Genomic DNA, 72,089 nt, shown 5'->3' on the forward strand with positions numbered 1-72,089 from the left:
TGAGAAAAAGTTTGTGAAAAAGCTTAAAAATTGACGCTTTTCAAGTGGAAAAACCTCTTTTAATCATAGTATGCGATTAATAAAAGAAAATAATTATTTATAGATGGATGACAGTGCTGGATTTCCCTTTGCTTACTTGTTTGTGCTGACTGACTGAATACGGCACTCTCCATTTGATTTATATCAAGCATAGATAGCAATTACAAATAGTGCTGGATGGTGATCCTTTTACGTTGTCGGCCAGCGGTACATTGCAGGGCGCGGGCTCGCGCCTTGCAGTGTAGTACCAGGACCTGCGGTGACGTCACTGATCAGCTGATGGTCACGCGACCATCAGCTGATTGGTGACGTCAGCTTTCAGCTGATGGTCTCGTGACCATCAACTGATCAGTGGCGGCAGCAATCAGCTGATGGTCAAGTGACTATCAGCTGATTTCTGATGCCGGAAATCAGCTGATCAGTCTCATGACCGATCAGCTGATGCTCACCGTGGGGACATTGACAAGAATTTTCCCACGGTCTCTAGCTCACCGGGGCTCATCAACTAATCTTCAGCTGATGAACCCCAGTGACCTCCTGCAGCCTGTATACTGACAGGGGGTGATTTTACACCCCTGTCAGTATACAGTGCTGTATTCTACAGCAGTGACATCAGTGATGGTTGATGTCACTGCAGTAGAAGTGACCCGGATCGTCGTGGGACACTTGTTGGCAGTACGTGGACTGCGTCGTTGTCGACGGACAGGTGAGTAATATTGTTGTTTGCTTTTTTACGTCTTTGTCAGGAGATCGAGGGCTTCGTGGAGACGTGTAATGAAAAAAATTGTAGAACCGTGTGTGTTTTATTTAATTAAAATACTTTATTCTGGCCGTGTCTTTTATTGAAGAAGTGGCAACCATTTTACCACGCGGTTTGCCTTTGCTGGTTAAACTTTATAGGGGGACCCCACGTCAATTTTTTTCTGGGGTCCCCCTGTAATCTAGCCAGTAAAGGCTAAAGAAACAGCTGTGGGCTGATATTAATAGCCATGGAACATTGATGGCTAATGGCCTCATCCGCAGCTACTAATATCAGCCCCCAGTGGTCGGCTTTCCCTCTGCTGGTTATAAAAATGATGCGTGAGCCCACAACATTTTTTTTTTATTTTAGGCTCTGTGCCCATAATTCAGACGTAGCAGCACTTTGGACGCAAATTTTTGCTGCGTTCAAAACATTGCATTCTATTGAACGCTGGTAAATCCACATGTGTTCACTGAACCATGCGGATTTACCACATTCTATACTTTCTAGTGGTCAAATTTCTGTTGCGAAGACTAGCGACTCTGCAAGAGAAATTGACATGCTGCGGTCCTGAAAGAAGTGCGGCATGTCAGTGTCCACGGGTGGTTCACAGCCTCTGATGCACACATAGCGGACATGGGATTTCTAGAGATCCCATCCACTATGCTGTAACATCTGAACGCTGCGGGTTTGATGCTGTGTATACACGTAGTGTCAAACCTGCAGCGGCTCCTGATCGTGGCCACGTACCCAAACTCACTCACAGCGTATCAATTTCTGTAGTGGACACGCTAGTATCCGCTGCAGATTTTGACCAATTGAAGTGTCATTATATGCGGTGGATTCACATATACCGACAACAAAAGTGCGGCATTAGAACACCGCGTTTTGGATGCAACATAAATATGTTGTGTCCAAAGCGCTGCTGAGTGCTGATTGGGGGGGGCGTAGTGGCTAATAAACCAGCTGTGAGATGTTATTTAATGGCCAGGGAAATGTTTGACTAATAGCTCCTTCCGAGGCTAAAAAAAGAACAGCTCATAGCAGTCCCATAAATTACATGAATAGAAATGCTAATGAAGATTGGGTGAATGGGACTAGCTGACACCCATCTCTTTTTTTTTGGTGATGTCAAGGTGTCAATCATACCTTTTCATGACCAAACAAAGTAAAGAAACACACAGACACAGTGAAAACATTTTATTTGAAATACAACAGCCCCATTCTTTAATCATTTAAATGAACCAATATCCTCACCACAGTTCTTATGGTGATCCAAGGACTTAAGCAATGTCCCACCAAAAAACTTTATTTAGCTCCAAAAATCTTTCATTGATGCTCAAAAACGCTTCAAAAACCGCTTAAAAAAAAGTATGTAAAAACGCTTCAAAAACGCATGTAAATCTGCATGCATTTTTTTTTCCAGGGAGAGGAAAAAATGCTCAGGAAATTTCTGCTTCAATTCCTAAACATGTGCACATACCCTTAGGCTATGTGCCCACGATGCAGAAATGAAGCAGAAAATTTCTGCAGCATTTCTGCATCTCCCTGGCAGAAAAAACGCATGCAGATTGTACATGCAGATTGTGCATGCGTTTTTCCTGCAGAATACATGCGGATCCACATGCGGATTCACATGCGTTTCCGCATGCAGATTGACAAGCGCTTTCCAGGCGATAGCATCACTTGGAAAGTGCTTGACAACTAAGTCACACTGTATAAATCCATGCAAACGGCATGGATTTATACAGTGTGACCGTAAAAATTAAAACAAATAAAGCTATACTCACCCCCGAGGCCCCGGTGTGTGCAGCAGCGCTCATTCCTGTCTGGTTCCCGGCTGCCGGCATATCGCGAGACAGAGCGGTGAAGGGCCTGTGGTCACATGACTGTGACGTCACCGCAGGTCCTCAAGCGATGCCGGCATTCAGAGAGAAGCCGCCGGACAGGTGAATATAAACTTTATTTGTTATTTTATTCTTTTTTTACAGGTACAATGGTACCCAGGTCTGGATGAGAGTCTCCTCTCCTCCAGAACTGGGTACCATCCGCACATAGAAACGCATAGAAGCCGCTTGTAGAAATGTACAGTCGCGGTTTCTGTGCGTCTCAATGCAAGTCAATGGCGGGAGTTCCGCTGCGCTTCCGCAAAATTAAATGACATGCTGCGGATTTTTGTACGCAGCATAAACGCTGCAGAAAAATCCGCAGCATGTGCATAGAACATGCTGAATCCCCTTGGGGACCATGGGGTGCGGATTACCTAGCGTTTCACAAGCGTTTACGCTGCGGATATTCCGCAGCATAAACGCTTGAAAAACGCTACGTGGGCACCCAGCCTTATACCATCTTGATGGACTGACAATAAAACATACAAAACCAAAGATAAGATGGATTTTACAGGAAAACATGGTTAGAAAACATTATTTTCCTGTATAGTGACTTATATATAAGGCAAAATCAAAAAGAGAAAAAAAAATGCCATCTCTTACCATATTTGTCTTTTTTGTCAAAAAATAAATAAATAATTAAAAAAAATGACTTGGGGTCCCCCCTACCTACAATGTGGGCGTCATACATTGTAACACCTGATCTAAATTGCTAATCATTTGCCTATGTATTGATGATTTGGATTTAATAAAATTGTGACATTTTTTATGGACATTTTACTCTGATATCTATTGTTGTAATGGTTCAGTATAGAGTGCCCACAATTAAGAGTATTAGTGGCCTAGATATAGTTAGGCATTGGGCCATATCCACTTGATGATACTATCATGTATTCTGTTCCATGGATATAGTTTCAATCAGTCTGATTCCTGCAGTATATCATGCTGGTAGATAAGCAGTACTGGGAAATCAGCATGATGTGTGTATTGGTCATGGAGCACCAACTGACGTGCTCTTACTGGATATATGTGCCATACAGCACTAAAAGGTTGAAATTCGTCATCATGAAACAAACCACCCTTTTTTGTTTAAAAAAATTATACATATCATAGTCGCACACTGTTCATTAATACGGCTGGGAAAAATTTTGATGGAAAATTAAGTGCCACTGTTATCTCCTTTAAAAACCGGGTAACTTTTTGTTTTTGCTCTTCAGTTTTTTCTCTCCTTTTTCTAAAAGCAATAACTTTTTAAAAGTTCAATTGACATAGATTTATGAGAGTCTGCGGGACGAGTTGTAGTTTTGAATGACACCATTCATTTTAACATTGTACTGGAAATGAAAAAAAAAATCAAAGTGTGATGAATTTGTGAAAAACAAGGCAATTCTGCCATGGTTCTTTGGGCTTTCATTTTTACGTTGTTCATTCAGTGGAAAAAATGACTCGAAACATAATTTTCCAGATTAGTATTATTATGGTGATACCAAACTTGCATACTTTTTTATTTCAGTGATGTAAAAAAATTAGAAGTTTGTATAAAAAAAAATATTTGGTTTGTTTTGGCATTTATCGTAACATTTTTATTTTTCTGTTATTTTATCTGTATCAGTGCTTGTTTATTTTGTGTAGAGTTAATGGTTTCATGGATTCTGTTTTGGGGTACATATGACATTTTGATTGTTCTTTATTACACTTCGGACATTTTATTTTTTTTCTCATTACTGCTTTTACCGAATGGGTTTATTAATTTTATACTTTGATAGACTGGACTTTTAAGGACACAGTGATACCAAATATTTATGGGTTTTTTTTCTACGTGGGGTGTTTTGAACTTTTATATCCTTTTAATTGTTTATTTAAAAAAAAAACATATATATATATTTTTCTTTTATTAGTCACCTTATGAAACTTCAACCCGTGTTTGTCAGACCATTAATTCTGTATACTGCAAGAGCTGTTGCTGAGCTTCCCAGAAGGATGAAGATGGCAGCAACACTGGCCTTCAGTAGGTTCCTGGTTTCTATTGTAACCCATCAATGCCCTGAGATTGCATTGATAGAAGTCAGTGAAAATAAGCACCAGTGTGTGTTGCCTTTAACCGCTTCATGACCGCTGATGGTAGATAAATGTCGGCACTTGCTAGGCTGTGTGCAGTGCCGACTTTTGTCTAGAGTCAGCGGTTTTGCACAAGTTGGGACCCCCACGTACCTGTAAATACAGGGATTCCGGTGCAGAACGCTGTCTGTGACCCCTAACCTCATAGAGATCTGATTGGTTCAGGTCCTGATGATGTCACAGTCAAGCCTGCAATGATAGCAATCGCTGGGAGGGTTTGTTGTAGTAACATAATATACACATACAAATACAGGTGCATCTCACTAAATTAGAATACCATCAAAAGTTAATTTATTTCAGTTCTTCAATACAAAAAGTGAAACTCATTTATTATATAGAGTCACTACAAACAGAGTGATCTATTTCAAGTGTTTATTTCTGTTAATGTTGATGATTATGGCTTACAGCCAATGAAAACACAAAAGTCATTATCTCAGTAAATTAGAATACTTTATAACAACAGCTTGAAAAATGTTTTTAAAATCTGAAATGTTGGCCTACTGAAATGTATGTTCAGTAAATGCACTCAATACTTGGTCGGGGCTCCTTTTGCATCAATTACTGCATCAATGCAGCGTGGCATGGAGGCGATCAGCCTGTGGCACTGCTGAGATGTTATGGAAGCACAGGTTGTTTTGAGAGCAGCCTTCAGCTCGTCTGCATTGTTGGGTCTGGTGTCTCATCTTCCACTTGACAATACCCCATAGGTCAGGCGAGTTTGCTGGCCAATCAAGCACAGTGATACGGTTGTTTTTAAACCAGGTATTGGTACTTTTGGCAGTGTGGACAGGTGCCAAGTCCTGCTGGAGAATGAAATTTCCATCTCCAAAAAGCTTATCGGCAGAGGGAAGAATGAAGTGCTCTAAAATTTCCTGGTAGATGGCTGTGCTGACTTTGGTCTTGATAAAACACAGTGGACCTACACCAGTAGATGACATGGCTCCCCAAACCATCACTGATTGTGGAAACTTCACACTAGACCTCAAGCAGCTTGGATTGTGTGCCTCTCCACTTTTCCTCCAGACTCTGGGACCTTGATTTCCAAATGAAAATTGGAACTCTGGGACCTTGTGGAGTGTGTCAATGACTGCTTTCTGGACATCTGTCAAGTCAGCAGTCTTTCCCATGATTGTGGAGCTTACTGAAACAGACTAAAGGACCTTTTTAAACACTCAGGAAGCCTTTGCAGGTGTTTTTGGTTAATTATTTTAATTTACTGAGATAATGACTTTTGTGTTTTCATTGGCTGTAAGCCATAATCATCAACATTAACAGAAATAAACACTTGAAATAGATCACTCTGTTTGTAATGACTCTATATAATATATGAGTTTCACTTTTTGTGTTAAAGAACTGAAATAAATACAATTTTTGATGATATTCTAATTTAGTGAGATGCACCTGTATTATATACAATATTATATATGACTCGCCCCCTGGGCCGTGGGGCACTCGGAGCCGGGCAATAGGGAGACGATGGGGGTAGTAGTGTCAACCCGGTCCGTGGCTCAGGGTGGTCAGACCAGTGGCAGTCCTTTATAAGTTTCAAGTAATGACCGACTACGCCACCCGTGGATTGCGGTCAGTGCTAACCGCCGCTGCAGTGCAGACCTCTGGGGCAGATGTAAATGTGCAGCTCCGAATAGTACAACTTCCCACGGGAAGAGTAGGGCCCCAGGGCAGTGTATGATGGATGATGGAGGGGATGATTCCAACCGCGTTAGCCAGGAAACGGAGGCCTCTTAAACAGTTCAGGGTCTTTATTAGAACAGGTAAAACGACCCAGAAACAGGCCCGGCTAGGAGGGGGCCTGGATGTCTGAGAGCAAGTGGGAAGCTGGCCCTGGTCAAGGTGAGGGTGTCGGCCTACCGTGCTCTCTGTGCTCCTTATGGCTATTTCCCTTCTGGTAATGTAACAGCCCACGTTCCTGAGCTCACCGTGTCCTCTCGCCTGTATGGCTTGCAACTTGGGTCCCTTGCTACTGCCGGCCTGGTACGGCTCTGCTGGTCCCTTCTGCAGTGGCGGAGCCTCCGGGCTTCTTAGGCCAAGGAACATACAGTCCCCTGCGGACTGGTTATCTGCTGTAGGATGTGGAATCAAAGTCTGGTGGATTAGTTTCTTTATCTGCCAGGACAAACTCACTTCGCCTTTTGTCCCTGGCTCGTGGCTCTCCTACTGCCACACGTCCTCTTAGGCTGCAACACAACTGTCTGTCCCTGCTCTGGGACACCTCTCAATCCAGAGACTGGTTGTCCAGTTCTCCCTAACCCTGCCCCCAGCTCCAGCTTTTATTGGGGCAGCCTGCTCCCCCTACTGGTCTGGGACAGGAGGTGCTGCATGCTAATGATCCTTGACTAGAGGACCTCCCCTTTGCTCTCAGACACAGCTTTATTATACATTTGTGGCATCCAGGCCAGGGTGACACATATATACTATATACATAGTTTGAATGGAACGTATTTTCAACTAAAATATAGCTAATACTGTTGAGTGTACATTTAAATATAAAAAAATCTAAAAAGTAATAAAATGGCACATCACTCTTTGACTGCAGAGGAGGGGTATGCCGTTTTTTGTTCTGACAGTGAATAAAGTGTAATGTCAGATGGCGATGATGATTTCGAGGGCTTTAGTTTCAGCGACAGTGATAGCTCAGAAATGAGCAGTCATTCTGGTCCATCTTCAAAAATGACAATGACAAGTACAAGAGAGTCAAATAGTGCTACTGGAGAAACAGCTCCAAATCAGGGAACACTGCCCAGTACAAGCGCTGTCCCTGGTACTAGTGAATTGACGCATGCTAACATACAAGGGGTCTTGCCACTTGGTGTAGCATTTCCCAGATGGGAAGCTTTGGATTCAGCTACTCCATTCATCCCTGAATTCAATGCCATTCCTGGTATAAATGCGGAGGGGGAAGATTTTGGACCAGTTAATTCTTTTAATTTGTTTATGACAGATAGGTTGCTAGAGCATATTGTCCTGCAAACAAATTTTTGCTTCCTAATTTATCAGTCAGAATCCACGATCCTATAATGCTTGGTCAAATTTATGAACGTCAACTAATCTTCCTGAAATTAAAACATGTTTAGGACTTACATTTGCCATCGGGCTTGTTAAAAAAATGAGCATTTGGTCTTACTGGTTCAACAGTAATGTTCAAGCTACCCCTATGTTTTATGTTGCTTTTCCTAGGACACGCTATTAAATGCTCATGAGATTTTGGCATTTTAACGACAATAGTCAATGCCCGCCCAGATATGCTCCAGAACATGACAGACTATATAAAATCAGACCCATCATCGAAGAGTTGGCAGAAAAGTTCTTAAGGCTCTACATCCCAACATAAAACATTTCTATCGATGAGTCCCTTATAAAAGGAAGGGACTCATCGATAGAAAGGAAGACTGCACACCAAGCAATTTATTACATCTAAGAGGTCAAGATTCAGAATAAATACCCTATAAAAAGTGCAAGAGTTCAAAAGGATACACATCAGCTATTCGCATTTATGAGGGGAAAGATAGCCAACTAAACCCACCAGGATGCCCTACTTATCTCCGGACATCTGGAAAAATCATTTGGGATCTGATAACTCCATTTTTACAAAAAGGCTATAACCTGCATATAGACAATTACTACACCAACATACCCCTATTTAATAGTCTGGTTGAACTCAACATAGAGACTTGTGGAACCATTCATAAAAACAGTCAGGGGCAGTCAGGGGCTATATGCAATGGAGAGCTGCTTGCCCTCAAGTATAAGAATAAGAAAGATACTTTTATCCTCAGCTCGATCCGCACAGATGCCGCAAGGGTTATTGTAGAGCTAGGATTGACTACTCCAAAGCAAAAACCTGTGTCAATCATTGATTGCAACAAACACATGGGTAGGTAAGTGACTCGCCCCCTGGGCCATGGGGCACTCGGATCCGGGCAGTAGGGGAACGATGGGAGTAGTAGTGGCAACCCGGTTCCGTGGCTCAGGGTGGTCAGGCCAGCGGTAGTCCGTTATGTGCTGTTGATTATGTCTGACTACGCCACCCGTGGATTGCGGTTATTAGGAACCGCCGCTGCATGCAGACCGCTGGGGCTGATGAGGTGTGCAGCTAGGGTAGTATGACTCCCCACGGGAAGAGTGCGGCCCCAGGGCAGTATAATGGATGGTGGTAGTGATGGTGGTGAGAGTCCCAGTACCGGTAGTGCTGGAGGTGCGAAGGAGCACACAGACAACAGGTTGCAGTCCAGGGTCTTTACTAAAACAGGTAAACTGACCCATAAACAGTCCCGGCTAGGAGGGGACCTGGATGTCTGAAAGCAATTGGGAGATTGGCCCTGGTCAGGGTGAGGGTGTAGGCCTACTGTGCTTTCTGCGCTCCTTCTGACTATCTCCTCCTTATAGGATAACAGCCCACGCTTCCGAGCTCTCCGTGTATTCTCGCCTGTATGACCTGCGACGTGGGTTCCTTTCTGCTCCCAGCCTTGTACGGCTTTACTGGTCCCTTCGGTTGTGGCAGGGCCTCCAGGCTTCTTAGGCCAAGGAATATACAGTCCCCTGCGGGCTGGTTATCTGCTGGAGAATGTGGAATCCTCCCAGCCTCAGACACCAAAGTCTGGGAAATTAAGTCCTTTATCTGCCAAGACAGGCTCTCGTCACCTCTTGTCTCTGGCTTGTGGCTCTCCTCCTGCCGCACTTCCTCTTAGGTGCAGTACAACTGTCTGTCCCTGCTCTGCTCTGGGACAAGTCTCAGTCCTGAGACAGGTCATCAAGTTCTCCCTAACCCTGCCCCCAGCACCAGCTTTTATAGGGGCAGCCTGCTCCCCCTACTGGCCTGAGACAGGAGGTACTGCATGCTAATGTTCCCCTGACTAGAGAACCTCCCCCTTGCTCTCAGACACAGCTTTATTACATGTTGTGGCATCCAGGCCAGGGTGACACATTCCCCCCTAGTAAAATTTAGTACTCCGGGACTAAACAGTAAACAAGGATTATATGCATGACCATAAAACATTAGTATACGAGCGACGCACAGATTGAGTTCTTAAGGTCACAGTGTGGTCTGTGACCGGGTGTCCATATCACCAATACAACGGGGAGCCTTAACCAGGTGGGGGTCTGTCCTACCCCAAGTCCTTTACAGTCTTAGTTCATTCCTTGGTCAGGCTCCGAACGCAGTCCATACAAGGTCCCGGTTATAAAAAGTCCATAACCTTTGAGTCCTTACGGTAGCTGCAAGAAACTGAAATCCACTATTAATAAAAATGCAGGTAACTTGACAAACATTTCAACATTTGGCAACAGGGTTATTTACAATTTTAGTGCACTCTATATTTTCCAGCGAGCGGGTTTCTGCCCCTTTGTGCTCCTGGTTGACCTCCTAAACCCACTGTCTAGTGGTGGACCAACCTGGCTTTCCCCACTAGCGTTAGGGGTACAGCTACCAGCTGGGTGTACAGGTAGGGCAGGCAGCTGTCTGTGGGTTCTTTGGCTTACCGCAGGCATGGCAGGCTCACTGTCAGCAGAGGGTTGATTCTCCTGGGCTGCTGGTTCAGGCTCTTCTGCCTCTGGAACCGCTTGCTCCTCTTCACCTTCCGGCTCTGGTGTTGGTTGTTGCTGTCCCGGTTGCAGGAAATGCAGGACGGGTACCACTATGGCATCATTTATGCGAGTCCAGGACTGAGGGAACTCTCCGAGAACGGTGCTGATCATTTCTTCCTTGTCCTCTGCGGGTTCAAGGTCACTTTGATCCTCTTCTGCACTACGGAGTTGCTCAGGGCATCTTTTGAGGTGGTCTCTGGAGACGGTGCTAGTGGTTTCTCCTCCGTCCTTGGTGATCACGCACACCTTCGGGTTGTCGTGATCAGACTGCAGTACGGTGTAAGGTTCCCTTTCCCACTGGTCGTCCAACTTATGCAGCCTTCTCTTCCGCTTCAGGACTTGCTCACCAGGTTCTAGGGGACCAGCAGGGGCGTGTTGGTTGAAGAGTTTTTCTTGCCTCTCTCTCACCTGGGCCAGGCTCCTCTCCACACTCTCCTGTACCTTCTTGTACTGCAGTTGCCTTTCCGTATCCCAGTCCGCATCCGGGGAGGTGTCCTCAGGCGTCAGGACTCCCATCTCCAGGTCTACGGGCAGCTTACCTGGTCTGGCTCGCATCAGGTAAGCAGGGGTGCAGTTGGTAGCATTCACCAGGATATGATTGTATAAGTCTATCAGGTCCGGCAGTTTTTCTGGCCACAGGCTGCATTCCTCCAGGGGCAACGTCTTCAGGAGATCAATAACTATATTGTTCATCTTCTCACACATCCCGTTGGTTTGTGGGTGGTAAGGCGTTGTCCGAATCTTCTTACAGCCATAGAGGTTGCAGAACTCCTGGAAGATTTCAGCCTCGAACGCTGGACCCTGGTCTGTCAGGACCTGTTCCGGATACCCGTGTGGACGGCAGAAGTATTGTTGGAAGGCTCTGGCCATTGTTTGGGCTGTCAAGTCTTTTACCGGGACCACCACTAGAAAATGGGAACAGTGGTCCACGATTGTGAGGGCATAGATGTATCCTGACCGGCTGGGAGCCAATTTGACATGGTCCAGAGCTACCAGCTCAAGAGGCTGCGTGGTGACGATGGGCCTCAAGGGTGTCTTCTGGCTGGCACGGTCCTTCCTCCTTAGGTGACAAGGGCCACAGTCTCTGCACCATTTTTCTACAGCTCCTCTCATGCCGACCCAAAAGAACCTTCCTCTTAGCAGGAACTCCAGTTTCTTCCAACCGAAGTGTCACGCTCTGTCATGGTAAGCCCCCAGGACCATAGCTGCATCCCGCCTTGGGACCACGACTTGCCAGGTCAGCTCGTGCGTCCGGTGGTTGACAATCCTTCTGCACAGCTTGCCTTCGTAGAGGAACAGCTTGCTCTTCTCTTTCCATAACTGCTTGGCTTCCTCTGGAGCATCCGGATCTATGCGGGCATCTTCCTGGGTCAGCAGATCTTTCACCAGGCGGATGGCAGGGTCACTATCTTGGGTCTCGGCCCAGCTGTGGTGAGGTAGGGGATTGATCATCACGGTTGTTAGATCCTCCTCCTTCACGCGGTGAGAGTATTGAGCGGCTCCATACCGGTGAAACGCAGGGAGTTCTACCTCCTCCAGCTCTTCTGGGTCTTTGTCACCGTCAGGTAAGTGAGGCATCCTCGATAGGGCGTCAGCGTTGGCATTGGTTTTGCCGGCCCGGTACTTGATCACGAAGTCATAGTTGGAGAGACGGGCCATCCACCGCTGTTCTAGGGCACCCAGTCTTGCATTGTCCAGGTGTGTCAACGGGTTGTTGTCCGTGTACACGGTGAACTTTGCGGAGGCCAGGTAATGCTTGAAGCGTTCTGTCATGGCCCACACCACCGCCAAGAATTCTAGCTTGAAGGAGCAGTAATTCTCCGGGTTCCTCTCGGTGGGTCTCAGCTTCCGGCTGGCGTACGCGATCACCCTTTCTCTGCCCTGTTGGTTTTGGGACAGTACGGCTCCCAGTCCCACATTACTGGCGTCTGTGTGAAGGATAAAAGGCTGGCCATAATCAGGGTAGACCAGGATCTCATCCCCCGTGATGGCCATCTTCAACTGGCGGAAGGACTCCTCTTCCGGTTTATTCCACTTGAAGGGTGGCTTTTGACTCCTGGACTTAGACTGTCCGATCAGGAGGTCCTGCATAGGAGCTGCCATCTTAGTGAACCCGGGGATGAACCTTCGGTAGTAGCCTACCAACCCGAGAAACTGTCTCACCTCCTTGATGTTCGAGGGGCTTGGCCAGCTCTTGATTGCCGTGACCTTGTCAGGGTCGGGGGCTACTCCTTCCACCTTACCACGTGCCCTAAGTACTGGACCTTAGGTTTCAGCAGGTGACACTTCGATGGTTTCACCTTCAGGCCATAGCCTGCCAGGGCTTCGAACACCTTAGCCAGGTGTTTCAGATGGTCCTCGTAGGTCTTCGAATAGACGATCACGTCGTCCAGGTAAAGGAGGACCGTCTCGAAGTTTCGGTGCCCTAGACAGCATTCCATCAGCCGCTGGAAGGTCCCTGGTGCGTTGCAGAGCCCGAAAGGCATACAGTTGAACTCGCTCAGTCCCATCGGGGTGGTGAAGGCGGTCTTCTCCTTGTCAGCCTCTGCCACAGGAACCTGCCAGTACCTGCTAGTAAGGTCCAAAGTAGAAAAGAAGTTAGCTGATTTTAGTGCGGCTAAAGACTCCTCTATTCTAGGCAGCAGATATGCGTCTTTGTGGGTGATACGGTTGATTTGTCTATAGTCGACGCACATTCTCATGGTGCCGTCTTTCTTTTTCACCAGAACCAGGGGGGCTGCCCAGGGGCTACAGCTATCTCTAATAACCCCAGCTTCTTTCATTTCCCGCAGCATACCCTTGGCATTCTGATAATGTGCAGGGGGTACAGGTCTGTGTCTCTCTTTTATTGGTGGGTGGCTCCCTGTGGGGATGTGGTATTCTACCCCTTTTACTCTGCCGAAGTCTAGCGGGTGTTTACTAAAGACTCTCTCGTACTCCTGTACCACCCGGTAGACTCCTTGTTTTTGGTACAGGGGAGTGGAGTCAACACCCACGTGGAGTTTCTGGCACCAGTCCTCCTTTTGTTTCTGGAAGCCATTACCCTCCGCCTGAGGAGATGGAGGCAAGGGTTCCACGGCCCTGATAGCTTTGTGTTCGACAACAAACAGTTTGGCAAGTGTAGCGTACCTGGGTAATTGTACTTCCCTCTCCCCAATGTTGAGGATGCGGACGGGCACCCTCCCATGACGGACATCAACCACCCCCCGGGCTGTCAAAATGGTGGGCCTGCTGTCTGAGTACACGGGTTCTACCATGGCTTGGTAGTCTCTACCTCTCAACCCGATTGCAGTCCGACACCAGATCATCATTTCACTTTTGGGAGGCATGGAAATGGGAAATGGGTCACTCAGTCTTACGCTACCGATCTCACCACCAGACAGTTCTAACTGCTGCCGTCTCATCAGGGCTTTTATCTCCTTGTTGAGGACTCTCTGTTGGCTGGAACTAGCATTCACCGCCACCTGTAGTAGAATTACAATTACCTCTGAAAGACAATTTTCAATCACGTTAGTACCCACAGTTATTTTAGGGTGACTTTCACGACGGTCAATGTCCACAATAATTACTCCCTGTGCCGGTAGTTCAACTTTACCAATTTTAATGGTCATCTCCTTGAACCCCATCTGCGGCACGGGCAAGCCATTACTGGCGATGATGCTCAAGTTACTGTCTGGATACCGTGTGATATCAGCATCAGTCCAATACTGGTTTAAAAGTACATAAGGGATAGTGGTTACTTGTGACCCAGTATCCAGCAAGGCACTCATGGGGATACCGTCCAGCACCACGGGTAAAACCGGGCGCCCCCCAACGTACTTATCACGCCAATTATAAGGGCCTGGTGATCTTATGCCTGGGGGTTGGCCCTCTGTCCCAGGTTGGACCCGTTTAAATTACAGTACCTGGAAATGTGTCCGGGCTGGTTGCATCGACGGCAAATGGGCTGTCCATCCTCTGTGTAGCGGTCTGTGGGCCTCCCTCGGAACGACGGGATCCTCCTCTGTCGACGCCACGGGACATCCTCCGGACTTGAAGCCAGCTCGATGGGTCTTGACGGGTCCACTTGCAACGCCTGGACGGTCCTGGTCAACGCCGCGATGCTCCTGGTCAGCTCCTGGACTTGGTGGTGCAGGTCTTTCGACGGGGCTTGGTTCAGGGCCTGTGCATCAGCCCCCACGGGGTCCATAGAGGAGGGCGCCGCCTCCTGGTGGTAGGTGAGAGCAGGGCGCCGGGGGTTTATAGCGCCACTGGTTGCAGATTCACGGAGCACCCTTATAGCCCTGTCCTTAAATTGGGCAAAGGTCAGGTCGGGGTTCTGAAAGAACATGAGGCGCAGTTGGGCCCTGTGGGCGCTAGACAGCAGACCTTCTATGAATTGTTCTGTTAGTAGTTTATCCGTTTCCTGCACGCTGCCAGGGTCAGTTTGTTGAATAGCCCTCAAGGCTTCCTGCAGATTTAGGGCATAGTCTCTGATGCTGTACTGTGCCCGCTGCTTACATCCATAGAACCTCATTTTAATTTCAGCGGAGGTACGTGTGTCAAAGTTACCCCGCAGCCGGGCCAGAATAGCCTTCACGGTCCTTTTCTCCTCAGTGGGCCATGATTTTACCTCCCTTTGGGCTGCGCCAGTTAACTGCCCTGTTCGTATGCTGACCTTCTGTTCCTCTGTCAGGGGGTAGACTTGGAACAAACTGTACAGCCTTTCCTTGAAGTCAGTTAGGGCATGGGGCTCCCCTGAGTACTTGGGCAGCCAGGCCGCTCCAGGGATGTAGGGCAGGGAAAATGGCATCACCGCTGCTACAGCTGCGTTGGTGGTGGTGGGCGCCTCTGTGTCCGACATCTTCCTCCCCCCTAGTTAAGCGTGGCCTACCTTCCGAAGATCCTCTTCCGTAGGCCGCGGCTCCGCTGCTGCTCTGGATGAGGACCTTGCGTCGCGTTCTGATGACGTCAGTGTCGCTCTCTCTCCCTTCCAGGACCTTGCGCAGCGTCGGTGCGTGGGGCGGAGCTTCGGGTCTCGCGCGGTTTGGACGTCCACGCCCCTCTTCTTCCCGCGCGGCGTCCTGAAGATGGCGTCCGATGGCGGGAAAGCGGCTGAAGATGGCGGGAACCGATGGAAGATGGCGGGAGACGGCTGGAAATGGCGGGAAATGGCTCCGGATGGCGGGAAACCTCTTTTCAGGTAAGTGCAAAGTCTTTTCTAGGCACGCAATACCCGTTTGTGGCGGGTTGGTTTCAATCCTGCCGACTACGCCAAAGCTGACTCGCCCCCTGGGCCGTGGGGCACTCGGATTCGGGCAGTAGGGGAACGATGGGAGTAGTAGTGGCAACCCGGTTCCGTGGCTCAGGGTGGTCAGGCCAGTGGTAGTCCGTTATGTGCTGTTGATTATGTCCGACTACGCCACCCGTGGATTGCGGTTATTAGGAACCGCCGCTGCATGCAGACCGCTGGGGCTGATGAGGTGTGCAGCTAGGGTAGTATGACTCCCCACGGGAAGAGTGCAGCCCCAGGGCAGTATAATGGATGGTGGGAGTGATGGTGGTGAGAGTCCCAGTACCGGTAGTGCTGGAGGCGCGAAGGAGCACACAGACAACAGGTTGCAGTCCAGGGTCTTTACTAAAACAGGTAAACTAACCCATAAACAGTCCCGGCTAGGAGGGGACCTAGATGTCTGAAAGCAATTGGGAGATTGGCCCTGGTCAGGGTGAGGGTGTAGGCCTACCGTGCTTTCTGCGCTCCTTCTGACTATCTCCTCCTTATAGGATAACAGCCCATGCTTCCGAGCTTCCGAGCTCTCCGTGTATTCTCGCCTGTATGACCTGCGACGTGGGTTCCTTTCTGCTCCCAGCCTTGTACGGCTTTACTGGTCCCTTCGGTTGTGGCAGGGCCTCCAGGCTTCTTAGGCCAAGGAATATACAGTCCCCTGCGGGCTGGTTATCTGCTGGAGAATGTGGAATCCTCCCAGCCTCAGACACCAAAGTCTGGGAAATTAAGTCCTTTAACTGCCAAGACAGGCTCTCGTCGCCTCTTGTCTCTGGCTTGTGGCTCTCCTCCTGCCACACTTCCTCTTAGGTGCAGTACAACTGTCTGTTCCTGCTCTGCTCTATGACAAGTCTCAGTCCTGAGACAGGTCATCAAGTTCTCCCTAACCCTGCCCCAAGCACCAGCTTTTATAGGGGCAGCCTGCTCCCCCTACTGGCCTGAGACAGGAGGTACTGCATGCTAATGTTCCCCTGACTAGAGAACCTCCCCCTTGCTCTCAGACACAGCTTTATTACATGTTGTGGCATCCAGGCCAGGGTGACACATATGGACCTTGCAGACCAGGTTCTACAGCCATACCAGGTATCAAGAAAATCATATACCTGGTATAAAAAGTTAGCCATTTACTTGTTTCAAGTGGCCACATATAATTCTTTAGCGTTATACAAAAAAGCAGGAAATTCAGATACTTTCCTTGATTATCAGGAAAAGGTAATTGAAAATCTTGTTTTTGCAAATGTTGGCCTCACTCATCCATTAAAATCTGAAGGTGTCAAAAGACTCACTGAGCAATGTCTTACTGCACTCATTCCAGCAACACAAACAAGAAAGAACCCCCAGAGAAGATGTTGTGTATGTACCAAGAGAGGAATGAGGCATGATACCCGCTATCATTGTCCACATTACCAGCCTTATGCCTCACTGACTGCTTTTAAATCTTCCACACAGAGCCACGTTTTTAAACTGTATTAATTTATCCCCTTTTGTTATTCAAGCCTTTGGTTTATTTAGTAAATTACATATTAGAGTAGAGCTCATTTAACAATTTCTGGGGTGGATGTCTCCAGAGACACAAGCTGGTTTGTAGATGACCAAATTCTTATTTTCCACCAAAATGTGAAAAAATTTCTTTCCAAATCAGACATTGTGATTTTCAGGATTTGTCTCTCATAGTTGAGGTCTACCTATGATGTCAATTACAGGCCTCTCTCATCTTTTTAAGTGGGAGAACTTGCACAATTGGTGGCTGACTAAACACTTTTTGCCCCACTGTATCTGGTATTGAAAAATTGTGAGACAAATTAAGGGGCCACTTTGATCTATTTTCTAATTTAAAAATGTAAAATCTTGGGTTAAATCAGCATTTTAGTGGTAAAAATGAAATTATTTTTTCTTCACCACTCAACGGTATAAATTTCTATGAATCAGCTGTGGTGTCAATATGATCACTGCAACACTGGATGAATTCATTCAAAATGGGGTCACTTATGGTCACTTATGGGAGGGCCCTGCTGTTCTGACACCTCAGGGGCTCTGCATATGTGACATGTCATGCATAAACCATTTCAGCAATATCTGCTTTCCAATATGGCGCTCCTTCCCTTCTGAGCTTTGCACTGTGACTGAACTATAGTTTCTCACCACATATGGGGTATTGGCGAACTCAGGAGAAATTGCACTATTGACTGTGTAGTCTAATTTCTCCTTTTACCCTTGAGAAAATGAGAAATTTGAGGCTAAATCAACTTTTTCATTAAAAAAAAATTATATTTCATTTTCATGTCTCAATATTTAAAAATTCTGTGAGCCACCTGTGATATCAAGATGAATTTTGTGTTCCAAAAGTCAAATAGTGCTCCTTCCCTTCCGTGAGCAAAACAGTAGTTTTTCACCACATATGGGGTATTGGCAAACTCGGGAGAAATTGCACAACAAATTTTATGGTGCATTTTCTCCTGTTACCCTTGTGAAAGAAAAAAATGGGTCAAAAAAACATTTTTGCTTGAAAAAGTAAAATGTTAATTTTTTCATTCCACAGTGCTTTAATCCCTGTGAAGCACCTGCAAGGTTAATAAACTTGTTGAATGTGGTTTTGAGCAGTTTGAGGGGTGCAGTTTTTAGAATGGTGTAATATTTGGGCATTTTCTGTCACATAGGCCCCTCAAAGTTATTTTTTGGACTATAAGACGCACTTTTTTCCTCCAAAATTTTGGAGGAAAGTGGGGGGGGTGTTTTATAGCCCGGATGTACGGTCCGGATGTGGACGGTGGGCGGTGTGGGGGGAGTGGCAGCGTTGAAGGAGCGGTTCACAGGAGGCAGGAACCACCTGCCGCAACTAACACTGTGCCCGCTGTTAAAGAAAATGAATATTCACTGCTCCCCACGCACATGGGCATGTGGAGTACGGAATATTCATTCTCCTTAATAGTGCGCACAGTGTCAGCCTCAGCTGCCGGCTTCAGCAGTGGCTGCGGCTAACAGCGTGCCCACTGTTAAAGAGAATGAATATTCATTGCTCTCCACTTCTGTGGCGCCCCTGCGGGTCCAGTCGCCACAGAGGTACTGCATCTCAGCCAGAGGTGTGGTACCCCACTCTCAGGTAAGGAGGGAGCACTACCCAGGACCCACACACTCACATCCAACACTACACCACTTCATAAGGGAAGGTCCAGATAGCTCCAAAGGGAGAGCACAGGCCTGGTCCCTGCCAGGAGGGTGGAACTAAGTAGAGGAGGTGGGTGGAGGAAGTAGTTTAGGGAAGCACGGACAGAGGAGTATAAAAGACAGGTAGAAACATCTAGAAGAGGCCAGTCTCCTGTTCCAGTGCTTGGAGCAGGAGTTCAGTTGGGTTCTGAGGAGTGAAGTGTGGAGTGGGGCCCAATCAGAGGGGCCCAGCAGTAGGAGAGTGAGGAGAGAAGACCAGAGCAGTGAAAGGGGCTCCAGAGATAGAAGGGATCCTAGGGGCACGGTGAGTGCGGGATACCACCCGTGAGCCCGAGTTCACGCTGACCGTGGAGGGATCAAGGCCACAGGAGGGGACCGGCCCCAGACTAGTGGAGTACTTTAAGGCTCAGCTAGCAAACCGGAGGTTGTGGTATCTTCATGTGACGTAGCCAAAATCCACACATAATCGCTGAAAAGGTGGCCATATAGGACGTCGCCCGACAAGGCCCACAGCCACTGGCTCGGGACACTGTGTGTGAGGAGCAGTGCAGGAGGGCGAGAGCCAGCGCAGAGAGAGACAACCTGAAGAGGTGCACAGAAAGGGGTCCCATTCAAGTGCTTGTAAGTTATCTGAGAATTGGCTGGATCACTTCCCCGGAGGACACAGGACGACGTGAGCGGTTATAATCTGGCTGTTGTAACCTGGAGCATCTTAATAACTGTGAGTAAATACTTGAAGACTGCACCCCACTATGTCCTTGAATAATTGCTGCACCACCACCTGCCTTGCACTACACAAGCAACATCTACCTCTAAAATCCACCATATACTGCCATGGAGCTTAGCTCTTCCCGTGGAGAGCTGAACCATCTTTGCTGCGTCACCATCAGCCCCAGTGGATCTGCACTGCAGCGGCGGCCCCATATAGCCGCATACCACAGGTCGCGTCACGAACATTATCCCCAAATCTTTATTTCCCTAAATTGACTTTCCCTTTTCTTTATTTGACCGCCCTGGGCCACTGCCACCGTGACTACCCCGAAAAGGACCGGCCCGGCTACCAAGTACCCCACGGCCCCAGGGCGCGCATCACTTTCATGATGTGGGGAGCAGTGAGCATTCATTCTCTTTAATAGCGGGCACACGTGATCGCTGAGCTGTTGCAGGAGCCAGCTGCTATGGCTAACACCGTGCGCGCTATTAAGGAGACTGAATATTCACTGCTCCCCACGCCCTTAGTCCCAGCATGGGGAGCAGTGAATATTCCGGCAGCTGACCTCAGCATGTGAGGGCGCATGGTAGTGACTTCATGCGCTGCTTACATGGTGAGATCAGCTGCTGGCAGCAGAACAGGACACAGCTCTGGAGCAGAGGGAAGGAAGGTGAGTAGAATCGTTTATTTTTTTTACGTGTGCAGCGTGATGGGGATGGAAGTGCCTTGCATACCAGGATAGGGATGAGGGTGCCATACATACCAGGATGGGGATGGGGATCACGTATAACAGGAAGGGGGGCCATATACACCAGGATGGGGATATTAGTACAGAATTGGGGGACATTATCCCTATAACAGTGTTAGCAGCAGACACCTTCACCCATAACAGTGCATCATGACCACATTTTTTGCTTCAATTTTTTTCTATTTTCCTCCTCTAAAACCTAGGTGTGTTTTATGGTCCCGTGCATCTTATAGTCCGAAAAATAAGGTACTTAAAATGTGATGTGGTCCCTAAAACCTTCAAAAATGGTTTTGTAAATTTTGTTTTAAAAATGAAAAATTGCTGATCAACTTTTAACCCTTCTAACTTCCTAACAGAAAAATTATGTTTCAAAAATGATGCTGATGTAAAGTGTGGCAAATGTTATTTATTAACTATATTATGTGACATAATTCACTGGTTTAGGGGTTTAAAATTCAAAATTTTTAAAATTGAAAAATTTTCAACATTTTTCCTTAAATTTATTTTCACAAATAAATGCAAAAAACATTGTCCTAAATTTCCCACTAACATGAAGTACAATTTGTCACAAAAAAAAATCTCAGAATCACTGGGATTCATTGAAGCGTTCCAGAGTTATTACCACATAAGTGACACTGGTCTAGTCTTGAAGGTGAAAGCAGGCTCTGATGCGAAAGGGTGAATGCCACTGTCAGAGATTGACAGCTGTGTTAAAATGGCTAACAGCAACGGTCGGAGCTCAGCATTGGCCATGGATGTTAAACACAGATGCCATCTATGTAATATAGGCAGCATCAGCCACATGTGGAGAGATGTCAGTACTTTAGCCCCCTTCCATTGGCGATCACCAGCACTTTCACTTACAAGTATGAGCTTTGCGTTAAGGAGTTCTGGTTAGAGGTGAGCGAACCTTTCAAGGCTCGATTTGGCTCAGATAGACGAATCTCCCAATATTAGACAAACTTTTTGATGAACGGTTTGTCGAAAATATCCAAATCCTATTGGATTCTAGCGCCATTTATTCCATGACACTTTACATATGAAAAGGAGTATACATACAAAAAACCAAGTACAATAATCTTGAACAAAAATGAGTCACCTACTGGTACAGGAGGAGAAAGGACCACGCCTGCAAGGGTTCACAGTCTACAAGGCATGCAGCGGTATGGTGGAGCGAGGGTTACTGCAGGTTGTACGTTTATCAGAAGAGGTAGGTCTTTAGGTTCCTTTTAAAAGTTTCCACGGTAGGCATAATTCTGATATGTTGAGGTAGAGAGCTCCAGAGTAGGGGAGATGCATGGGAGAAATTTTGTATGTGATTGTGGGAAGAGGAGAAAAGAGGGGAGGAGAAAAGGAGATCGTTTGAGGATCAGAGGATGCGTGCAGGTAAGTACCAGGAGACTAGGTAGCAGATGCATCGAGGAGATATGTTTTGGATGGCTTTGTATGCCAAAGTTAGGGTTTTAAACTGGAGTCTCTGGGCAAGTGCAGGGATTGACAGAGGCGAGAGGCCACGGGATAGTGGGGTGACAAGTGGATTAGTCGGGCCAGCAGAGTTTAGGATAGATTGGAGAAGGGTGAGCATGTTAGAAGGGAGGCCACAGAGCAGGAGGTTGCAGTAGTCGAAGCGGGAGATGATGAGGGCGTGCACTAGTGTTTTTGCAGATTCATGGTTGATGAATGTGCGGATCCGGGAGATATTTTGGAGTTGGAGTTGGCAGGAAGTGAAAAGGGCTTGGATCGGGACTAGGTAGAGTGGGCAGCCATTGACATTGATGGATAGGTCAGTTGGGGGGGTTGAATGAGATGGTAGAAAGATGATGAATTTGGTTTATCAATGTTAAGTTTTAGAAATCTAGCAGAGAAGAAAGATGAAATAGCGGACACACATTGTGTGATTTTGGTTAACAAGGAGGTGATATCAGGTCCAGAGAGGTAGATCTGTGTGTCATCAGCATAGAGGTAATACTGAAAGCTGTGAGACTCTATGAGCTGTCTCAGGACAAATGTGTCGATGGAAAAGAGCAGGGATCTTAGAACTGAACCTTGGGGGATATCGACAGATTTGGGGCGAGATGAGGAGGTGGTGTGTGAGTGGGAGAAACTGAATGTCCTGTCTGTTGTATATGAGGAAATGAGAGAGTTTGTAGTAAGAGGGAATGTTCCACTGTGTCGAAGGCAAATGCCAGGTCCAGGAGGAGGAGGACAAACTAGTGCCGCTTAGATTTGATGGTTAATAGGCCGTTGGTGACTTTAGTCAGGGCAGTTTCAGTGGAATGGTGTGGTCAGAAGCCAGGTTATAAGCAATCAAAGAGGAAGCAGGAGGAGAGTCGGGAGGACTGTTCAAAATGGACATGTTGTGGGCTTCTCCACCGGTCTTGGAATTCCAAAGGCTTGCAGGGCTCTTGGGGATGGAGAATTAAACCACTATACACCAGAAGATAGAGAACTAAAGAACTAGACAACAGGGGATGGAGACGTAAACTACTAAACACTCAGGGTTGGAGAACTAAACCCTTACACACCAGAAGATGGAGAACTACAGAGGTTGGAGAACTAAACAGGGGTTGGAGGACTAAACTGCTAAACACCTAGGGTTGGAAAACTAAACCACTACACATAAAGGGATGGAGAACTAAACCACTAGACACCAAGTCTTGGAATCCCCAAGGCTTGCGGGACAAACCTCTGTATCTAACATTTCCTCCACTGATTCTGCCTCCTCCACCTCCTCTAGGGCCTCTACCTGCACCCTCAACCTCTCCCTTAATGAGAAACGTGTTCCATCAGTGCAATGGTACTTAAATTAGTATGCCTGGAGATCACAGTCACACAGCTCAAGAGTTGTGGACAGCTATCCAGGCCGAGTTTGAGCAATGGCTGTCTCTACTGAACCTGAAATCAGGGAAGGCCATGTGTGATAATGGTGCAAACCTGGTGGCAGCCCTATGCTGGGGCAACCTCACACACATGCTGGTGATACAGCAATTTTTTCGCTACTATTCTGGCCTGGATGAGCTGCTTCAGAAACTACAGTCGCTGTGTGCTCACTTCCGCCATTTGCAACCAACGGGTCGACTTGCATTGCTACAGAGATCGGCCATACCCTGGTGCAGTATGTAATTTTGCATAGCCTGGGCTAATGCAGTAAGGATGTGGTGCAAATCACACTTGTGAAGAGGACACAGATGAAAGACCTCTGCACCCTTCTGTACAGTTTCGACATGGCTATGAAAATGGTTAGCGCTGAAAATGCCATCAGCGGGAGGGGTTGGAGGAAGCAAGAGTGTTAGCCCTCCACCAACACACCATGGACTTGGACCACATGGAAGAGAACGTCCCATGAGCACCTTCTTGCTGCACTATCTGCAACATGATTGTTGCCCGTATTGTTAGGATTAGAAATAGTGCTGACTACTGGGTTGCCACTATGTTAGATCCAAGGTACAAGAGTAATTTTGCCAGATGCTTTTACCCCTTGGAAAGGGATGCGCGCATGCTGGAGTGTTGAAACACGCTTGAAGACAATCTTAAGAGTGGTTTTCCCAAAGACAACAGTGAGACGCACAATGTGCATCGCAGTTCTAGACTTCCAACGACGTTGAGTCGTCAATGTAAAACATTAGCAGCCTAGCAGCGCTGTGGTCCTGAGTTCAAACCCCACCAAGGACAACATCTGCAAGGAGTTTGTATGTTCTCCTCGTGTTTGCTGGGATTTTCTCCGGGTACTCAGGCTTCTTGCCACACTCCAAAGACATACTGATAAGAAATTTAGATTGTAAGCCCCAATGGGGACAGTGCCACTAATGTCTGTAAAGCGCTGTGGAATTAATGGCGCTGTATGAGTAAAATAAATAAAAAAAATAAAAATAATTTCTGTGAGTTGTTCCACTCATTTTTTAGACCAGCCCGTGCACCAGCAGAATAGAGTACAAGTCTGACACGTAGTGAACGACTGGAGAAGATGATGCGGTGCAGGAGTATCTCAAGCTCAATATCAATGCCATCAGGGGGATTTTGGATCCTTTTGAATTTTGGTCTAGAAAAATGGAAGAGTGCTCGCCTGTCACGCCTTTGAAGTTTTGTCATGCCTGGCAGCCAGAGTTCTCTCAGAACATGTCTTCAGCACTGCTGGTGGTGTCCTGACGGATAAGCGCATCCGGCTGTCCCCTGAAAGTGTAAACCACCTGACTTTCATCAAGATGAACAAGTCATGGGCAGACTAGGCGATGGTATAGTTTTTAGTGTGCTGCATTGATATCGCATTATTGCAGTCCGTAACACCTATGTCGTGGCTTCTAAGGCTGATGCTGGTGTTACTAACAATTTTTTGAAATGTGGAGGCTCCAAGTTGGGACTCCATCTGGTGGAAGGTGTGTCAGAGCCCCATTATACTATTTCTACTCTAGGGAAATTGATAATGTCTGTAAAGCACTGTGGAATTAGTGGCGTTATATAAGTGAATAAAATCAATAAATAAGTTAAAAAAATTGATGCCACTTTAGTGGTGTCTGACCCGATTTTTGGAAATGTTTGGACTCAAAGTTGGGTCTCCTTCATATGTGTTGCCTGAATTTGGCAGGGCTCTCAGAGCACCAGGCCTACACCTGTTAATGATCAAAGTTTAAGGTAGAAATGCTGCTCCAAGCCCTGCAATATGCTAAAATGTGGCCTCGTTTCCGGACCACGCTATTAGCACAACCAATTTAGATTCTGAAATTTGGACTCCTGGCTGGAGCAGAATATCAGCGCAAAAGAATTAAAGCTCATATGTAGCATGGTTTTTGTAGCACGATATTAACAGAAAAAAATTTGATTTTATTACGTGAGCCCCAGAATGCAGTACAATATCAGAACAAAAAGATTAAAAGCTGAAATGTGGCCTGGTTTCAGGACCACACTATTAGCACAAAGAATTTAGATTTTGAAATGTGGACCCCTGGTTGGAGCAGAATATCTGTAAGGTGCCCCAGCGAGGAGCTGTAGCCTCCTCTCGCTCTGGCACCCTACAGATAATTTGTGTCCTCCCTCTGATGTGTGGCTGTGTATGTGGGGCTCTCCACTTACTTCAAACCATCCGATCGCGGCTGTCTCCAGGCATTTCTCTTCTGGTACCAGGCCAGCAATAAATTCAGAGAACACGAGGTTCTTAACCATAACTTGGACTTTACTTGGGGAAGAGGAATATGTACAGTATTTACAGGCAGATATAATGGATAAGGCCCGACAGGTTATTATCTCCCTCACAGGCGCTGGCAACATCTTCAGCCCTGGTTCCCTCTTTCTGTGAAGCATCTCTGTGACTCTAATCTCTAGCCCTAGAGACTCTTCTGCAATACCAGCAGTGTTCTGGATCCGATATCTCCTCCACGTCTTAGCCTGGAGTCCTATTTATCTTCCTCTGCTTCCAGCAGACTAGAAGTGCCCCGGGTCCTCACTACCTCTGTTGAGTTTCTCCGGCCGGCTAACAGGACTCTTGCGCAGGGAGACTTTTGCACTATTGATCCCACTGTCTGAGGGTATGGAGCTCCTGTCTACCCTAGCAGCCACATATAGTCAGGCTGCCCGTACAGTTCACTGTCCTATCTCTTAATCATCATCACTTCCTGCTTCTGGAAACTAAGCAGGGATTTTCCCAAAGTGCCCACCCTCTGTGGACTGTCATCACACAGCATTAACCCCATCACTGTCTGTAATACTGCTAGCAGACTCATCCTGACATCTGCACCCAGGACAGTGGCATCTTGTGGCTGATTACCAGTACTACAGCCCACAAGGAATTATGCCAGGAACAAGCTATATAACTCTCAAGGCTTGATCAGGGCACTAAGTTCCCCCTCTACTCTACTGACTGGACCACTGAAGCTAACCCCTTAGCTTGGCCTACCAACAGTTCAGAGAGGTCTAACTACAGGGACACTTCCTTTAACTACTTCAGTGCCAAGGGAAGGCTATGTCCTTCCCCACTATTACATATCAGCGCAAAAGAATTAAAAGCTGAAATGTGGCATGGTTTCTGTAACATGATAGTAACAGAAAAAAATTAGATTTTATTATGTGAACCCCTGGATGCAGTAGAATATCAGAGCAAAAGGATTAAAAGCTGATATGTGGCCTGGTTTCAGGATCACACTATTAGGGCAAAGAATTAGATTTTGAAATGTGGATTCCTGGTTGGAGCAGAATATCAGAGCAAAAGAATTAAAAGCTCAAATGTGGCATGGTTTCTGTAACACGTTAGTAACAGAAAAAAATTATACTTTATAATGTGAAGCCCTGGATAGAGCAGAATCTCAGCTCAAAACAATTACAAGCTCAGATGTGGCCTGCTTTATGTAGCACGGTAGTAACAGAAAAAAATGTGAGTTTCTAAGGTGTACTCCTGCATGGAGCACAATATCAGCACAACAGCGTTCTAGGCTGAATTGTGTCCTGGTGTCCCTGTTTGGACCACACTATTAGCAAAAAAGTTTGATCTGCTGGAAGGTCGATTTCACAGCCATACAGGATACTATCTATCTAAACTATCTGACTTACAATCAACAGTCTAGCTAACTATCTCAATCTCTCACTATCTAGGAGCAGCAGAAGAAGCAGCCTCTCTGCGTTGTTACACTGTCAAAATGGCACCAAAACAACATGTCCGCTCTTTATATGGAGAGGGACATGTTACTTCAGCAGCCAATGACACAAGTCCTTGTGTCTGGACATTGTGGATGGTTCCTGCACCCTGATTGGCTTGCTGGAATCTCTATACATTAAGTTAAGAAAAAAAAAATTAAGAATAATAGTCTGCCGCTCTGCTGACCTCTCCTCACCCCATTCCCTCATCAAACACGCCCCCCCCTCTCATCATACAACACAACTATCCTAGCCAAAGTCCTAAAAAATACATTTATGAAAACGCAATCATTTACCACACTTTGTCCGAATTTTGCCAATTTTGAATGAAAACACTCGGGCGTCCGATCACGAATCCAAATGTGCAATGTTCATGCCGAATTTGAAATTACCTGAACATGTTCGCTCATCTCTAGTTATGGTGCCTATAAACATTAGATACAGTAGCTATCTTTCCTGATTTCCCCATATACATGAATGCTCAGCACAACAGAGGAGTCATGTGATTTCAATGAGGAAGCTTTGATTCAAACTGCCCAATCCTTATTTTTCTCTAAATCATTTGTTGGTGGAACATTAAAAGACTCCTATGTATATTAGATGGTAGGCCAGCCTTAACAGCTTCAACACACTATAACCCAATGCAGGAGTGAGCAATTAATTTTTCCAAGGGGCCAGATGCGAAACTGGGACTGTTATAGACAGGGAATGAGAAAAAATGGTAATTAGCTCACCTTCCAGGGAGGACAATCCAGTGTGAAAACCACTTGTATTCACATATATACCCTGGTAAACCTAGTTTGGTCAGGGTGTGGTGCAAGGACTGTAGAAACACACCAGGCTGGTATCCAGGTCAGAAATGAAGGAAGTGTCCAAGAGCACCAATGAGAAAATATTAAAATATAACTTTCACTGTGCTAACACGGTGAGAAAAAGCAAAAAAAGCTAAAAAAGATAGCTGTGAATAAGAGTTGCTAACTAGAGATGAGCGGTGTTCGACTCAAACTGTTCGCCAATCTCAAATTCGAGCTGTTTTGGGCGGTGTTCGAGCCGTTCGGCGAACACGAACAATTTGAAAAAAATTCGGCTGTTCGAGGTTATGTTCGATAACTGTTCGTGCACCAAAATCATAACTCGATTTTTTTCTCAGTAGTGCTGAAAATTAATGTTAATACGCAGTTTGAGTGTACAGCGGGGCGGGGGGAGGGGCACGGAATGGATCTCTGCATAAATAATGAAGATCTCCATTTTTTTTTCTCTTTCCCGCACTTACAGAGGGGAGGTGCAATCTGTCAGCCTATCAGCAGCGCACACACGGAGCGAACTGCTTTTTTTCACACAAGCAAGGGCATGTGTCATTGGCAGTGTATGTCACAAGTCCTTGTCCTATAAGACCCAGCCATTTTCCCCGTCACCACCATTTTCTCACTGCTGCAGCTGCATGTTAGACGGCACCGCTGTTGCTGTGTGCGCTATACTTTGTTAATTTCAAGCCAATTTTCGCACAAATTTACAGATAGCTTGGGAGTAGGGAATAGTTGTGATTGCAGTCATTTTAAGGACTAGGTTACATAATTTCCTACGACTTTTATCAGGCAGGTCTGTGCTCTTAAATAGATAGGTTGGGAGTAAAGACTAATTGTAATTGCAGTCCTTTCCAGGGCTAGGTTACATCAGTTCCTATCACTTTTATCAGGCAGGTCTGTGCTCTTAAATAGATAGGTTGGGAGTAAAGACTAATTGTAATTGCAGTCCTTTTGAGGGCTAGGTTACATCAGTTCCTATCACTTTTTGCCAGGCAGGTCTTTTTTAGTGCTGTGCAAGTTTTTTTCACAGCATTTGGCTAAATCTAGCAAAGCAAATCCTTTTTGGTCTCTTGCAGTGTGTGTTAGTCAGTGGAGTAGCCTATCTGTGTTGCAAGCTACACCACCTGTGTATAGAATACCAATTTTTTTACTGCACCTAGTGAAGTAAAACCTTTTGGGCATAGCATCATTCTATTAGTCCATCTATACTAACCTCCACCAGATTGCAAATTCAATATAATTTTTTTTCTGCATCTAGCTCTGAAAAGATATTTCAGCTTGTAGCAGTGTGTGGGACTTGTTCTATTAGTCCATCTATACTAACCTCCACCAGGTTGCAAATTCAATATAATTTTTTTCTGCATCTAGCTCTGAAAAAATATTTCGGCTTGTAGCAGTGTGTGGGACTTGTTCTATTAGTCCATCTATACTAACCTCCACCAGGTTGCAAATTCAAAATAATTTTTATCTGCATCTAACCCAGCCAATATTTTTGGGCTAATACCACAGTTTGGCCTCTCAGCTCTGCTCGTTTCCCATCCATTGTTTTTTGTGCAAACAACTCCAGAGTTGTAAATTAGTTAACCACCAAAATGAGTGGAAAAAGCCTGCTGCTGGTGGAAAGGGAAATAGGCGTGTTGGGAAGGGAAAAAAGGTTGTGTCCATGGGGTAGGATTTAAAGCAACAGTAACATCTGCAGAAGAAAGACCATCTTCCAGCCAAAGATGTCTACTTCTTTTAGCGGACAATGTGATAAGATCCCTTTCTTACGGCCACGCCAATAGCTACAAATTCCAGATGAGGCACAAAAACAGCAGGTGCTTCAACAGATATCAAGTGCTCCTTTAAGTGGGCTCTCCTCTACCTCAACTTCAACATCACAAATACTCCAGTCCTCAGAGGTGTCACCCCAATCGCACTTGCTTCCTCACAGCACCCAAGTCTCCAGCAGCCCGTCTGAGTATGGGGTAGAACAGATGGTTGAGTCTGCAGAGCTGTTTACTCATACTATAGCCTGGCAATCAGAGGTCGGCTCCAGAGCTTCTGTGAATCCAGACGAGGAAATGATCTGCACTGATGCCCAGAATCTTTATGAGTCGGATCCAGGACCAGACGCAGAAGGTTCTGATCATAATGTCGACCCAAGTTCCCAAACTGTAACTCCTTTTGGTGGAGACAATGAGGAAGATGATGATGAGACTCAAATACCTGATTGGAGTGACAACTTTAGTTTTTTGTCAGGGCAGGAAGAGGTTGGCTCTGAGGACGACGGGTGTGATAACACACAGGCTGATGATGACGAGGTTGGAGATCCCACTTACTGTCAACCCACAGTCAGCCAGTCGATGAGGTCAGCAGAGGAGGTGGAGGAGGATGCTAGTGACGACGAGGTCAGGTTGCGCCTTCCAGGACAGAGACGTAGTACTGGAAGCACGTCAACAACTGCATCCTCAGACACAACTCTGCCTCTGACCACAAGTCGTGGTGGCTCTTCAGGTCGCATGGGTGCTAAGCCTTGCATAGCCTGGGCATTTTTTTCAGATCGATAAAGATGACCCAACTCGTGTTATCTGTAACATTTGTCAGCAAAAGCTAAGTAGAGGCCAAAAAATACATAGTTTGAGTACTTCATGCATGAACCGGCACATGGATATGTAGCATAAGTTGCAGTGGGAAGCTCACTGTGCTACAATGCGGCCTAGCCGGCCGGGCCAACCACCGTATGCCACATCTTGTGCATCCGCGGCCTCTTCATCCTCTGTGACTGGGGGGACAGCAGTCACACCTGTTTTGGGACGCAGACCTGCCACCTCTTTACCTGCAATAGCCAGCGTGATTGGCAGGTCATCATTTTGTTTGGAGGTGGAAACACCAGCTGGTGTTCAGCGCTGTCCGACATCGATAGCACCACCTTTGGATCAAGGCAACCTAACATGTCCGCCTGCATCTTCCTCACAGACCGGTAGTTTGCCGGGGACACCCTTCTCAACCCTGTCTAAGCACAACAGCCAGCCCTCGGTCCCTCAGATGTGGACAAGTAAAAGACAATTTCCTCCTAGCCATGAGAAAGCTAAGAGGTTGAATTTCACCATCTGCAAGCTCTTGGCTACAGAAATGCTGCCTTTCCGCCTGGTGGACACAGAGGATTTTCGACACCTTATGTCCGTCGCAGTGCCCCAGTACCAGATGCCCAGTCGGCACTACTTCTCAAAGAAAGGTGTGCCTGCGCTCCACCAGCATGTCACACACAACATCACCGCTTCTTTGTGAAACTCTGTGTGTGACAGTGTGCATTTCACCACAGACACTTGGACAAGTAGGCATGGACAGGGGCGTTACATGTCGCTGACTGGGCACTGGGTAACTATGGTGACAGCAGGACAAGGGGCTGCTGTCCAAGTCTTGCCGACACCACGAGTTGTGCGTCAATCCTCTTTATCTCAAAGTTCCTCCACTGCTTCTGCCTCCTCAACCTCCTCTCGGTCCTCCACCTGCACCCAAAGCCTGTCTGGTCATGCCACAAGCTTTCTAACTGCGCAGAAGGGATCCTGCACACCTCCTTACTATGCTGGCAGCAGGGCTCAACGTCATCAGGCAGTTTTTACTTTGAAATGTCTGGGAAATGTGAGTCACACAGCTGAGGAGTTGTGGTCAGCTCTGGAGAACCAATTTCATGAATGGTTGTCTCCACTGGACCTGAAACCAGGGAAGGCCGTGTGCGACAATGCTGCAAACCTGGGTGCGGCCCTTCGCCGGGGCAATGTCACACACTTGCCTTGTATGGCTCACGTGTTGAACCTGGTTGTCCAGCAATTTTTAGCCCACTATCCCGGACTAGATGGCCTTCTGCAGAGGGCACGGTCACTGTGTGCTCACTTCCGCCGTTCGCATCCGGCAGCTCAGTGACTTGCATCTCTACAGAAGTCATTGTGCCTGCCACTTCACCGGCTAAAATGCGATGTGCCTACCCGGTGGAATTCAACTCTGCACATGTTGCAGCGACTGTGGCAGCACCGACAAGCCCTGGTGCAATACGTTATGATGTATAGCCTGGGCCAACGAGATCCAGAGGTGGGGCAAATCACGCTGGAGGAGTGGTCTCAGATCAGGGACCTATGCACCCTTCTGCACTGTTTTAAAATGGCGACGAAGATGTTTAGTGCTGACGATGCCATTATCAGCATGACTATTCTGGTGATTTACATGCTGGAGCACATGTTAAACAGAATTCGGAGTCAGGTGGTGGCACAAGAGGAGGTGGAGGAATTAGAGGAGGAGGAGTTGTATGCGGAAGGGCTAACATCTGCAAGGTCGGCAGCACCAAGGCGGCAGGCATGTGAGGGTGGGGGAGATGGTTTTACCAGGGCGCATGGTAGCAGCCAAACTAGTGAGGAAGGTGCAGGAGCCCAGGAAGAAGTGGAGGATGAACTGATGGAAGACTCATCAGATGAGGGAGACCTTGATCACATTTCTGTTGTGCGAGGTTGGGGGGAGAGGGCAGAGGAAGGAAGCATGATTGTTACCTCGCCACCAACACAACAGGGACTTGGTGCTCCTGGATGCGCAAGACACATGAGTGCCTTCTTGCTGCACTACCTGCAACATGACCCTCGAATTGTGAGAATTAGAAATAATCCTGACTACTGGGTTGCCACACTGTTAGATCCCCGGTACAAAAGTAAATTTGCAGAAATTATTCCTGCCACAGAAAGAGATGCACGCATGCAGCAGTATCAGCAGAGACTGTTGCAAAATCTTACATGTGCTTTTCCACAAAACACTAGTGGTGCACGTAGTGAATCTCACAGTTCCAACTTGCCAACCGTGGGACCGTCAAGTGTTCAGCACTCAAAACGTAACAGAAACACAGTATCTGCTGGTAACATCAATTTTGCGGAATCGTTTCACCACTTTTATAGCCCATCCTTTGCAATGCCACAGGAGACAAGAAGTCTGACACATAGTCAATGCCTAGAGACGATGGTACAGGAGTATCTCCAAGTAAACATTGAAGCCATGACTGTGTCACTGGACCCTTGCTCTTTTTGGGCTTCCAATCTGGATAAATGGCCGGAGCTCGCCACTTAGGCCTTGGAGATCTTGTCATGCCCCGCAGCCAGCGTTCTGTCTGAACGTGTGTTCAGCGCTGCTGGTGGTGTGCTGACAGATAAGCGCACGCGGCTCTCCACTGATAATGTAGACAGACTCACGTTCATAAAGATGAACAAATCATGGATCCGAAATGACTTTTCTACCCCTGTGTCATCCTGGGGAGAGTAAAAGCTTGATCATTTGTTAACATCACCTCACCAACCGTTTTAAGCTTTCAAATTAATAATCATGTTTATCTGTATCTTGGCTGGAAAATAATTTGGGCCTTGTAGCAGTGTGCAGTACTGATTCTATTAGGCCATCTATACTAAACTCCACCAGATTTAAAATTACTAATCATGTTTATCTGTATCTTGGCTGGAAAATAATTTGGGCCTTGCAGCAGTGTGCAGTACTGATTCTATTAGGCCATCTATACTAAACTCCACCAGATTTAAAATTACTAATCATGTTTATTTGTATCTTGGCTGGAAAATAATTTGGGCCTTGTAGCAGTTTGCAGAACTGATTCTATTAGGCCATCTATGCTAAGCTCCACCAGCTTTCAAATTAATAATAATTTTTAGCTGCATCTAGCCCGGAAAATAATTTTGGGGCTCCTAGATGCGCAAGACACATGAGTGCCTTCTTGCTGCACTACCTGCAACATGACCCTTAGATTGTCAGAATTCGAAATAATCCTGACTACTGGGTTGCCACACTCTTAGATCCCCCACACTCTTCGATCAACCTTTTCATTTTAATAAAGACCAAAAAATGGTCATTTTTTAAATTATAAGCTTTAGCAGGTTATTAGAAACTGAAATCAAACAGTTTTCAACTCAAAACTTTATTCTAGGTGATGTTACATTTGCACATAGGACCCGTTGTTCGAAAGGAGCTTCTGAACTCTCTCGTCCATTGAATTTGTCAGGTTTTGGACGCTTTCTGCTTCACTTGTTTTGCATGAGGACAGAATACCCTCCCAGAGCTGTTGCTTAGATGTGAACTGTCTCCTGCCATCATAGACACTCCTTTTTATGATGCTCCAGTGGTTCTCAATGGGGTTGAGGTCACGGGAGCATGGGGGTCACACCATAAGTTTGTCCCCTTTTATGCCCATATCAGCCAGAGATGCAAATGTGTTATGTGCAGCATGAGATGGTGCATTATCATGCATGAAAATGATCTTGCTGCGGTATACACGGTTCTTCTTCTTGAACCATGGCAGGAAGTGCTGTTTGAGAAACTCCACATACATTATGGAGTTCATCTTTACCCCTTCAGGGATCCTAAAGGGGCCGACAATCTCTCTCCCCATGATTCCAGCCCAAAACATTACTCCACCTCCTCCTTGTTGGCGCCATAGCCGTGTTTGCATGGGGTGTCCATCAACCAGCCATCCTCCACTCCATCCATCTGGACCATCGAGCGTTGCACGGCACTCATCGGTGAACAAAACAGTTTTGAAGTCAGTCTTCATGTATTGTTTAGCCCACTGGAGCCGTTTCTGCTTGTGTACAGTGGATAGAGGAGGTCGACAGGATGGCTTACGCACAGCTGTAAACCTCTGAAGGACCCTGCATCTTGTTGTTCGGGGGACGTTGGAGGCACCAGCAGCTTCAAAAACTTGTCTGCTGCTATGACAAGGCTTTTTTGCCGCTGCTCTTTAAACCTGACATAATTGCCTGTAGGAAAGAGTCCTCAATTTTACCTTATCAGCACCCACACGTGTGTACTGTGAATCAGCTACATACTTCTTGATTGTGCGATGATCAGGATGAAGTGTCTTGGCAATGTTGATTGTAGTCATGCCTTGACCTCATAGGCGGATTATAATGAGGGCAATCCGGGCGACCGCCCGGGGCCCCGAGCCTGCAGAGGGCCCGCGGCTCCCGGCGGGGTGTCTAATGCTGGATTGCCCTCATTATATGTGCGGGCCGCCGCGGCACATACCGGTAGCAGTGGCGGGAGGGGGGGCCCGGGAGGGGGGGGCCCGTACCGCTCCCCCAGCAGTGGCCGCCGCTACTTCTTCATCGGCCGGGCCAGCACTGCAGCAGTTAACTTCCCTGTGCTGGCCCGGCCGCATCACTGCTAGGAGACACGGCCCTGTGCACGGCCGTGTCTCCTAGCTGTGACGTCACGCAGTGCGGACGCGGCCTGCAGTGCTGCACCGAAGAGCCTGAGGACTGGAGCCGAGCCGGGGGATAGTGAGTGTGTATGTATGTATGTGTGTATGTATGTATGTATGTGCATAGGCGGATTATAATGAGGGCAATCCGAGCGACCGCCCGGGGCCCCGAGCCTGCAGAGGGCCTGCGGCTCCAGGCGGGGTGTTTAATGCCGGAATGCCCTCATTATATGTGTGGGCCGCCGCGGCACATACCGGTAGCAGTGGCGGGAGGGGGGGCCCGGGAGGGGGGCCCTGTACCGCTCCCCCAGCAGCGGCCGCCGCTACTTCTTCATCGGCCGGGCCAGCACTGCAGCAGTTAACTTCCCTGTGCTGGCCCGGCCGCGTCACTGCTAGGAGACACGGCCCTGTGCGCGGCCGTGTCTCCTAGCTGTGACGTCACGCAGTGCGCACGCGGCCTGCATTGCTGCACGGAAGAGCCTGAGGACTGGAGCCGAGCCGGGGGATGGTGAGTGTGTATGTATGTATGTGTGTATGTATGTATGTGTGTGTGTGTATGTGTGTGTGTGTGTGTGTATGTATGTATGTGTGTGTGTGTGTGTGAGTGCGTGTGTGTGTGTGTGTGTGTGGGCAGATGTCATTTTGTGATGTCTGTTTGTGTGTGTATGTCTGTGTGTGTGTGTGTAGGCAGATGTCATTGTGTGATGTCTGTTTGTGTGTGTGGGGGGGGTAGATGTCATTGTGTGATGTCTGTTTGTGTGTGTGTATGTGTGTGTGTGTGTGTGGGAAGATGTCATTGTGTGATGTGTGTGTGTGTGGGCAGATGTCATTGTGTGATGTCTGTGTGTGTGTGTGTGGGCAGATGTCATTGTGTTATGTCTGTTTGTATGTGTGTGGGGGGGGTAGATGTCATTGTGTGATGTCTGTTTGTGTGTGTGTGTGGGCAGATGTCATTGTATGATGTCTGTTTGTGTGTGTGTATGTCTGTGTGTGTGTGTGGGCCGATGTCATTGTGTGATGTCTGTTTGTGTGTGTGTGTGTGTGTGTAGGCAGATGTCATTGTGTGTTGTCTGTTTGTGTGTGTGTGTGTGTGTGTAGGCAGATGTCATTGTGTGATGTCTGTTTGTGTGTGTGTGTGGGCAGATGTCATTGTGTGATGTCTGTTTGTGTGTGTGTGTGGGGGGGGCAGATGTCATTGCGTGATGTCTGTGTGTGTGTGTGTGGGCAGATGTCATTGTGTGATGTCTGTTTGTGTGTATGTGTGGGCAGATATCATTGTGTGATGTCTGTTTGTGTGTGTGTGTGTGTGTGTGTGTGGGCAGATGTCATTGTGTGATGTCTGTTTGTGTGATGTGTGTGTGGGCAGATGTCATTGTGTGATGTCTGTTTGTGTGTGTATGTGGGCAGATGTCATTGTGTGATGTCTGTTTGTGTGTGTGTGTGTGGGCAGATGTCATTGTGTGATGTCTGTTTGTGTGTGTGCGTGTGTGTAGGCAGATGTCATTGTGTGATGTCTGTGTGTGTGGGCAGATGTCATTGTGTGATGTCTGGTTGTGTGTGTGTGTGTGTGTGTGTAGGCAGATGTCATTGTGTGATGTCTGTGTGTGTGTGTTTGCAGATATCATTGTGTGATGTCTGTTTGTGTGTGTATGTGGGCAGATGTCATTGTGTGATGTCTGTTTGTGAGTGTGTGTGTGTGTGTGTAGGCAGATGTCATTGTGTGATGTCTGTTTGTGTGTGTGGGCAGATGTCATTGTGTGATGTCTGTTTGTGTGTGTGTGTGTGTGGGGGCAGATGTCATTGTGTGATGTGTGTGTGTGTGTGGGGGGGGCAGATGTCATTGTGTGATGTCTGTGTGTGTGTGTGTGTGGGCAGATGTCATTGTGTGATGTCTGTTTGTGTGTGTGTGTGGGCAGATGTCATTGTGTGATGTCTGTTTGTGTGTGTGTGTGTATGTGTGTGTGTGTGGGCAGATGTCATTGTGTGATGTCTGTTTGTGTGTGTGTGTGGGCAGATGTCTTTGTGTGATGTCTGTTTGTGTGTGTGTGTGGGCAGATGTCATTGTGTGATGTCTGTTTGTGTGTGTGTGTGTGTGTGTGTGTAGGCAGATGTCATCGTGTGATGTCTGTGTGTGTGTGTGGGCAGATGTCATTGTGTGATGTCTGTTTGTGTGCATGTGTGTGTGTGTGTGTGTGGGCAGATGTCATTGTGTGATGTCTGTTTGTGTGTGTGTGTGGGCAGATGTCATTGTGTGATGTCTGTTTGTGTGATGTGTGTGTGGGCAGATGTCATTGTGTGATGTCTGTTTGTGTGTGTATGTGGGCAGATGTCATTGTGTGATGTCTGTTTGTGTGTGTGTGTGTGGGCAGATGTCATTGTGTGATGTCTGTTTGTGTGTGTGCGTGTGTGTAGGCAGATGTCATTGTGTGATGTCTGTGTGTGTGGGCAGATGTCATTGTGTGATGTCTGTTTGTGTGTGTGTGTGTGTGGGGGCAGATGTCATTGTGTGATGTCTGTGTGTGTGTGGGGGGGGGCAGATGTCATTGTGTGATGTCTGTGTGTGTGTGTGTGTGTGTGTGGGCAGATGTCATTGTGTGATGTCTGTTTGTGTGTGTGTGTGGGCAGATGTAATTGTGTGATGTCTGTTTGTTTGTGTGTGTGTGTGTGTGTAGGCAGATGTCATTGTGTGATGTCTGTTTGTGTGTGTGTATGGGCAGATGTCATTGTGTGATGTCTGTTTGTGTGTGTGTGTGTGTGTGTGTGTGGGCAGATCTCATTGTGTGATGTCTGTTTGTGTGTGTGTGTGGGCAGATGTCATTGTGTGATGTCTGTTTGTGTGTGTGTGTGTGTGGGCAGATGTCATTGTGTGATGTCTGTTTGTGTGTGTGTGTGTGTGTAGGCAGATGTCATTGTGTGATGTCTGTTTGTGTGTGTGTGTGGGGGGGGGAGATGTCATTGTGTGATGTCTGTGTGTGTGTGTGTGTGTGTGGGCAGATGTCATTATGTGATGTCTGTTTGTGTGTGTGTGTGGGCAGATATCATTGTGTGATGTCTGTTTGTGTGTGTGTGTGGGCAGATGTCATTGTGTGATGTCTGTTTGTGTGTGTGTGTGTGTGTGTGTAGGCAGATGTCATTGTGTGATGTCTGTGTGTGTGTGTTTGCAGATATCATTGTGTGATGTCTGTTTGTGTGTGTATGTGGGCAGATGTCATTGTGTGATGTCTGTTTGTGAGTGTGTGTGTGTGTAGGCAGATGTCATTGTGTGATGTCTGTTTGTGTGTGTGGGCAGATGTCATTGTGTGATGTCTGTTTGTGTGTGTGTGTGTGTGGGGGCAGATGTCATTGTGTGATGTGTGTGTGTGTGTGAGGGGGGGGCAGATGTCATTGTGTGATGTCTGTGTGTGTGTGTGTGGGCAGATGTCATTGTGTGATGTCTGTTTGTGTGTGTGTGTGTGTGTGTGTGGGCAGATGTCATTGTGTGATGTCTGTTTGTGTGTGTGTGTGGGCAGATGTCTTTGTGTGATGTCTGTTTGTGTGTGTGTGTGGGCAGATGTCATTGTGTGATGTCTGTTTGTGTGTGTGTGTGTGTGTGTGTAGGCAGATGTCATTGTGTGATGTCTGTGTGTGTGTGTTGGCAGATGTCATTGTGTGATGTCTGTTTGTGTGCATGTGTGTGTGTGTGTGTGTGGGCAGATGTCATTGTGTGATGTCTGTTTGTGTGTGTGTGTGGGCAGATGTCATTGTGTGATGTCTGTTTGTGTGATGTGTGTGTGGGCAGATGTCATTGTGTGATGTCTGTTTGTGTGTGTATGTGGGCAGATGTCATTGTGTGATGTCTGTTTGTGTGTGTGTGTGTGTGGGCAGATGTCATTGTGTGATGTCTGTTTGTGTGTGTGCGTGTGTGTAGGCAGATGTCATTGTGTGATGTCTGTGTGTGTGGGCAGATGTCATTGTGTGATGTCTGTTTGTGTGTGTGTGTGTGTGTGTGTGGGGGCAGATGTCATTGTGTGATGTCTGTGTGTGTGTGTGGGGGGGGCAGATGTCATTGTGTGATGTCTGTGTGTGTGTGTGTGTGTGGGCAGATGTCATTGTGTGATGTCTGTTTGTGTGTGTGTGTGGGCAGATGTAATTGTGTGATGTCTGTTTGTTTGTGTGTGTGTGTGTGTAGGCAGATGTCATTGTGTGATGTCTGTTTGTGTGTGTGTATGGGCAGATGTCATTGTGTGATGTCTGTTTGTGTGTGTGTGTGTGTGTGTGTGTGGGCAGATGTCATTGTGTGATGTCTGTTTGTGTGTGTGTGTGGGCAGATGTCATTGTGTGATGTCTGTTTGTGTGGGTATTTGGGCAGATGTCATTGTGTGATGTCTGTTTGTGTGTGTGTGTGTGTGGGGGGGGGCAGATGTCATTGCGTGATGTCTGTTTGTGTATGTGTGTGTGTTTGGGCAGATGTCATTGTGTGATGTCTGTTTGTATGTGTGTGTGTGTGTGTGTGGGCAGATGTCATTGTGTGATGTCTGTTTGTATGTGTGTGTGTGTGTGTGTTTGGGCAGATGTCATTGTGTGATGTCTGTTTGTGTGTGTGAGTGTGTGGGCAGATGTCATTGTGTGATGTCTGTTTGTGTGTGTGTGGGCACATGTCATTGTGTGAAGTCTGTTTGTGTGTGTGTGTAGGCAGATGTCATTGTGTGATGTCTGTTTGTGTGTGTATGTGGGCAGATGTCATTGTGTGATGTCTGTTTGTGAGTGTGTGTGTGTGTAGGCAGATGTCATTGTGTGATGTCTGTTTGTGTGTGTGGGCAGATGTCATTGTGTGATGTCTGTTTGTGTGTGTGTGTGTGTGTGGGGGCAGATGTCATTGTGTGATGTGTGTGTGTGGGGGGGGGGCAGATGTCATTGTGTGATGTCTGTGTGTGTGTGTGTGTGGGCAGATGTCATTGTGTGATGTCTGTTTGTGTGTGTGTGTGGGCAGATGTCATTGTGTGATGTCTGTTTGTGTGTGTGTGTGTGTGTGTGGGCAGATGTCATTGTGTAATGTCTGTTTGTGTGTGTGTGTGGGCAGATGTCTTTGTGTGATGTCTGTTTGTGTGTGTGTGGGCAGATGTCATTGTGTGATGTCTGTTTGTGTGTGTGTGTGTGTGTAGGCAGATGTCATCGTGTGATGTCTGTGTGTGTGTGTGGGCAGATGTCATTGTGTGATGTCTGTTTGTGTGTGTGTGTGTGTGTGTGTGTGGGCAGATGTCATTGTGTGATGTCTGTTTGTGTGTGTGTGTGGGCAGATGTCATTGTGTGATGTCTGTTTGTGTGATGTGTGTGTGGGCAGATGTCATTATGTGATGTCTGTTTGTGTGTGTATGTGGGCAGATGTCATTGTGTGATGTCTGTTTGTGTGTGTGTGTGTGTGGGCAGATGTCATTGTGTGATGTCTGTTTGTGTGTGTGCGTGTGTGTAGGCAGATGTCATTGTGTGATATCTGTGTGTGTGGGCAGATGTCATTGTGTGATGTCTGTTTGTGTGTGTGTGTGTGTGTGTGTGGGGGCAGATGTCATTGTGTGATGTCTGTGTGTGTGTGTGTGGGGGGGGGCAGATGTCATTGTGTGATGTCTGTGTGTGTGTGTGTGTGTTTGTGTGTGTGGGCAGATGTCATTGTGTGATGTCTGTTTGTGTGTGTGTGTGGGCAGATGTAATTGTGTGATGTCTGTTTGTTTGTGTGTGTGTGTGTGTGTAGGCAGATGTCATTGTGTGATGTCTGTTTGTGTGTGTGTATGGGCAGATGTCATTGTGTGATGTCTGTTTGTGTGTGTGTGTGTGTGTGTGTGGGGGCAGATGTCATTGTGTGATGTCTGTTTGTGTGTGTGTGTGGGCAGATGTCATTGTGTGATGTCTGTTTGTGTGTGTATTTGGGCAGATGTCATTGTGTGATGTCTGTTTGTGTGTGTGTGTGTGTGTGTGGGCAGATGTCATTGCGTGATGTCTGTGTGTGTGTGTGTGGGCAGATGTCATTGTGTGATGTCTGTTTGTGTATGTGTGTGTGTTTGGGCAGATGTCATTGTGTGATGTCTGTTTGTATGTGTGTGTGTGTGTGTGTGTGGGCAGATGTCATTGTGTGATGTCTGTTTGTATGTGTGTGTGTGTGTTTGGGCAGATGTCATTGTGTGATGTCTGTTTGTGTGTGTGAGTGTGTGGGCAGATGTCATTGTGTGATGTCTGTTAGTGTGTGTGTGGGCACATGTCATTGTGTGAAGTCTGTTTGTGTGTGTGTGTAGGCAGATGTCATTGTGTGATGTCTGTTTGTGTGTGTGTGTAGGCAGATGTCATTGTGTGATGTCTCTTTGTGTGTGTATGTGTGTGTGTATGTGTGTGTGTGTGTGTGTAGGCAGATGTCATTGTGTGATGTCTGTTTGTGTGTGTGTGTGGGCAGATGTCATTGTGTATTGTCTGTTTGTATGTGTGTGTGTGTGGGCAGATATCATTGTTTCATGTCTGTTTATATGTATTTTTGTGTTTCAAATGTGTTTATGCGTGTATGTATATGTCTGTATATGTTTGTGTGTGTGCGTGACTGCGTGCGGCCTCCTGCTGAGTATAGTTGGCGCCGTGCGGCCTCCTGCTGTATCTGGGGGGGGAGCGCCGTGCGGCCCCCCGCTGTGTATAGATGGCTACGTGCGGCCCCCCGCTGTGTATAGATGGCTACGTGCGGCCCCCCGCTGTGTATAGATGGCTACGTGCGGCCCCCCGCTATGTATAGATGGCGCCGTGCGGCCCCCCGCCGTGTATTGATGACGCTGTGCGGCCCCCTGCTGTGTAGAGATGGCGCCGTGCGGCTCCCCGCTGTGTATAGATGGCTACGTGCGGCCTCCCGCTGAGTATAGATGGCGCTGTGCGGCCTCCTGCTGTCTCTGGGGGGGGCGCCGTGCGGCCTCCCGCTGTGTATAGATGGCTATGTGCGGCCGCCCGCTGAGTACAGATAGCGCTGTGCGGCCTCCTGCTGTCTCTGGGGGTGGCGCCGTGTGGCCTCCCGCTGTGTATAGATGGCTACGTGCGGCCTCCCGCTGAGTATAGATGGCGCTGTGCGGCCTCCAGCTGTCTCTGGGGAGGGGCGCTGTGCGGCATCTATACTCAGCAGGAGACCGCACGTAGCCATCTATACACGTATACTCAGCAGGAGGCCGCACGTAGCCATCTATACGGTGCCATCTATACACAGCGGGAGGCCGCACGTAGCCATCTATACACAGCGGGAGGCCGCACATAGCCATCTATACACAGCGGGAGGCCGCACGGCGCCATCTATACACTGCGGGAGTCTCAGTGCTTTGCAAGAGCAGTCAATAAATTCTGCTTGACTAATTCTGAGCACCATAAAGTCTGGTTTGCTTCTAACCTGCTGTCTTCATTTTCAGCTTGCTGAATTCTAGCTCATTTACTGTCATTCGAGACGATGCCTTTGCTGGTCTCTTTCACCTTGAATACCTGTAAGTGCTCCACTTAATGTCATATTTTTGATTCTGTTCTTCTTCATCTTTTGGCATGTGCAATTGTATGAGCATGTATTCATATGAATTTATGACTAGAGATGAGCGGTGTTCGACTAGAACTGTTCGCCAATCTCAAATTCGAGCTGTTTTGGGCAGTGTTCGAGTTGTTTGACGAACCCGAACGATTTGCAAAAAATTCGGCTGTTCGAGGTTATGTTCGATAACTGTTCGTGCACCAAAAGCGTGTCCTGCATGTCTGGTGCTATTTAGAGCACCAATCATGCAGGGATTGTCTGCCACTCACTGTAATGCCACAGCCATGGTGGTTGTGGCATTACAGTGATTGCCCAAATCGATGGGAACAGTGCTCACAGTGAAACACGAAAAGCCGGCAATTCAGCAGCGGCGTACACCGGTACCCGACAATTTATAACAGAAAGAATAGAGCATCACACATAGATTAGATAGATAGAAACATGTCAGCCACATATATACGAAGTACAGTGATAGTGCTGCTTACAGTACTTGTCATTTAGCGTAAAGGATTTATTAAAAAAAATAATAGTGTTTTCATGCACCGTCTCTTTAAGAAAGCCGGCCGGCAATTCAGCATCTGTACCCGACAATTTATAACAGACAGAATAGAGCTTCACACATAGATTAGATAGATAGAAACATGTCAGTCACATATATATGAAGTACAGTGATAGTGTTGGTTACTGTACTTGTCATTTAGTATTAAAATAAAGGATTTATTATTAAAAAAATTGGCGTGGGGTTCCCCTTAATTTTAGGCTCTAGCGGAGGTTAAGCAGACAGCTGGGGCAGATGTTTGAAGCCTGGGAAGGGGGTAATACCCACGGAGCTTCCCAGGCTACTAATATCAGCCACCAGCTGAATACATAGCCTTTACTAGCTATTAAAATGGGGGACCCCCCCAAAAAAATGACGTGGGGTCCCCCCTAATTTAATAGCTAGCAAAGGCTAGGCAGACAGCTGGGGGCTGATATTAATAGCCCAGGAAGGGAGCCATGAATATTGGCTCCCTCCCAGGCTAGAAACACCAGCCGTCAGCCGCCCCAGAAATGGCGCATTCATAGGATGCGCCAATTCTGGCACTTAGCCTCGCTCTTCCACGCTGCCCTGGTGCGGTGGCAGGGGGTAATAGGGCTGGGGTTGATGTCAGCTTATAATGCCAGCTGACATCAAGCCCAGGTTAGTAATGGAGAGGCGTCTATAAGACACCCCCATTACTAACCCCATAGTCAAAGTTAAAAAAAACACAAACACCCAGAATAAAGTCCTTTAATTGAAATAAAGACACAATTCTTTATTGTTCTAAATTAAACCATACTTACCATCACGCCCATTCCAGCTGAAGCCAACGATCTCCTGCAATAAAAGAAAAATAATAAAGCAACCTCATCCTTACCTTTCCATGGTTCCCACGACAGCTTCAGCTCTGCTACATCGAGATGACAGGCTGGACCGCAGCAGAACGCCGCCATCCAGCCTGTCATCCCGCAGACACTGAGAAGAGCAGGCTTGCTTGCGCTCCACATTGTCTCTCTGTGACGGCATAAAGATGAGCCAAGGTCATGTCCAATGAACTCGGCTCACCTCATGTACGTCACTTACAGCGTGGGAGAATTCTCACGCTGAAGCGCTGAGTGCAGGAGAATTTTCCCACGCTGTCAGTGACGTGCATGAGGTGAGCCGAGTTCATTGGACATGACCTCGGCTCATCTGGATGCCGTCACAGCGAGACACTGAGTAGCGCAAGCATGCCTGCTCTTCTCAGTGTCTGCGGCATGGCAAGCTGGATGGCAGCGTTCTGCTGCGGTCCAGCCTGTCATCTCGATGTAGCAGAGCTGAAGCTGTCGTGGGAACCATGGAAAGGTAAGGATGAGGTTGCTTTATTATTTTTCTTTTATTGCAGGAGATCGTTGGCTTCAGCTGGAATGGGCGTGATGGTAAGTATAGTTTAATTTAGAACAATAAAGAATTGTGTGTTTATTTCAATTAAAGGACTTTATTCTGGGTGTTGTGTTTTTTTTAAATACTTTACTAGAAATTCATGGCGGTCATGTCTAATACTGGCGTGACCCCATGAATTTTGGGCTTGGGGCCAGCTGATAATACCAAGCTGGCCCTAACCCCTTTATTACCCAGTGAGCCACCGCACCAGGGCCCTGGATGAGTTGGGTACAGCGCCAGAAGATGGCGCTTCTATGAACGCGCCATTTTCCGGGGTGGCTGCGGACTGCAATTTGCAGCGGGGGGGGCCCAGAAAGCTTGGGCCTCCCTGCGCTGCAGATTCCAGCCCCCAGCTGCCTAGTTGTACCTGGCTGGACACAAAAATAGGGCGAAGCCCCACGTATTTTTTTTTTAATTATTTCATGAAATTCATGAAATAATTAAGAAAAAAAGGCCTTCCCTATATTGTTGTGTCCGGCCAGGTACAAATAGTCAGCTGGTGGTTGGGGGCAGCCCGTTCCTGCCTGCTGTACCTGGCTGGACACAAATATAGTGCGAAGCCCCACTTCAATTTTTTTTAATTATTTCAGGAAATTCATGAAATAATTAAAAAAAAATTGACGTGGGGCTTCGCATTATATTTGTGTCCAGTCAGGTGCAGCAGGCAGGAACGGGCTGCCCCCAACCACCAGCTGCCTATTTGTACCTGGCCGGACACAACAATATAGGGAAGCCCTTTTTTTCTTAATTATTTCATGAAATAATTTAAAGAAAATTGACGTGGGGCTTCGCCCTGTTTTTGTGTCCAGCCAGGTACAACTATGCAGCTGGGGGCTGGAATCCGCAGCGCAGGGAGGCCCAAGCTTTCTGGGCCACCCCCGCTGCAAATTGCAGTCCGCAGCCACCCCGGAAAATGGCGCGTTCATAGAAGCGCCATCTTCTGGCGCTGTACCCAACTCATCCAGGGCCCTGATGCGGTGGCTCACTGGGTAATAAAGGGGTTAGGGCCAGCTTGGCATTATCAGCTGGCCCTAAGCCCAAAATTCATGGGGTCACGCCAATATTAGACATGACCACCATGAATTTCTAGTAAAGTATTTAAAAAAAACACAACACCCAGAAAAAAGTCCTTTAATTGAAATAAACACACAATTCTTTATTGTTCTAAATTAAACCATACTTACCGTCACGCCCATTCCAGCTGAAGCCAACGATCTCCTGAAATAAAAGAAAAATAATAAAGCAACATCATCCTTACCTTTCCATGGTTCCCATGACAGCTTCAGCTCTGCTACATCGAGATGACAGGCTGGACCGCAGCAGAACGCTGCCATCCAGCCTGTCATCCCGCAGACACTGAGAAGCGCAGGCTTGCTTGCGCTCCACAGTGTCTCTCTGTGAGGGCATCCAGATGAGCCGAGTTAATGTCCAATGAACTCGGCTCACCTCATGCACGTCACTGACAGCGTGGGAAAATTCTCCTGCACTCAGCGCTTCAGCGTGGGAGAATTCTCACACTGAAGCGCTGAGTGCAGGAGAATTCTCCCACGCTGTCAGTGACATGCAGGAGGTGAGCTGAGTTCATTGGACATGAGCTCACCTTATGCACGTCACTGACAGCGTGGGAAAATTCTCCTGCACTCAGCGCTTCAGCGTGGGAGAATTCTCACGCTGAAGCGCTGAGTGCAGGAGAATTCTCCCACGCTGTCAGTGACGTGCAGGAGGTGAGCTGAGTTCATTGGACATGAGCTCACCTTATGCACGTCACTGACAGCGTGGGAGAATTCTCCTGCACTCAGCGCTTCAGCGTGAGAATTTTCCCACGCTGTCAGTGACGTGCATGAGGTGCGCCGAGTTCATTGGACATGAACTCGTCTCATCTTTATGCCGTCACAGCCAGACACTGCAGAGCGCAAGCATGCCTGCGCTTCTCAGTGTCTGCGGGATGACAGGCTGGATGGCAGCGTTCTGCTGCGGTCCAGCCTGTCATCTCGATGTAGCAGAGCTGAAGCTGTCGTGGGAACCATGGAAAGGTAAGGATGATGTTGCTTTATTATTTTTCTTTTATTGCAGGAGATCGTTGGCTTCAGCTGGAATGGGCGTGATGGTAAGTATGGTTTAATTTAGAACAATAAAGGATTGTGTCTTTATTTCAATTAAAGGACTTTATTCTGGGTGTTTGTGTTTTCTTTTAACTTTAACTATGGGGTTAGTAATGGGGGTGTCTTATAGACGCCTCTCCATTACTAACCTGGGCTTGATGTCAGCTGGCATTATAAGCTGACATCAACCCCCGCCCTATTACCCCCTGCCACCGCTACAGGGCAGCGTGGAAGAGCGAGGCTAAGTGCCAGAATTGGCGCATCCTATGAATGCGCCATTTCTGGGGCGGCTGACGGCTGGTGTTTCTAGCCTGGGAGGGGGCCAATATTCATGGCTCCCTTCCTGGGCTATTAATATCAGCCCCCAGCTCTCTGCCTAGCCTTTGCTAGCTATTAAATTAGGGGGGACCCCACGTCATCTTTTTGGGGGGGTCCCCCATTTTAATAGCTAGTAAAGGCTATGTATTCAGCTGGTGGCTGCTATTAGTAGCCTGGGAAGCTCCGTGGGTATTACCCCCTTCCCAGGCTTCAAACATCTGCCCCAGCTGTCTGCTTAACCTCCGCTAGAGACTAAAATTAAGGGGAACCCCACGCCAATTTTTTTAATAATAAATCCTTTATTTTAATACTAAATGACAAGTACAGTAACCAACACTATCACTGTACTTCATATATATGTGACTGACATGTTTCTATCTATCTAATCTATGTGTGAGGCTCTATTCCTTCTTGTCTAAATTGTCGGGTACAGATGCTGAATTGCCGGCCGGCTTTTTTAAAGAGACAGTGCATGAAAACACTATTATATTTTTTAATAAATCCTTTACACTAAATGACAAGTACAGTAAGCAACACTGTCACTGTACTTCATATATATGTGACTGACATGTTTCTATCTATCTTATCTATGTGTGAGGCTCCATTCCTTCTTGTCTAAATTGTCGGGTACCGGTGTATGCCGCTGCTGAATTGCCGGCCGGCTTTTTTAAAGAAAGCGTCTTCTGAGCAGTTTGTCAGCTTTTGGACACCTTTGAAGGTGTTTTCTATGTGTTTCTATGTGTTTTTGTTTGCCTGCCATTGGTTTTAACGGTGTTCGACGGTGTTCTAAGGTGTTCGACGAACAGTTCGACGAACAGTTCCTCGAACATCCCGGTGTTCGACGAACCGAACCGAACCCGAACACTACGGAGGTGGCTCAACACTATTTATGACCTACTTAAACCTTTGAGGACCTTAAATTTTATTCAATTAAATTTTTTTCCAGTTTAAAACTATGGGACATGTATGTGCCTTGGTCCTCAAAGGGTTTTTAAAGGGACTGCAAACATAAATACGAAAAAAATAATTCATTTAGTGCTTTTTGTGTTCATTTAATTTTTATTTGAAGTCCATTTTTTTATATACCTTGAAATTAAGCCCTACCCCATGGAATGAAGCCCTACCTACATGACATCTGAGAGCTACATGGATCCCGCTTGTGAGGTGCCTGTCCGTCACTACTATTCAGTTTTAGGGTCCACTCACTAAGCCATATATTCTCTCATGCAAGAGAATAGGGCCAATTATGCTAATGACACTCGGCTCAAACTCTGTCAGAGCTTCAACTGAGTGTGATCCGATTCTCTCGCAGCACAGATATGGAGAAGATGGAGAACTTACTTTCTCCATCTTCTCCATAGTCTCTGTGAGTGTTCATCGGACTGCACTTGGATGACATCCGAGTGCAGTCTAATGTTTTACGTGCACCCATAGACTTGTATGGGTGCACATGGTCCGAATATCGAATGAGATTATTTTCTCATGCCAATAATCGCAGATCTGCACTGTCCCATAGTATAACATAGGGCCGAGTCCTATCCGATAAAACATCACATAGCATTCGGCCGTGTTATACGACAGTGTGAGCGAGCCCTTAGAGTCAAGGAATATTTACATGCAGATGATGATATTACTCTCCAAGTGTATATTTTTTAGGCGAGTTCATAGTAAATGCTTTGCCTTTTTGACATGTGATCAACTAAAGAACAAGAAAGATTTAGTACCTCCCCTATAGAGAAACAGAAAATAGTTTGGAGGACTTGCATGTCCTTTTTTATTTATTATGAGAAAATCATAAAAGATCCCGTTTTTTAACCATGCTGTGACTTTCTGCTGAGGGAGAGGGAGAGAGCTGCCCTATTCAGAGTCTGTAATAAGACCTGCTGACAAAAGTGTTGAAGATACAGTCTAATGTGAATTAACAATGAAAAAATGTTAGTTTCACAAATGGCTTGTATTTTTTTTAATACAAACTTTTTTGTCTTTACAGCTCTTTTAAATGCAATCTGTCATCAGGTTTTTGCCACCTAATCTGAGAGCAGCATAATGTAGGGTTAGAGGCACTGATTCCAGTAATGTGTCACTTACTGGGCTGCTTAGTGTTGTTTTGATAAAATCATTGATTTGTCGGAAGGTAATTATCACTAGATGACTAGTAAGTTCTGTAGGACCCCACCCCCATCACTGATCAGTAGATTTCTGTGAACACTGAGCATGGGCAGAAAGCTGCCAATCAGTGGTGTGGGTGGGGCTATACAGAGCGCAGCATTCAGAGAGCTGCTAGGTTTACAGCAGATAAAACGGTGATTTTCTCAAAATGACAACAAGCAGCTGAAAAAGTGACACATCGCTGGAATCAGGGTATCTGCCCCAATATTGTGCTGCTCTCAGATGAGGCAGCACAATTAATATTGTGCCAAATTAATTTCCCGTGAACTATCACATGATCTATCACAGGGGATCATGTGACATGTCATGTGATAAATCAGGTGTAGGGGGGGGCCGCGTCATCTAAACTGCCCGGGGCCCTTGCTACTCTTAATCCACCCCTGCTTGACCTAAACACTCCACAATTTGTTGCTTCTCAGCAGCCGACACATCCTTTTTCTTTCCCATTTTGGCAGAAAATGTAGGCTGCTTAATAATGTGGGACAGCCTTCTTAAGTAGTCTTGCCTTTCATTGGACAAACCTGCCAAACTAATTAGCACAGGTGTCTACAATTGCTTACAGTGATATAAAGAGCCCTGACACACATCACCATCAATGAGTTTAACTGACAAACAAAAAAATTCTTACCTTATCACTCCTAAACACTTTTTGCATAATAATTTGGAATACAGTGTACATGTGCTTTTCCACAAAACACCAGTGGTTCACGTAGTGAATCTTACAGTTCTAACTTGCCAACCGTGGTCTGTATGCAGTTGTTCAATAAAGGGCCCAAAATTAAGTTAACATAGATGGGAGAGGTCTCTATGAATACGAATTCCTAAGTATTTGATACCCTGTGAGGGCCAGGCAAAGGGAAAGTTGGACTGGATGGAATCCTGTATGGATTTGGGGAGGGAGACATCGAGGGCCTCAGACTTCGCTGCATTGATTTTAAAATTTGACCATGTAACAAAGTGATCTATTTCAGCCATAACAGCAGGGATGGATATATGTGATTGAGTGATATACTGTATGCTAGGACATCATCAGCAAATGCAGAGCACTTGTACTCGGTGCCTCCCACCTCACTCCACCTAATATTGGGGTTATGGCGAATTGATGAGAGCAGGTGCTCCGTCACTAGGATGTATAAGAGAGGGGACAGAGGACATCCCTGCCTTGTCCCATTGGTGATTATGAAAGGTGATGAAAATGATCCATTTATCTTCAGCCTAGGTGACGTATTGCAAAACAGGGCCGTGATTTTGCCTATAAAAGGGTCCCCTAGACCCCTACCCCAAGTTTTTTAAGAGAATAATATATGGCGTGCCAGGAGACTCTATGGAATGCTTTTTCAGCATCCAACGAGAGTATCTAATTACAAATTTTTAACTGCATCTAGCCCAGGAAATACTTTGTGCCTAGTAGCAGTGTCTGCTAGTCAGTGGATTATCCCAGCTGTTAAGCAAGCTACACCACCTGTAGTTTGGACACTTAATTTTTTCAAAGGAAATGGTTCGGGCCCCCTGGACACTCAGTGAAGAGCATCAGGGAGGCACCCCAAGGCACAGGGGCTGGGACTGGCGGTAGGACGCCTTGCGGTGCACCACCAAGCTCGATCCTTGTAAAAGCTTTTTAACTGCTGCAGCTTTAGTGGACGCTACTGGAGCTGGAATTACCGCGGCTGCTGGCATGAGACTTGCCCTTCAATAGATCCTTGTAAAAGGATTTAAAGTGTACTCATTCAAATTAGAGACACAATTTAAAGTAAAAAGATTAGACCTGCCTCCACCGCAGGGGGGTTCGCTCGACCCACCAGCGGACAGGCACCAGTATTGGGAGAGGGGGGCTGGCCGTCAGGGTCCACCGCAGCTCTGGCACAAACCCGGCGACACGGAGGTCGCACGGGCAGGAACGGACTGGCCGTGTCGGCTTCACACTTTTTTGGTTTTAGAAGGGCATGACATGCCTATATCTGTGTCTCCCCCTCCTTTTACTCCTCCACCTCTTTTCTTTTCGCATGACTATATGTACTTGTCACTTTTCCATGTGTTAGTTGTGTCTTCTGAGCAGTTTGTCAGCTTTTGGACACCTTTGAAGGTGTTTTCTGTGTGTTTCTATGTGTTTTTGTTTGCCTGCCATTGGTTTTAACGGTGTTCGAAGGTGTTCGACGAACAGTTCGACGAACAGTTCGGCGAACATACGGGTGTTCGACGAACCGAACTCGAACACTACGGGGGTGGCTCAACACTAGTTAAATGTATCTAATGTGTATATTTATGTATTGTGTAAATGCATCTGTAATATGTATATCTGTGTATAATATATATGCATATGCATATTTCATGTGTATGAAGCAGACAAGGAACAGGTAGAATGTACATGTGTATACGTATGTACAGGTCCTATTTGTAATATGTGTCAATGCACATATAGGACTTAGTATAATCCGAAAATTTCACATACACTTATACTCACAGGACATTATTCTTAGACCAACCGGTGGTTAACTAGAAAAATGAAAAACGGGTGGATTCCGCAATTTTGTTTTTTTCTTTATATATTTTATGTGTGTATATGTGTGCCTAAAGTAAAAATAGTGTGTATGTACTGCATGTGTACATGTTGTGAGTATACGCAGGGCAGGCATGATGGAGGGGGACCTAGGCAAACATTCTGCACAGGGACCCTTTGGTGTCAGTGTCCACTCCTGAGTCAGACCTCCAAAGATCTAGCATTTTTCCTTTGCTCAGATGATAGATACTTTACTACCCCACTGACTTTCCTGCACTAGTGAACATATCTTTTATATACATAATGGACACAGAATTTCTGTTGTCACTGATAATGAGAGCTCTGTGTACTTACAGTATGACCATGGTTAGCGTCAGCTGCTGCTGCCACATACAGTGCGGCTCACCATTATTGGCACTCCTTCATTTTTTTTCATAGACTGTACAATATCTTCAGAAATAAATGAAAATGTACCAAAGTTATATCCTCAGGATTTTTTAATTAACCCCTTTTCCACCCAAGGTGGTTTGAACGTTAATGACCAGGCCAATTTTTACAATTCTGACCACTGTCACTTTATGAGGTAATTACTCTGGAACGCTTCATCGGATCCCCCTGATTCTTAGCTCTTTTTTTTTCGTAACATATTGTACTTCATGATAGTGGCAAAATTTCTTCAATATCGCTTGCGTTTATTTGTGAAAAAAATGGAATTTTGGCAAAAATTTTGAAAATTTCAAAATATTCAAACTTTAAATTTCCATGCTCTTAAATCAGAGAGATATGTCACACAAAATAGTTAATAAATAACATTTCCCATATGTCTACTTTACATCAGCACAATTTTGGAACCAACTTTTTTTTTGTTAGGAAGTTATAAGGGTTAAATTTGACCAGCGATTTCTCATTTTTCCAACAAAATTTACAAAACCATTTTTTTAGGGACCGCATCACATTTGAAGCGACTTTGAAGGGCTTTTATGACAGAAAATGCCCAAAAGTGACACCATTCTAAAAATTGCACCCCTCAAGGTGCTCAAAACCACATTCAAGAAGTTTATTAACCCTTCAGGTGCTTCACAGGAATTTAAATTTTTTCACAAAATTTTTAATTTAGACCCCAATTTTTTTATTTTCACAAGGGTAAAAGGAAAAATTGGACCCAAAAATTTGTTTTCCAATTCCTCCTGAGCAAGCTGACACCCCATATGTGGAGGAAAACCACTGTTTGGGTGCACAGCAGGGTTTGGAAAGGAAGGAGTACCATTTGACTTTTTGAATGTAAAATTTGCTTGAATAATTAGCGGAAAACATGTTGCGTTTGGAAAGCCCCTGATGTGCGTAAACAGTGGAAACCCCCAACAAGTGACACCATTTTGGAAACTAGACCCCTCAGGGAACTTATCTAGATGTGTGGTGAGCAACCTGAACCTCCAGGTGCTTCACAAAAGTTTATAACATGGAGCCATGAAAATAAAAAAATCAAACTTTTTCCACAAAAATGATGTTTTAGCTTAAATTTTTTTATTTTCACAATGGTAAGAGGAGAAAATGGACCCCAAAAGCTTTGTGCAATTTCTCCTGAGTATGCTGATACCCCATATGTGGGGAAAATACAATGTTTGGGCGCACAGCAGGATTCAGAAGGGAAGGAGCACTGTGTGACTTTTTGAATGCAAAATTGGCTGGAACGCCATGTCACATTTTGAGAGCCTCTGATGCGCCTAAATAGTGGAAACCCCCCACAAGTGACCCCATTTTGGAAACTAAACCCCCAAGGATTTTATCAAGGGGTATAGTGAACATTTTGAACCCAGAGGAACAACACAGAATTTGATAACATTAGGTCATCATATTAAATTAGTTGTCGTTAGTCTTGAGCGCAAGTGCTCACTACATGAGTTTGCATCGGGTACTCGGGTATCCACCATGTATCGCGGGTGCTCAAGTGACATGCTCAAGTCCCCACCCCACATATTTCACGGTTGTTAGACACCCCAAAAAAAACATGCGGGGATCGCTTGTGCATGGCAGGCAATCCCAGCAAGGTTTTTTTGGCCGCAAAGCTTATGGGGTGGAGACTCGAGCATGTCACTCAAGCACCCGTGATACTCGGGGCATACCCAAGCACCCAATGCATACTCAAGTAGCGAGCACCTGTTCTCAACACTAGTCGCCATATCGTCATTTTTTTTTCTTTACTTTCGAAAAAATCTCAACCCCATCACAACCCTAACCCTAGCACAACCCCAACCCTAGCACAACCCCAAGCCTAGCACAACCCCAACCGTAACCCTAACCCTAGCACAGCCCTAACCCTAAGACAACCCTAAGACAACCCTAACCTAGCACAACCCTAACCCTAGCACAACCCTAACCCTAACACAACCCTAACCCTAGAGTTTATTTTTTAAGCCGGTCCTCATGCGCTCTAAGTGATTAGATGACTTTATTCATCGGGTGCAATTACAACGATACCAGATTTATAGCGGGTTTTTATTATTGACAGCTGTCACACACTAAAAGCCTTTTTTTTTTTGAAGACTAATTTTTTCATCGCCATATTTTGAGAGCTATAATTTTTCCATATTTCGGCTGACAGAGTCAAGTGATGGCTTGTTTTTTGCGGGAAAAGTTGATGTTTTTATTGGTACCATTTTCAGGCACGTGACATTTTTTGATCACTTTCTACTCCAATTTTTGGGAGGCAGAATAAACAAAAACCAACAATTCAGGAATTGTTTGTTTAAAAAAAATGTTATGCCATTTTGCGTGTGGTAAAATTGATAAAGCAGCTTTATTCTTTGGGGAAGTACATTTACATCGGTACCACATTTATATAGTTTTTCTATGTTTTGGTGCTTTTACACAATAAAAGCTATTTTATAGAAAAAAGAATATTTTTTACATCGCTTTATTCTGAGAGCTGTAACTTTTTTATTTTTCGGCTGATGGAGCTGTATGGTGGCTTGTTTTTTGCAGGACAAGATGATGTTTTCAGCGGTACCATTTTTATTTATATTCGTCTTTTTGATTGCGTTTTATTCCATTTTTTGTTTGGTGGTATGATGATAAAGCATTGTTTTTTGCTTCGTGTTTTTTTTTTTTTACCATGTTCACTAGAGGGGTTAACTAGTGGGATATTTTTATAGGTCAGGTCGTTCTGGATGCGGTGATACCAAATATGTGTACTTTTATTGTTTGGTTCTTTTTTATTTCACAATAATATTTATTGATGGGTACATTATATTTTTATCTTTTGGGGATTATTTTTTTGATTTTTTTAACATTTTTACAATATTTTTTTATTTTATTTTCATTTTCTGACACTTTGTTTTACTTTTATACTTTGTCCCACTATGGGACTTTCACTTTTTTTTACTCTGATCGCTTGTATAGCATAGGGATGGAGCACCATCCCTGTGCTGTACAGGATGTTAGCGCTGCAGAGACAGAAGATACTTTGATCGTGCACTGCGCATGATCAAAGTATCTTCCAGCTGTCTGGTGACCTGGATGTTGTCATGACGACATCCTGGTCACCATGACAACCACAGGACCCGGCCTCAGACAGAGTGGGACGCCAGGGAAGAGGTGAGTACCGGCGCTTACCTCTGAAATGCTGCGATAGACTTCGATCTCAGCATTCCGGGGGTTAATGTGACGGGAGCGGTGTGACACCACTCCCAGGACATAGTACCGGGTGTCAGCTGTGACAATCAGTTGACACTCGGCGGCGATCGCGCCCGCACAGCTTGTGACAAAGGAACAGGGCCTAGCATGTGGTTTTTTAAAACACTGAAGTCATTATTCATTGGCTAATTCATGTCACATGGGCACCGACAATTAATTACAGGTGAATCTCTTTCGTGCTTTACCACAGGCGAGTCAAAATGTGTTTCAATAATAAATTAATGTAAAGGGTGCCAATACCAGGGTCACAACAAGCTTTAGGTTTTTCTATTTTTCCCACTCATTGTTTTTGGTTTTAAATTATTGTTTATCATTTGCTCTTTTGTATTAAAAAAATCTGTTTCACTTGATTCATTTTTTTCAGGCGATATTCCACATTATGTACTTAAACTTTCATGGGTGCCAATAACTATGAGCAGGACTGTATACAGAATAACTCAGAGAAGTGTGTAGATGAAATGAAGGGACAATATTTTGATTAAAAACATGTTAAGAAACTGATTGTGTTATCACTATGATCCTTCTATTACATTATTGCTATCATAAACCTTGAGCTCTGGCTGCCAATTTAGCAAGATCAACATCTCTACAAGGCCAAGTCTATAAGATATTCAGTGCAGCGAACAAACAAATTAATTTAGTCATTTATAAACTCTACAAATTATATTGATGTAATTTTAATCTGTAAGAAACAAGAGTTTGTTTATTGTATCTCACCATACAGATTAATTTCATCTCCTTTTTACTAACTTCAGTTGCATCTCAACTTTACGAATGTATTGCAATTATTATACAATATCACTTTCATACAAGGGTATGCCTCGCCACAAATCTTACTCCAGTCAGGGACTTGATAACGATCTCTGGTGTAAGGATCGCAATAGCTCATAATTAGTGATGGGCGAACACGAAAGTTTGGGATCCGTATCGAACACCTAGTGTTTGTGCACGAACCCTAGGTAATGTTGGGGTTCAGCATCCCGAACATCGGCTGTTTCACACGCTGTCATCTGTAAGTTAGTTACCGCCGGTCAGAGAGCTGTGGTTCACACGCTGTCAGATGACAGCAGTAGTGATGAGTGAATGTGTTCGAAATCCAATCTCCAAACTTAAGTTTGACACGAATGTGGCACATTTGGATTTGTGATCGGAAACGTGAGCATTTTTTATTAAATTCGTGAAAATCGGTACCATTTGGCAAATAAGTGCGGGAACGTGATTGCGGGGCAACTACAGCATTTTTAACAGTTTTGCTACCATAGTGCTTCTGTATGATGAGTGGGGGGACGTATTAGCTGAGTGGGGGGCTGGTGATAGCTCAGAACAGGTCAGATAATGTAATCTTTTTTTCCCTGTAACTTTAAATGAGGAAAGCTAGCCAATCAGAGTGCAGGAAGCATCCACACAAGGGCTTCTGCCATTGGCTACTAAAATCACATGTCCTCTCTATATAAAGAGTGGCCATGTTCTTGCAGTGCCATTTTATGCATGTCACACTGCCGGTGACAAATGCTGCTGCTCAGTGTGCTCCTGTTTAATGAGAGATATTAGCTAGATAGATGGGTGCTTGTTTGGAAGTCAGATAGTGTAAATTAGTCCTCTGCTGTGTACCTGTGAAATCGACCTTGCAGCACTTTTCTTTTTCTTATGCAATTACTGAGATTCAGACAGAAATAGCTGGGCCCATGCCATAGAACTATGTTGTGCACCGGTTGGATTGTGCTCCATGCAGGAGTAGACCTTCAATCTATTTTTCCACTTGCTAATGTGATAAAGCAAGCAAGCCCTTGTAGCCCACCTTTTGATTTTGTGGGGTTGAAATTCAGCTGTCTGCAGACTTTGCACAGGTTCTCAGTGCATAGCACAAAAACCTTTTTTTTCATTTGCTAATGTGATAGTGCAAGCTGAAATAGCCCAATTTGTGATTTTTTTGGTGGGTGAAATTCAGATGTATATACTGTATATATACTGCTCAAAAAAATAAAGGGAACACTCAAATAACACATCCTAGATCTGAATGAATGAAATATTCTTATTGAATACTTTGTTCTGTACAAAGTTGAATGTGCTGACAACAAAATCACACAAAAATCATCAATGGAAATCAAATTTATTAACCAATGGAGGCCTGGATTTGGAGTCACCCCAAAAATTAAAGTGGAAAAACACACTACAGGATGATCCTACTTTGATGTAATGTCCTTAAAAGAAATCAAAATGAGGCTCAGTATTGTGTGTGGCCTCCACGTGCCTGTTTGACCTCCCTACAATGCCTGGGCATGATCCTGATGAGGTTGCGGATGGTCTCCTGTGGGATCTCCTCCCAGACCTGGACTAAAGCATCTGCCTACTCCTGGACAGTCTGTGGCGCAATGTGACGTTGGTGGATGGAGCGAGACCTGATGTCCCAGATGTGCTTAATCGGATTCAGGTCTGGGGAACGGGCGGGCCAGTCCATAGCTTCAATGCCTTCATCTTGCAGGAACTGCTGACACACTCCAGCCACATGAGGTTTGGCATTGTCCTGCATTAGAAGGAACCCAGGGCCAACCGCACCAGCATATGGTCTCACAAGGGGTCTGAGGATCTCATCTCGGTACCTAAGGGCTGTGCGTCCCTCCAAAGAAATGCCACCCCACACCATTACTGACCCACTGCCAAGTCGGTCATGCTGAATGAAGTTACAGGCAGCAGATCGCTCTCCACGGCGTCTCCAGACTCTGTCACATCTGTCACATGTGCTCAGTGTGAACTTGCTTTCATCTGTGAAGAGCACAGGGCGCCAGTGGCGACTTTGCCAATCCTGGTGTTCTGTGGCAAATGCCAAGCGTCCTGCACGGTGTTGAGCTGTGAGAACAACCCCCATCTGTGGACGTCGGGCCCTCATACCACCCTCATGGAGTCAGTTTCTAGCCATTTGTGCAGACACATGCACATTTGTGGCCTGCTGGAGGTCATTTTGCAGGGCTCTGGCAGTGCTCCTCCTGTTCCTCCTTGCACAAAGTCGGAGGTAGCGGTCCTGCTGCTGGGGTGTTGCCCTCCTACGGCCCCCTCCACATCTCCTGGTGTACTGGCCTGTCTCCTAGTAGCGCCTCCAGCCTCTGGACACTATGCTGACAGACACAGCAACCCTTCTTGCCACGGCTCGCATTGATGTGCCATCCTGGATGAGCTGCAGTACCTGAGCAACTTCTGTGGGTTGTAGAGTCCGTCTTATGCTACCACGAGTGTTAAAGCACAACCAACATTCAAAAGTGACCAAAACATCAGCCAGAAAGCATTGGTATTGAGATGTGGTCTGTGGTCCCCACCTGTAGAACCACTCCTTTATTGAAGGTGTCTTGATAATTGCCAATAATTTCCGTCTATTCCATTTGCACAACAGCATGTAAAATTGATAGTCAATCAGTGTTGCTTCCTAATTGGACAGTTTTATTTCAAAGAAGTTTGATTTACTTAGAGTTATATTCTGTTGTTTAAGTGTTCCCTTTATTTTTTTGAGCAGTGTATATACTAGCTATTGAGCCCGTTCTATGCCTGGGTGGTGAGCATTTTTATTGGTATATGGTCTCCCATCCTATTATGTGCTGCACTCATCCCTATCCTGGTATGCATGGCACCCCTCACCCCCAATCCTGTATGCATGGCACCCCTCACCCCCAATACTGGTATGCATGGCACCCCTCATCCCCAATCCTGGTATGTATGGTACCCAATCTCTCATCCTGGTATGCATGGCTTCCTCATCCCCAATCCTGGTATGCATCGTACCCCTCATCCCCAATCCTGATATACATGGCACTCCTCATCCCTATTCTGGTATGCATGGCACCCTATCCCTCATCCTAGTATGCATGGTACCCTGCATCCCTATTCTGGTATGTATGGTACTCCTCATCCTGGTATACATGGCACCCCGCATCCCAATTCTGGTATGTATGGCCTCCTCATCCCTCAATCCTCGTATGCATGGCACTCCATCCCTCATCCTGGTATGCATGGTACCCCGCATTCCTATCCTGGTATGCATGGTACCCCTCATCCCAATTCTGGTATGTATGACACCCCTCATCCCCCAGTCCTGGTATGTATGGCCTCCTCATCCCCCAATCCTGATATGCATGGCACCCAACCCCTCATCCTGGTATGCATGGCTCCCTCATCCCCAATCCTGGCATGTATGCCCCCCTCATCCCTATCCTGGTATGCATGGCACTCATCCCCCAATCCTGGAATGCATGGCACCACATATTCCTACTCTGGTATGCATGGTACCTCTCATCCTGGTATGCATGGTACCTCTCATCCTGGTATGCATGGCACCCCATCCATCATCCTGGTATGCATGGCACCCCTCATCCCGAATCCTGGTATGCATGGTACCCTCACCCCCAATTCTGGTATGCATGGTACCTCTCATCCCCCAATCCTGGTATGCATGGTACCCCTCTTCCCCCAATCCTGGTATGCATGGTACCCCTCATCCCCCAATCCTGGTATGGATGGTACCCCTCACCCCTTAATCCTGGTATGTATGGTACCCCTCATCCCCTCAATCCTGGTATGAATGGTACCCATCATCCCCCAATCCTGGTATGTGTGGCCCCCTCACCCCCCAATCCTGGTATGTATGGCACCCCTCATCCCTTTCACGCTGCACACATACAAAAAAAAACACTTACCTTTCTTCCCTGTGCTCCAGCGCTGCTACATCCTGTTTTGCCGGAGGCCGGGAGAGGAGTGCGGCGCCGGAGTACGCGCGTGCCCATATCGCGCTGTCCGGCGCCATTTTGCTGAAGACACACTGCAAATGTGTCTTCAGAAAAATGGCGCCGGATAGCGCTATGCGCATGTGCCGATTCCGACACCGTCACTCCACCCCCGGTCTCCGGCCAGAAGAGAGGTGCCATGGCAGCGCTCCTCCCGGTCAGTTAAGTATGGAAGTATGGCGCCGGAGATCGCGGTATGCGTTCAGTGCCTACGCATACCGCGATCTCCGGAGCCATATACACTCCTCTTACCTGTAACGGCTACATGCGTTCTTCTGTCTGGAGCCAGACTGCGCAGGCGTGTCGCGCTTGCACAGCCCATAGAGGCTTCAGACAGAGGGACGCTTGTAGGATTATATTATAGATATGTGTATATATATATATAAAAATATATTTTTACTGTTGCTAGGCAGAGTCCACAAATTTTTTGTGTTGCAAACGTGATACACTCTGCTATAAGCCACCTACTATTTTAGTGGCAGTGAACTTAAGCTGTTTTCATAGTAAAAAAATAGATTTTTTGTCTTGCTAGGCAGAGTCCACAAAATATTTTTTGTGTTGCAAATGTGATACACTCTGCTAAAAGCCTCCTACTTCATTATTGACATTGAAGTTCTGCTGTTTTCAGAGTAAAAAAATAGATTTTTTCCGTTGCTAGCCAGACTACAAGAAATATTTTTTCCCCAAGACAGCAGTGAGACACACAGAGTGCATCGCAGCTCTACACTTTCAACCTCTAGCACGTCAATATGTCAACGCCAAAATATTAGCAGCAGCAGTAGCGTAAGTGGCAGAAGCAATTTCTGTGAGTCCTTTCACACATTATTTAGACCAGCTTGTGAACCAGCAAAACAGAGTACAAGTCTGACGCGTGGTGAACGACTGGAGAGGATGGTGCACTCCTGATTGAGTCTCCATCTGCTGGGTTGACTGTAGTGGAAGAGGTTTTGGTTTCTAATTGTACAATTTCTACTGTAGTGAAATTACTGCCACTTTGCTGGTGTCTGCCACTAATTTTTATAAATGTGTAGAATCCTGATTGGGTCTCTATTTACTGGGTTGGTTGTAGTGGAAGAGATGTCTGTCCACATTATACTACTTCTAATCTACTGAAATTGATGCCACTTCGGTGGTGTCAGGCCCTAATTTTTTTAATGTGAACACTCCTGGTTGGGTCTCCATTTGCTGGGTTGGCTGTAGTGGAAGAGGTTTTGGTCTCCATTATAATAGTTATACTGTAGTGAAATGAATTTTTTACTGCAGATAATGTTCTCCACACAGGGGTACACAAACATAATAAACTCAAAATTGGTTTTCAATAAACAACCATCAGCCGCCCCATCAAACGCATCTACTGCTTCTTCTTCCTCCTCCTCTGTTACAGTTCCAAGCTTTGTCACGCAGGTCTCCGACTGCAGAACTTCCGGTTGTATACCTGCTCCAGTCAGACTGAGTGAGATCACGTCAGCTCTAATGGAAGCGGACATGCCTGCTGTGTTTGTTTCACCGAGCATACCACATCTTTCTCAATCCACCGTAACATCTTTGCCTGCACCTCACTCATGGTCCAACAGTTTGTCCGGTTCACCATACTTTGCCCTCTCTCACCACTGCAGCCAGCCCGCGGTCCAACAGTTGTGGTCACGTAAAAGATTGTTTCTTCCTACACATGACAAAGCTAAGAGGTTGAACTCCACCATCTCCAATCTGTTGGCCACGGAAATGGTGGTCTTGAGCCCTAATTTTTTAAAATGTGAACAGTCCTGATTGTGTCTTCATCTGCTGGGTTGGCTGTAGTGGAAGAGGTGTCGGTCCCCATTATACTACTTATACTCTACTGAAATTGATGCCACTTTGGTGGTTTTAGGTCCTAATTTTTGAAAATGTGAGCACTCTTGATTGAGTCTCCATCTTTTGGGTTGGCTGTAGTGGAAGAGGTTTCGGTCTCCATTAAACTACTTCTACTCTGGTGAAATTGATGCCACTTTGGTGGTTTTAGGCCCTAATTTTTGAAAATGTGGAGAATCCTGATTGGGTCTCCATCTACTGGGTTGACTGTAGTGGAAGAGATGTCGTTCCTAATTCTACAATTTATACTGTACTGAAATTGATGCACTTTGGTGGTTTTAGGCCCTAATTTTTTAAAATGTGGAGAATCCTGATTGGGTCTCCATCTATTGGGTTGGCTGTACTGGAAGAAGTGTCGGTCCTAATTACACTATTTCTACTGTACTGAAATTGATGTCACTTTGCTGGTGTCTGCCACTATTTTTTTGTAATGTGGAGAATCCTGATTGGGTCTCCATCTGCTGGGTTGGCTGTAGTGGAAGAGGTATAGTTCCTAATTCTACAACTTCTACTGTAGTGAAATTGATGCTACTTTTGTGGTTTTAGGCCCTCATTTTTTGAAATGTGGAGAATCCTGATTGGGTCTCCATTTACTGGGTTGGCTGCAGTGGAATAGGTGTCGATCCCCATTATAATAGTTATACTCTATTGAAATTAATTCTTTGGTGTAGATATTGCTTTCACAGGGGTACACATGATAAAATAGAAATTGGTTTTCTTTCTACCGTGGAATATAAAACAGGCTATATTTAATCTTTTAATTCTTTGGTGCAGATATTGTTCTTCACACAGGGGTACACAGACATGATAAACTCAAAATTGGTATAGAAAGCAGAGTATATCTCAGCTTAAAATAATTTGGGGCAAACATTGTTCTCCATACAGGGGAAAAAAAATAAAAGTTAGGTCCGAGCAGCTTCCCAACCCTCGTCCCCAGATATTGATCCATGGGATAATGATGAGACTCAGATACAGTACCTGAGGGTCACACGGACTGTACTGTGCTGTCAGGGCAAGAAGAGGAGGAGAGTAACTGTCAGGGTGAGGAATGGTATAACACATCATTGGATGATGATGAGGTTGTGGATCCTACTTGTTGTGAACCCAGAGGCATGCAGCCGAGCAGCTCATTTGAGGAGGTAGAGGAGGAGGAAGATGGGGAGGTTATGTTGCATCCTACGGCGCACACACGGAGTAATGCAACCGCGGAGAGCACTGCATCCTGGCTGTGGCCATCAGCGGTCGCGGGTCTGCAGCTCACAGGGGCAGCAAGGGTTGCCTAGCCTGGGCCTTTTTTGAGACCACAAAGGATGAGCCAACTCACATTATCTGCAAACTTTGTGAGAAAAAACTCAGCAGAGGGAAAAAGTGCAATAATTTGACTACTACATGCATGAACATTAACATGCGCAATCAACGTGCTTATCATTGCCAATCTCACTGCAATAAAATGCGGACCAGTGGACCTCAACAACCATCAGCCGCCCCATCAATCGCATCTGCTGCTTCTTCCTTCTCCTCTGTTACCGTGCCAAGTGTTGTCACGCAGGTCTCTGATCGCAGAACCTCCGGTTCTTTTCCCGCTTCAGTTAGGCTGAGTGAGAGCCCGTCAGCTGTAACGAAAGCAGACATGCCTGCTGTGTTTGTTTCACTGAGCACACCACATGTTTCTGAATCCACTGTAACATCTCCACCAGCACCTCACTCACGGTCCAGCAGTTTGTCTGCTTCATCGTACTCTGCCCTCTCTCAGCAATGCAGCCTGTCCTCGGTCCCATAGTTGTGGTCACATTAAAGATTGTTCCCTCCTACCCATGACAAAGCAAAGAGATTGAATTCCACCATCTCCAATTTGTTGGCCACGGATATAGTGGTGTCAGGCCCTAATTTCTTGAAATGTGAACAGTCCTGGTTGGGTCTCCATCTGCTTGGTTGGCTGTAGTGGACACATTTTTAATGTGGACTAGCTCCGTACTGTCCCTGGCCACATTCACCTGTCCACGTAATTGTGGTTAGGCGGTCCTTCCCAATAAGTGCACTGGGGAGGGCACGGGTAATGTTGTGTGACCTGTGCTTGTGAAAGGCGGAGACGACACCGGGAGAAATAGTGACGGCTAGGGACCAAGTATGTACACCCGGCCGCCGCCATGAGGTTGTGAACAGCTTCCGCCTCCACGAGCCTAAAAGGCCACATTTCAAGTGCAAGCAGCTGTCAAAAATTTGGCAGTACAGTATTGCAGCCTGTGGGTGGGTGGGTGGCTGGCTGCATACTTGCTCTTGCATTCCAAGGAATGGGGTAGGGACAACTGAACACTGCACTGGGACAAGGACGTGGACGGTGATTGTTGCAAGTCTGCAATGACAGGTGCATGGCGAGAGGCATCATCACATGTGCCAAGGATCACATATGATGGGTACACTTTTAGGCAGTGACTTGGGAGTCATAGATGCTTCCATGGGTCTTCCCCATGCTGTTCCCATGTCTTTTCAGCACAGTATGCATGTGTCTGATGATATGTCACACACCACATGGCAAGATAAGGTTGTAAAATGTTACAATGACATTTCCCAGTGAATGCATTTGTCTTGGTTGAAAGCAATGCAAAAGTGCAAAAACGCATCAAAAACGCTACATGTGAACATAGCCCAAGGTGTGGAGGAGCATTTTTGTTTCTGGTTATTCATTTTGCCTTATATACAAGTCATTACCCTGGAAAGGATGATTTTTAACATATTTCCCAGGAAAATCCATTTTGGTTTTGTTTTTGCATGTTTTATTGTGAGTCCGTAAAAGTGGCGTAATACCTCTGCAACATTGTTGACAGCAGTGACCTGGGAGTCAGAAATGCTTCCAGGGGTCTTCCCCATGCTGTTCCCATGTCATTTGAGCACTGTTTCCATTGATTTGGGCAATTTTAAGCCCTCTGCAGACCACCGGGGGGAGCCGCCTGAAAAATGCTTGAGTTTCCCATAGACTTACATTGGGCTCATTACCCAGCACTCGACCGAGCACTCGAGCATTCCAATTTGCTCGACTCGAACAACGAGTAGCCGAGCATTTTAGTGCTCGCTCATCACTAGTTCTGAGCTCTCCACAGCCCCCACACTCAGCTACCACGTCTCCCCGCTTAACATACACTTGCACTATGCTACCAAAACTGTTCAAAATTCTGTGGTTGCCTGTATTCGCGTTGCTGTGCTTATTTGTCTAACAATTTCCGGTTTTAATAAATTTTGCTCACCTTTCCGATTATGAATCAGAATGTGCCATATTTTTGTCGAATTTGAAACATTAGAACATTCGTCGAGCAAATTCGCTCATCACTACCTCCTGGTAGACCATACCTCAAAAGAGTGGACCAGAGGTACTCGTGATTAACTCAATCAAAGGCTTTAGCTTGATCCAGGGACAGCAAAACCCCTTCCAAAGGCCTGCCCTGAATCGCACCACGGCCTCCACTGGAAAATGAGAACAGCGCTAAAAGTGCTACGACTTGAAACACAGCAGTGCTGGGCCTCATAAAGTAGCCGTGGTGCAAATTTCACCTACCTATTATAAAGCACTATAGCCAGTACCTTCCTGTCCACATTGAGAAGTGCTATGGGATGCCAGTTCTCAATGTGGGACAGGTCCACTCCTTTGAAAGAAGGGTCAAAGCAGATCTCCTCATTGATCTTGGCAGAGTGCCAGAGGAAAGACACTCATTAAACAACTGAATCAATAAGGGGACCAATGAGTTCTTAATGGTCTTGTAAAACTCGAATGTTAAGCCATCCAGACCTGGCAATCCCTGATCTGGACCTTATCAGAGAACCTGCACCATCCTTCAAACCCACCACAATCTTACCAATCACTGACATCTTCCAATTTCTGTAGGAGTCAGGCAAGCGGTATTTCCTGAAATCCCTCTCAAAAACTAAAAATGTGGGCCTATCATACTGACACCTTTTCAGCCAGAAAGTCTATGGAACCTCCTCTATCCTGGGGCCTCAAGACGTTATAGAAGTCCCCTCCAAAGACCACCTGCCGGCTAGAAAACAGAAAGGGTTTAATCCTCATAGAAAGACTTTTACAATCCCACTTGGATTGTGGACCATAGATATTCAAGAGCCGAAGCTCTTGTCCTTTCATGAGCACATTCCTGATCAAGCACCTCCCAATTTCCTACTCAATTACCAGTCGACATTCAACATTTGCGTTTTTAAATATAACCGCAACCCCTCTATACGGCTCACCCGCAAGAGACCAGTAGGAGGGCCCATGTGTCCACTCCCTTCTTGCCTTATACAAAGATGTCAGATCTAACAACCTGGTCTCCTGCAAAAATAAAATGTTGGTGTCAAGGTGACTGAGAAAATCAAGGGCCGTTATCCTAGCTGAATCTGACTGGCAACATTATTAGTTACCAATGGGGTGAGTCCACCATCATGGGTGACTAAATTCGACAACAACCTTTTTCCCACCCCCCTGAAACATGCCCCTCCTTAGGCGAAGCTGGAGATATCCTATGTTTCAGACACACCAATACATCCATTCCCTCCTTTCTTTCATTCTTGCTTTTGTCTGGTGGACTTGGCATCACCACCTCCCCTGAGTTCTCACTCTCTACCCTCGATGAAGAAGGCCCAGTGCCAGCCCCAGTCACCTTGTCCGCAACCCCCGGCACCACGTCCTCTGAAGGAGAAGGAGTGATGTCACACAGGACATGGAACTTGTTGGTGACGTCCACCAGCCCTCCTCCGGCATCTGAGTCTGGGTCATAGCTGTTGTCCCCATGGGATCCCATTCAAAGGATGAGCCCTGAGACCCCTTTTTTGTTTTAGTTTTTTTCTTACAATTTTTTTTACCATTACTCTTCTTGCGACATTTTATATCTAGCCATTCCCTCGCGTCCTCATTCAGACCTCCACTGTATGAGGATTGCAAGGCAGCGGCATCCTCCTTTTTATTGAGCCTCCCAACCTCCTCGTCCAGCTCACTATCCGAGACCTCAGCTGCAAGTTCACCCAAGCCAGGGTCACGAGACAGAGACATCACCCCATCTCCTTTCCCCCTGGCACTACTCCTTCCGACTCACCCTAGAGGGAAACGGCTTCTTTCTCTTCACTGGCTCCTCGCTTTCCCCGCCTTTGCAGGATTGGACCCCCTCTCCTGGGCCAAAAACACTGGATTCAAAACCGCGTTGGCAAAAGAGCGTGGACAGCAGCTGAAGTGTGAGGGGCTGAAATTTCTGAAATTACTCCAGGAAGGGATTCGCATTTCTGAGGATCCCCTTCCAGAGAGTATACGCTGCCTCCAACTTCCCTCACAGGGTTCTCACCCTGGCTGCCACATCCGGACGGGACTTTTAGGATGCACGGTCATTTTCAAACCTCACGTCATTTAATTCTTCCCAGCGATGGCACACTTCCCTGCTCGTCTCTTCACATATTTTAAACATATGCATTACACAGGCCGTAAAAGTGTTGACTGCCACTGGGTAGATCCTTTCTGGGGTGCTGGACCTGGGGATACTGTCTTCCTCACCCTGGTAGACCTCCTCAGGGAGTCCTCAGCTGAAGGTGCTGCTTCCTTGCCCTCTGCTGGTGTAGACTGGGGAGCTGGAGCCTGGGACTCCATGAGCACTTCCCAGGAAAACCTGCCTCTCCCTGGGGAGTAGAGAGGCAGGACATGGTCTTCCTTCCTGGTTCCTGGAGAGTAAAACCTCCAGTACCCACTGAACACACACTCTGCTCACAAGCCACTCCTACAAACAGACTCCTCCCATGGTTGCTGGCAGCAGACTTGCCCTCCAATACATGCTCATTAAAGGGTTTAACTACACATTCCAATTACAGAGGTTCTACATTTTCATGGATGGCTAATCTGTCTTTAACTGCTAAGGAGTGGTTAATTTGCTAAACTGCTGCCTTCCTTGGATGTGGTACTTGGAATCAAACTTTGATTCATTCCTTATGGAACGGAGCCTGTACGGCATGGGAGGGTGGTCAGAGGGAAAGAGGTTCGCTGTGCGGGCAGGTTTTGAAGAGGCAGGCGTAGAGAAAACATCCCTTGCACGGGGAGGGTGAAGTGAATGGGCTCCAGAGGACACCATGGCCAATCTGCCTCATCACCCACCGCACCCACGGTGATGCACAGGGTCGCTCAGATATGGGCGAGGGTGTGGGGGCCTATGCAGCGCCTCTGTCAGGCTTAGACATGCCTCCGCTGCGTGGATCTTTTACATTTTTTGGATTGTTACTTTAAGTCATTTCCCTATCCACATTTGTTTGCAGGGCAATTATCCTTCCATTTGAAGCTCCCTAGCCCTTACTATGACCATTTTACAGCATTTTAAAGCAATGAAGTTAAGGTTGCCATTGACTTCTATTGGGTTCGGGGTCAAGTGTGAAGTTCGGATGCCGAACCAAACTTTTAACTCAAATTTGGCAGAGCCCGATGAACCAGAGCATCCATGGGCCCACTCATCCCTATCTAAGGATGGGAATTTTTGTACTAATTGTTCGACTAGGGTCTTCTGTTATTGCACAAGTTAACTAGCCCTCTCCACCACAGGAAGGAAAGATGGATAGTTCTCCTTCTAACATGGTCGGGAAGGGTGAACAACCAGTAATTATTGTTTGCTAAAATTCATATAATGCAAGGGTCATGGGACATAAAGTTAGCCATGCGTATCAGACTCACAACAGGCAAGACTTCCCTGTCCCCACCAGGAGGACGACTTTCCATCTCCTCCTCCTCCCTCTCTTCCTCTTCAGCCCATGCACCGTGAACAGATGGGACAAGTTGTACAGCTCCTATCCTTACAACAGGGATATCCCCTGATACTATCACAAGCTTCTCAAGTTTGTCAGGGAATGCCTAATGGAGGGACTCAAGCCAAACTTATAGAAAGAAAACAAGGAGCTTCCATAAAATTATCAGAGCAAAGGACTTAAGGGATTCTATTTCATGGCTCCCTGCAGACACAGCCGAGACTCTGTTGAAAAACATGGCTTCTAGCAGGTACCCAACGGGCACAAAGACCTTGAGAACTTTCATGCATGCCCGTGGACTGTGTAATACTAGATACTGCCCGAGATGCCCTGTCGCTGAGGAAACACTCCAATGTTGGCTCTCCAACATTTATGACTTATGAACTTTATTTGGAGCAAGGGCCGCATGATAACTCTGTTGATATGGTGTAGGAGGAGGAGATGGACAAAAAAAATACTAAACCATGAACCGTATACCCTTTTTGGGGTGGGAAAGTGCATGTGAATACACCAGAAAAAAATTGAATTGTCTTTATGTTCCTCTGCGGTCATCCGCTGGGGTTGAAAAGTCTTGGCCAGTGCAAGCCTTGTTCATTTTGAAAACAATCATAATGTCAACATTTTCAGCTGACAGGTGAATGCATTAGTTATTATGACCCTGGTTGCATTAAAAACCCACATAATCAACTTAAGCAGGGAGGGAGCAGTGACTGTGGCCTGTGAGCCTCAGATTTGCCTCAAATACGTATAAAATAAAAATGAAGACGCATTCATACGGTGGGAGAAAAGCCTAAATGCACCTCTTGTGTGAATAAATGGACAAATGACTTGTGATATTTTTTCCCCAGGATAGGTTGGAGAAGTTTATCCCACATGGTTCATGAATTTTCATTGCCAAATGTCTCCAAGGAGATAAAAGAAATGTTTTGAAACCCCAGCTTCAATATATTTAAAACCTCAAGACTGCCTGATGCCCTGAGCCGTCACAGGAGGAACTGCCCACCTTAGCTGGAGCAAAATCAGAATGGGATGCTATAAGGTCCTTGTTGTGCCAGTAGTACACCGAATAGTGGCCTCGAGTTCGGTACTCCTAGTTGTTGGCAACAGAATTCCCACTCTTTCCACATGTAAATGTTTTCTGAGGCCCTACTAGCTAATGCAAGAAGTCTGACAAACAAAATGGTTGAACTGGAGACTCTTATGTCGGTCACAGAATACTATGTGGTGGGTATTACGGAAACCTGGCTGGATGAAAGCCATGACTGGGTGACAAAAATAGACGGATACACTACATTTAGAATGGACAGGAAAGACAAAAAAAGGTGGAGGGGTGTGTATTTTCGTAAGGTTCAACTTAAAACCTGTGCTCAATGACAACATTGGGGAGAGCTGCGATAATGTAGAGTCAGTCTGGGTAAATGTACATGGGGATGGCCATAATTGAAAGCTGCTAATTGGAGTTTGTTACAAGCCTCCTAATATAGCTGAACAGGTAGAGGACGAAATGCTGGAACAAATAAAGCAGATAATAATAGGGTCCTTATTATGGGTAATTTTAACTATACAGATATTCAATGGGACATAGTTGTGCTAAAAGCTGCAAGTTCTTATCTACAGTTCAGGACAATTACCTCTCTCAGCTGGTAGATAAACCAACCAGGGGAGGTAATCTGCTGGATCTGGTGCTGTCAAATAGACCAGATACAATTTCAGTCTACAGGTCCGGGAGCATTCGGGAAACAGCGACCATAATATGGTATGTTTCAATGTAATATTTAATAAAACATTTCAAAAAGGAAATGCAAAAACCTGGAACTTCAGGAAAGCTGATTTCAGCAAATTAAGGGAAGAGCTTAATCTTGTAGACTGGGACCATGTCATGGTAACTGGGGATACCGAACGTAAATGGGGCATGTTTAAGGAAATGCTACTAGAATCCTGTAGAAAATTTATACCCTCTGGTAATAAAATGTCCAGGAATTAAAAGAAATCATTATGGATAAATAAGACAGTACAAAGTTTAATAAGACAAAAACAAAGGGCATTCAAAATCTTGAAGGCCGAGAATACAGAAATAGCATTTCAGGAGTATAAAGACCTAAATAAGAAATGTAAAAAAGAAATCAAAATTATCTACAGAGCAACAAATTGCCAGGGACATTAAATTAAATCCCAAAAAATGTTATACATGCATCAATGCCAAAATGAGAAAATCAGAAGGTATCGGCCCCTTAAAAGATGATAATAATAAGATAATTATAGAAGACAAAGAAAAGGCTGAGATATTAAACAGACACTTTTCATCACCAACAAACAGTCTGTTCCAGGGATCTTTCAACAGGGCAAAAATCAAAGTTCACCACCTGATATAATTAGTTTAACACAAAAAGAAGTACGCCTGCGTCTGAACAAATTAAACATTGACAAATCCCCTAGACTAGATGGTATTCATCCACGGATACTGAGGGAATTGAGCTCAGTAATTGATAAACCGCTGTATCTCGTATTCTTAGACTCTCTTGTAACAGGGGTAGTGCCACAGGAATGGAGGATAGCCAATGTGGCACCGATTTTTAAGAAAGGTAAGAAGGTGGATCCAGGCAACTGCCGCCCGGTAAGTCTGACATCATAGTGTGCAAAGTTTTTGAGGGCATCATAAGGGATGTCCTGCAGAGTTATATTGCAGAGAATAATATAATAAATGATAATCAGCACGGATTCATGAAGAATAGCTCATGCTTAACCAACATGTTGGGGTTCTATGAGGAGGTAAGTGCAAATCTGGATGTTGGTAATGCGCCTGATGTGATTTATCTGTACTTTGTAAAGGCATTTGATACTGTACCACATAGCAGACTTATACTGAAGCTACAGAAGCAAGGACTTGGGGAAGCTATATGCAGATGGGTAAGGAATTGGCTAAATGATAGGAAACAAAGAGTCGTCATAAATGGTATATTCTCTAAATGGGACATAGTCAGCAGTGGGGTGCCGCAGGGATCTGTGCTAGGACCAATTCTCTTTAACCTCTTTATTAATGACCTGGGGGATGGGGTTGTGAGATAAATGTCAATTTTGGCTCACGATACCAAACTATGTAGGACATTAAAATCTGATCTTGACATTACGATATTGCAGAACGATCTGGATAAGATGACTGAATGGGCAAACACTTGACAGATAAGGTTTAATGTAGATAAATGTAGAGTAGTGATGAGCGAACGAACGTGCTCGCCACTACTGGGTACTCGCCCGAGCATCATGGTGCTCGACAAGCTCAGCGCTCGGCGAGTATTTCCGGGTTGCTCGGGCGGGAACTCGGGTCCCCTCCCTGCATGTTTGGCGCTCTTTAGAGAGCCAATGAACATGCAGGGATTGCCTGCCATGCACTGTAATGCCGTAGCCATGTTGGTTGTGGGAATTACAGTGATTGGCTGGCCGCACATCGTCATCAGGTCTATATTAGACCTGGCGCCGCCATGCTCGTCACAGTCACTCCGGATCAGACAGTGTAGGGAGAGCTGCTGCTGTGTCAGGGAGAGATTTGATTGTGTATTAG

Source organism: Phyllobates terribilis, unplaced genomic scaffold (assembly GCF_046119375.1).
Source record: "Phyllobates terribilis strain yellow unplaced genomic scaffold, ASM4611937v1 Scaffold_1__5_contigs__length_1240528914, whole genome shotgun sequence".
In the NCBI taxonomy this organism is placed as follows: domain Eukaryota; kingdom Metazoa; phylum Chordata; class Amphibia; order Anura; family Dendrobatidae; genus Phyllobates; species Phyllobates terribilis.